We start from the raw sequence: 70,482 nt of genomic DNA, 5'->3' as shown, positions 1-70,482 counted from the left end.
CTGTACTTTAGCCACTAAGTCCAGGGAGATTTCTTCCAGATATTGGATCATTGCAAGCTTGTAAACCCCATCTGTGGTCGTCATAATATGGCGGTCACCACGCCCTTCACTGCCTGCAAGGAAGAGGCGAGAGAGAAATACCTTTCCCCTTTTGGGCGGGCATGGGGCCACGGCTTAGTTCTCAGTCCTGAGACATTCTGCGAAGAACTGCCCATGCTGAAAGTAGTTTAGCTGGGTCTGGAGTCACGCTCGTGCAGCTGCGGAGAGGCCACACACACGTGCGGCCCCCAGTATCACATCTTGGCGGCCTGCTGGTGCTCATTGACCATATCCGATGCCGTAAATCAATCCTACCATACCTAATGGACTATCACTCCAGTCTCTGAAACTTTTTAATTCCTTAATCTCTCTTCAACCAACAAATTGGAGCTTCATACCCATTCAGCAATAATTTTTAGTTATCTCTTCCAAATAGCCCTCTGAGAACCACAGTTCTACTGATATGGGATTCTAGGGATTCAACCCTGGCCAGCCACATACAAGCCAAGCTCCTCACCCAATGTACCATCTGTTTTGACCCTTATTTGTTTTTGGTCAGATGAGTTCGTTATATGTCCTGGATACAAATCCTTTATCAAATATGATCTGCAAATATTTTCTCCTCTTCTATAGGACTGAATTCCTTTCCTATAATAGACTCCTCTTCACTCTAATGATTATATTTTTGGTTTGTCTTTGGTACCACACCTGTTGATACCCAGGGGTTACTCCTAGATCTTCACTCAGCAATTACCCCTGTCAGTGTTTTAGGACAATACGGTATGGGATCAAACTCAGCTTGGCAGCATACAGGGTAATCACTTTACTAGATATATTATAATTTTAACTTCTCTTGCCCCTTTCTTTCTTTCTTTTCTTTCTTTCTTTCTTTCTTTCTTTCTTTCTTTCTTTCTTTCTTTCTTTCTTTCTTTCTTTCTTTCTTTCTTTCTTTCTTTCTTCCTTCCTTCCTTCCTTCCTTCCTTCCTTCCTTTCTTCCTTCCTTCCTTCCTTCCTTCCTTCCTTCCTTCCTTCCTTCCTTCCTTCCTTCCTTCCTTCCTTCCTTCCTTTCTTTCTTTCTTTCTTTCTTTCTTTCTTTCTTTCTTTCTTCTTCTTTCTTTCTTTCTTTCTTCTTTCTTTCTTTCTTTTTCTTTCTTGCCACACCCCTAGCTGTGCTCAGGGCTTACTTCTGGCTCTGCACGCAGGAATCACTCCTTTCTTCAGTCTTTCCTTCATTTATTTTTTTGTTGTGTTGTTTTTTGTTTGTTTGTTTTTTTATTGAATCATCATGAGGTAAACCATTAAAAGCTATTTTGAGCAGTCTCTCTCTCCCACCCCAACTGCCCGCGCAGGGGCCTGGGTGCTTACCTGCATGGAAGTGACCCTAAAGCCCCACTCTGGCCCTCTCAGGCCCAACGATGCAAGAGGGAACTTCTCCCAAGGAGAGGTGGGCTCAGCATTCCAACTACAAGCCTCCGTCTTGTTTTACCTTTTCCTAACCCCAGACAGTCCCTAAACTGCAGGGGAGAAAGAGATGGAGCGAACCTACAAAGCTTTGACAGCCCCCTGTCCTGTGTTTACAGGAAACGGGAGGTGTCATTCTAGACAGGGTTTCTCAGCGTCAATATTTCTCAATGTTAGCACCACCGAGGAGTCTGTTCAGGGCTGTCCTGAGATGCTCAGAGCACCCCTGCTCTTACCCACTAGAGGAAGCAGCGTACCCCGCAGCGACCAGCCAAACTGCAGACATCGCTCAGGTCCTTACGACACTAAGAGCCTTAGTCTGGCAGTGCTGTGACTGTAAGCAGAGACGAGGACCTGGGGTTGGAGGAGGAGCCACGGAAGGCAGGAGTGAGAAAGGCTGAAACACACAGTCTCCCTGAACCCCTGAGGTAATGTGTTCTTGTACCATGAAGACACCTCACTGAGTCCCTCTGAGTTGTAGGGACATAAATGGCCCCTGAAAAACTGCTCTAACAATGGGGAAGGCTCGAGGGTGTGATGCCTATTCTCAGCGTTGGCTGCATGTTGTTATCATCTGGGGAGATGCTGAAAGTCCCCAGGTCACACCCAGGTCAGTCGCCCCCAGACTCGAGGTGGGGTTCAGATCAGTTGTTCTGCTCTCTGCGTGTGCAGCTGAGATGAGAGCTTCCAGGGTGATATCTGGTAGGGTTTAGGGGTTGTGGGGTAACTAAGATAGACTGGGTGGACCCTCCAGCATTTTGAGCTCTCTCCCTGGTCTCTAACTATCACTTTGAGAAATTCCATGCAGCTATTTTTCCAATAACACCATTCCATTAACCAACAACAAAACATAACCCAGGCATTTGAGGTAATCCCAAGAGAAAGAGAAGCCAGGAGCCAGATAGTCAACAGATAGGGTGTTTGCCTTGCACATGGGGTTCAATCCCGGTATTCCATATAGTCTCCCAATCCAATCAGGATTGATTTTTTTCCTGTAGATCCAGGAGGAACCCCTGACCCGAGACAACCACCTGGACAGGCTTTTATCCTCATGCACATCTGCGTCATTGTCTGCTCTGCCCACTGCTGGCGGCTGTATGTTCCTGGCTAAAAACATGTTGCTCTGAGCCTCAGTTTCCCATCTCCTAGTTGGGGAAGAGGCGTGACCGGCTGAGGACTTCTCAAGTTCAAAATAACTGACTGTCTCACTTGCCCATGCCAAGAGCTGGCAAATTCTCAAAGTGCTGAGGACAACTTCTAAGAACTGTTTCTGTCTCTGGCCGGTCAGTCCAAGAGAAGGGGCAGTGCTGATTGCGAGTGCGTGCTTATCGTGTGTTAATAGTTGTCACCTGTACTCAGTTACAAGGGCAGGACTCACACTAGCCTGCCCAGGACAAATGAATCGAAACTAGACACCATTGTCTGCAAGCAATGTCAGCAAACCCTATTGGGAATTTCTCTTTGAATAAAGCTATTGGGAAAGAATAGAAAAAAAGAGAAAGGAAGGGGGAGGGGAAAAAAGAAGGGTCAGGGCCAGAGATATGTTATAGCCGGTAGGGTATTTGCCTGGCATGCAGCTGACATTACATGCAGTGTTTCATCCCTGGCACTGTTTATGGTCTCCCAGTTCCTCCAGGAGTAAGCCCTGAGCCCCGACAGATGTGTCAACGAATTTTAGAAAAAGAATGGACAGCCTTTGGACCGCTGATCATGCTTCATGCAATGTCCTGAGGGGAATCGTATACTGTTCTGGACTCATATTCATGTCCTCTATTGGCAGGAGTGGGAAGGACCCAGCTGGCTGGGACAAGGATTTCTTGCTTTGAATAAAGGTTGTGCTTTCTCTACAACTCAGTTGTGGGTCAATGGAGGCGAATTCATAGTACAACGTGTAGGGAATTTGTTTTGTATGAGATCCATGCTGGTTTCTGTCTCTGGAATCCCATGCAGTCCCCTCAGCACCACCAGGAGTGACCCTGAGTGCAGAGTAGGAATAATCCCAGAGTATCGCCAGGTGTGGTCCACAAAAGCAAAAAACAAAAGCAAAGAAAACTCCGTGAGGGGTAAGAATAATATAGTACAACAGGTAGGGCACTTGCTCTGCGAGCAACTAACATGGGTTCCATTCCTGGCATCTCCTAGAGTCCCCTGAGCACTGCCTGGTATGATCCCTGAGTGCAGAACCAGAGGGAACAAATCTGAGCAACGCTGGGTTTAGCCAAAAGAAAAAAACACTGGCCTTAATGATGTGAATCTTGTGTTTTTTTCTCTCTGTTAAAAAGCTCTTCATACACCTGGCACATCCTACCACACAGTCTAAGGCAGAAGCTCCAGCCCTTGAGAGTACTCAAGGGTCCACGGGTCCTAGGGGTGGTTCGTGATGCCACACTGAGAGGGTCTTGGGGATTCCTCCTGGTAGTGCTCAGGGGGAAAATGTGGTCCTGGACTCGGAACTGGAGTTGGTGCCTGCAAGGCAAGCACCTTAACCCCTGTACTATCTGTTAGGCCCAGAGGAGGAAAATTTTGTTTAGAAGGCACTTGCAATCTAATTCAGAAAGAGGGAACTGAGTAAGCTGAGCTACATAGATCACTTTTGGGAGCAGCCCCTCCCTCCTTTCCAGTGGAGATGCTGGTCCCTCTGGCCCGGGAGATCTACTGCCCCGCCAGTGCTCCTTCCTACAGGCGTCATGGGGAGAGAAGAAAGGGCAGGTGTGGAGCCCAGGAAAGTCCCTGCAAACCATAATTCTGGAAAATTGCACAGGAAAACTACTCAGACATCAGTGGTTTCTTCATCCTCAGGTTATGGTCCTGGTTGTGTAAACCTGAGCACACAGGGCTGTTTGCTGTTTGACTGTGACCTAGGCCAGGTGTCCAGCTGTGCTCACAGGGGCAGCCTGGCTGAGAGGGCACCTGAGGTCATGGTGCATATTGGAGCACCTGGATTCGGGCATCTAGGCTGCTGGACAGTGGGAGTTGGGGTAGAGACTCCACCTCGAAGGCTTGAAGTCTGTTTTTTCAGGATGATCCCTGCTGGTGTATCTGGAAGGTGTCAGAAATGAAATCCAAGGCCAAGAGAGACAGTCTGGCAAGTAAGGTGTTTGCCTTGCAGGAGGCCGACTCAGGTTTGACCCTGCATTCTATATGAACTGCGCCGAGCACTACCAGGAGTACAAAGTAACCCCTGAGCACTGCTGGGTGGGCCAAAAACAAAGCAAGAAAGTGAAATCAAAAAGGAAGTGGGGCCAAGATGGCAGGAAAGGGAGTTGAGGGAGAGAACTCTCTGGGTGGCTGAACAAAGAGACAGAATTTTGTGTAGCGCCTTGTCCATAAAATTCAGAAAGATCAACCACCACATCTCATGAAAACAAAAGGGTGTCAGACACAGGGACTATTATTGAGGAACCAGAGAGTACATCGAGTTGGGCATTTGCCATGCACATAGCTTATCTGGGTTTGAACCATATACCCATGTGATCCCTAAGAGCCCCCTGCCAGCAAAAGGATCCCTGAGGACTAAGCCAGGAATGAACCCTCAATACTGCTAAGTGTGTCCCTCTCACCCTACCCCCTCCAACACAAGGAAGTATAGTTGGCTCTATTATGCTCAAGCAGTAATTTTTATACTCTAATATTAAGGTGGATCAGGAAATTGCATCACATGATGGGGGTTTTATGTAGCCCTTCACTGGATGGCTGATGGGTGTGGATTATATAAGTGAATTGCTTGTGTAGTACGACAGCCCATAATGCATGTAGAAAAGTTTGTAAGAGGGGGCAAAACTGCAATACTAACCATATCATAATATGCTCTTAAGGAGGAAAACTAGGGATAAGAGTTGGTCCTGTCTGCACGTGTCTCGTGCCTGAAGTACACTGCTAGCTCTTTATCCTCCACTTCCTCTGGTGCTTCCCAACTATGGTTCTATTTCTGTTGGGTCCAATATGCATACCCCTCTCCTCCATCTTGTCTCCATATTCTGCTCCATTCTCATTGCCTTTTTATTTTTATTTCTTTTTGTTCACACCTGGCGGTGCTCAGGCCTCACCCTGGCTCTGCACTCAGGAATTACTCCTGGTGATGCACAGGAGACTATAGGGGTTTCAGGGATCGAGCTGGGTTGACCTCAGTAAAGGCAAGTCTCCCATCTGCTCTCCCATCTCTCCTGGCCGAGTCTGCCCTTTAAATCATCTCGGATCTAGCTACTCCAACAAAAGAAGTTCGAAAATGGCCAAAAATCAGGAGAGTCAGAGGTAACAACATGACCTTACAAATGGGAGCTCTTTCCCATACAATTCCTTTACCTCCTTAGTTAAGCTGATTCCGAGGTCCTTGATATCTTGAGGTCCAATTGTGAATGGTATTGCTTTTATCACGTTGCTTTCTTCTCTCTCATTATTTGCATATAGGAAACCCATGGCCTTTTGGGTATTGATTTTATAGCCTGCAACTTTGGTATACGAGTCTATCGCGAAGAGGCAGATGGCTATACTAGAAATGACATCTGCATTTGTATGTTCATTGCAGCACTGTTTACAATAGCCAAAATCTAAAAAAAAAAAAAAGGAGTGCCAAAAGAGATGACTGGTTAAAACAACTTTGGTATATCTACACAATGGAATACTTACTACGCAGCTGTTCGAAAAGATGAAGTCATGAAATTTGCATATAAGTAAACAACATGGATATTATCATGTTAACTGAAATGAGTCAAAAAGAGAGAGACAGACATAGAAAGATCGCACTCCTATGTGGAATAGAAAGTTGCAGAATGGGAGTCTAACACCCAAGAGTTGTAGAGATAAGAACCAGGAGATTTTCCCCACAGCTTGCAAACTGGCTTCACATGCTGGGGGAAAAGGCAGCTGAGATAGAGAAGAGAACACCTAGTACAGAATGTTGGGAGGATCCACTCGGGTTGAAAGCTGTGTGCGGAAAGTAGGCTATAGACGGAATATGATGGCCATTCAATACCCTCTATTGCAAACTACAACATCCAACAGGAGAGAGAACAAAAGGGAATACCCTGCTGCAGAGGCTGGGTGGGCTGGTGGGGTTGGGGTGGGGTTGGTGGGAAGGATACTGGGAACATTGGTGTAAGAGACTGGGCCTGGTGGAGGAATGTAAAGGAAATGCAAACATTAGAGTTCTTAAGTTTGTAACTGTTCCTCAAGGTGATTCACCAATAAGAATTTAAAAAAATAATAAAAAAAGGAGCCCTTGTTCATTACTGGGCTGCTTCGAACTTGAGATCCATGACAAATGCCAATGTAGCACCAGGAACAAAATAGTGGTGATGATGATGATGATGATGATGATGATGATGGTATTGGTGGTGGTGATGGTGATGATAATCGGCATTTATATGGCCTGGAAGCTCCTCAGCTATTTCAAACCGTTAAAACTGCCCGAGGAGTGGCTGGAGTGATAACACAGTGGGTAGGGCATTTGCCTTGCGTGTGGGTGGCAGACCTGGGTTTGTTTCCCAGTATCCCATATGGTCCTCCCCGTACACCACCAGGAGTAATTCTAAAGTGCTGAGCCAGGAGTAAGTATCCCCTTTGCATTGCTGGGTGTGACCCAAAAACAAACATAGAAAAAACTGCCCGAGGAAGATTTGAAAACAAGAATTCTCTTTCTGTTCGGTTCAGTAATATCAGAGGAAGAATAAAACAAGTTCAAAATAGTTTGGTTAAAAAAAAAGGACCCTCTGCTCCTAAAGACTTTGATTCCAGAGGTCTTCTAACCCATTTTGGAATCCAGAACAGCTTCTTCCAGCAATGCACTGGGACTGTGAGCTGGGCTACAATTCCGCGCTGCCCGGGGATGTATTTTTTCCTCTCCACCCTGTTTTTCTGCACAGAAAATGGCGGCGGCAGCAATATCCACGTGGCGAGAGCCACCTTCTAAGACTCCTAACCCAGAGGTATACAGTTCTTGCAGTTTGGGGCTAATATGCAATTATGGAAAGTGGGTGTTACTGGCACACCCTCAGCCCAGATAAATCCGGAGTGGCTGAGAGTGAAACGGACCCTCTGCTCCTAAAGACTTCGGTCCCAGAGGTCTTCTAACCCATTTTGGCACCCAGAGCAGCTTCTTATAGCAATGCACTGGGACTGTGAGCTGGGCTATGCAATTTCTGGCAGAACTCTCCCTGGACTTTATACAGAAATCCAAAACAATTAACATCTCTTAATTTTCAGCAATATGAAACGGTTCCTTTTTAGCAGGTCTGACTTTGGGGGGAAACTCCAAACAATAACAGTGAGTTTTTTGTTGAAATATTGAAGGTCATCAAAGTAGCAGCCATTTCTCTAGACTGTGAACTAAGACATAGCCCCACGCCAGCTGAGAAGAGGAATATCCCTCTTTCCTAGTTGTTTCCCATTTTCGGGGAGAAATGCAGCGTGGCATCCACCATACTATGAGGCGAGGGAAGAGGGGTGAGAAAATAAAAGGAAAAGAAAAAAGGAAAAAAAAGACTTATGTACTTGAGCAGTGGGACTACATATCTCTCCATTCTAAGCAATGGAAAACTAATTATCAGATGCTTCCTTGGTAGTACAGCTGTCTTTCTTGGGGGGAAACTCCAACAACAATAGTGGGTTTGGTGCTGAAATATGGAATGTAATCAAGGTAAAGAGAAAATGAAGTGAATTTCATCAGTTATACAGTAGGGGGTGGGGGGGAAGGGGCGGAAGGTATACTGGGGTTTTTGGTGCTGAAGATGGGCACTAGTGAAGGGATGGGTGTTTGAATATTGTATAACTCAGACTTAAGCCTGAGAACTTTGTAACTTTCCACATGGTGATTCAATAAAAAAATAAATAAATAAATTGTAAAAAAAGGTGGAGCTGGAGCTTTTCAGTCCTGCTGCCTGCTAGGGCACAGCAGACCTGGGTGGCCCATGGGGTTTCGGCGGCACTCACTGGACGGCCCGGAGCGGAGGGCAGCCAACCACACAGATGACCCCGACGTGATCCTGCATAAGAAAAGTCATCACGGAGAACACCCCATGAAGTCTCCTTACACCATAGTTGCATTTGATAATTGACTATATCACGTGGTGTGAGACAGCGAAGCTATATCAGGATTCATAATTGAGGGGGGCCCAGAGGACGATGAGAACATGGAAACGTGAGTACTGGTACCAGGGGTCAACTCACAAAGCCCACTGATAATGACTGAGTAAGGAGAGAGAATCACAAAAATAACTAACCCTCACCTGAAGGAGCACTAGAGCTCATTGGGGCCCTGGTCCAGCAGATTCAGCCCGGACATTTTCCCCTCCCACAACAATCTTGAAGTTCCTATGCAAATGGTTGCATGAGGAGGCCAGGAGAGAAGGGTCCCACACTCTCCACTGACAAAAACAATCAAGGGATAGAGGGAATATGATGGAATCCCCCATAGTGCATGTGTGCGGAGCATCATACAAGCTTTGCCCAGTGACAATGATTTCAAACGCCCTTATGAAACCATTCACTCCCCTTCAGTGGACTGTTTTCCTCTCAACTGTGAGAGGCTTGGAGGGAACAGGGAGTCACAGTGCCCTGCTTACCTAGAAACAGCTTTTTTTTGGGTGGAGCAGTGGCAGAGGCTACTTGTTTGACAGTGGCCCTTCCTGTCACACACACACTACAACCAAATAGGACATCTGGTCACAAAGCTTACCACAGCAGAATCCCTAAAGCTATCCTGCAAATGGGGGCTAGCTGGAAATTGAGAAGAATTTGCATCCCCCTTTGCATATTGGAGATGCAGTGAATACTCTAGAGCTGATTTCAAAGGTTCCCAAAACACAGGGTCTGAAAATTCTAGAACCTGGTTACTAGCCTTCCCCTGCTGTGTAAGATTTGGATCCTGTCCTGGGTAAATCAAGCTAAAGATAAGGTTACAAAAGCTGCCAGTGTGCAGCCAAACAAGAAACATCCTGCTTGGGAAAGCTGAGACTTAATGGGGGTCTCAGACATTTCTTTAGCAAAGCAGGACCAGAGTGATAGTACAGTGGCTAAGGCACTGAACCCTGCACACAGCCAATCTGGGTTCAATCCACAGCACCCCATAGGCCAAGTGTTCGGGCTGACTGCATATCCAACATACGGCCCCCAACTCCTCAGCTGTGCATCTCCTATCCTTTGTCCTACAATATGAACTGACATAAAGAATTGCATGTGTGATACAATTAGGAGTATGGTGGTTGTACTCTGGAAAGGCTGACATTTCGACAGCTGCCACCTCTGGGTATCCAGCCTATACATTGTCATCTGTACCCTGTACACATTGGACAGTTCTATCAAAATGCCATTCAAGGATTGTTTTGTTTGGGGACTTAAATACATGTGTGCATGGATGCACTCCAATGTATTCAATGTCCTGGGATATTCTGTGCCAAGTGTCTCAAATCGTCCTGGTTTATTATGTCTGGAAACATCTCACACAGCAAGAAAGGAAAAAGGCGTGCCTTGTAGATCAGGTGGGGTAATCTCAATCCCGTGAAGCTAATTCACAGCGTCTGTGAATGAAAAAATGTGCCAGAAGAGGCAAGTGCTTCTTATTCATGTTTTGAAAGCAAGGGGTGAGATGGGGGAGCTGACCCACTAATAAGGATCTCAAGATCTGGGTGTCTTCTGGATAAAACAGGTTCGGACAGGTTGAGAGGTTGTGGCTGTAAACCAAGCAGGAAGGACATAACCTCCTAGGACATAGCAGGGTGTTTCTCAGAACAAAGTTCTTCGATTTGTATAATTGCATTGAAACTCAGAAGTGAGCAGGATGTTGGTGAAAGGGGTCATCAGTAAGCACATTACATCTACCGCTTACAACGACCTCCATTTTTCATTTGACTAATAAAGGCATTTATTCTTCTAAAAAATGTGGTGCTGGAGCTAAAGCACAGTGGGTACGGTGTTGGCCATGCACACAGCCAACCCAGGTTCGATTCCCAGCATCCCACAAGGTCCCCCAAGCACCACCCAGAATAATTCCTGAGTGCATTGCCAGGTGTGATCCAAAAAGCAAAAACAAAAAAAGAAAGAAAGAAAAGAAAACCCAAAAAACAAAGGCAAGGGTCTGAAGAGATAGCACAGTGGGTAGGGCATTTACTTTGCAGGTGGCCCACCTGGGTTCATTTCCAGCATCCCATATAGTCTCCTGAGCACCTCCAGGAGTAATTCCTGAGTGCAGAGCCTAGAGTGACCCCTGGGCATCATCGGGTGTGACCCTAAAAGATAAAAAGTATTAGAAGGTTCGGGATGGTAGAGGAGTCGAGGGTTGTCTTGCATGCAGCTGAGCCTGGTTTGGTCCCTGGCACTATCTGCTTCTCCTGAGCACCTCCAGGAGCAAGTTCTGAGCACAGAACTTGTTGCCCATGAGCACCACTGAGTGTACACTAAACAGCCCCACCCCCAAAAAATAGGAGAGCAGTCATTCAGCAGAGAGGAAATCTACAGTGGCTGACATTTAAAAAGATACCAGTGCAAGAGACTCAAGGACATAAAGGAAGGAGCCAAAGCTCAGATCTGTGACCTCCAGGAGAAGGAAAACAAGAGCATCAATACATATGAGCGAAAATAAAAATAGACTTTCAATGGAGAGATGGGCTGTAGAGATTCCAGGGATTAAGACTCGATCCTTGTTTGTGCTGACTCCAGTTAGATCCCCAGCATCTCACAGTGTACTCTGATCACCACCAGGAGTGATTCCTGAGCACAGAGCCAGGAGTGAGGCCTGAGCAGCTCCAGGTATGACCAAACCCAACTCTCCTTCAAAAGGTACAGAGCTTAAGAGATCTATGGGACAACAATAAGTGGAAAGAACTCATCATTGTTTCACCCCAGAGATTGAACTCAGGTCAGTTGTGTGCAAACCAAGAGCACCACCCGCTATCCTATTGCTGAGGCTCGAGAGAAGAATTCTTAGTTGAAAAATTGGAGTCTAGATTTTCTGAAATGTGTGAGGGATGATCTTTACACTGAGCCAGGAGGCCCAAGGAGTTCCAACAACACAAACCCCAACAGAACCCATTCCTCTCCTCCATTGGAGAAGCCAACATTCTCTCTTGAATGCAGCTCTCTCTCTCTCTCTCTCTCTCTTTTTCCCTCAACACCTTCAAAAACCTCCAGATATAATCTGTTTTACTTCACTGATTGTCTACTCCTGAAATTTCTTTCTGCAAGTGCAAAAGTCCCAAGTAACCTTGGGTCCCGGGTGGCAGAGGCAGATCAGGAGAAAGTGCCAGTCTTTCTCCTCCCCACTCCATATGAGCCACTCCTGGGTCCACTGACTTCAGTACTTGGCAAGGTCTCCCCTGGTGAGAGCAGGTCTCCTTTGCACACCAGTTCCTTGCTAACAGAGCCCTGTCAACCACAACCACGCTGCCCAACCACCTACCTGCAAAAGCTCTCAGCCATGACCTTCACAGACCTTTCCAGAAAGGCTCGAGCAGATTTACAAGAACTCCAGAAATTGGCAGGGGAACTCCATATTGCACACACGGGACATCTACCAATTTGTGCAATCAGGGAATGTGTGCTCTGCACACAAGGGATTTCCCCAAACGCACTGTTTTGCCTCAACCCTCTCTTCCCATGTGCTCTGTGAACAAGTGTCTGTATATATAGCAGAGACACCTTCCCCAGCAGATAGCGCAGACTGCTGGGCTGCACCAGGACACTTAGCAGGAAGAGACAGCCAAAGGTGAGGTTCTAGAACATTCCAAGTTTCCTTCTGTAGTCGGGGCTGGGGTCAATCCTCTTCTATATCAGCGTTCTTGGGCTGCATCCTTCCTGACTGAACTTTCTGACCATTGGGTCTCCTCAGATGTGCTACTCGTTTTGGCATTGTTGTTGCTGGGCCTCCCTGCACCATTCAGGCTTCTGGGGACCGCTCCCAGTGCTCTGTGATTCTGCTCAGAAATTGTGTTTGAGTCACCAGTGTCACTCTGACAGTGCCTTGACAACCCTCCCCCCTCACACAGCATAAGTTCAAAATGCTGGAGCACCTGTGGGAGCAAAGCAGGTGCCCCAGCCCTTTGAGTTAACTCCCAGCCCCATGAATACTTTTCAGTCTCGCAAATCATTAGAATTTATGTTGTCTGTGCCTGCGATGCGAAGTCAGTGGTGGCTGGAGGAGACACACCACAAATATTGGTGGAGTTTTAAACTCAGGGGCTATTTCAGAGGTAGGATCCTCCCATGGATCCAGGAAAACCTGCTACGCAGTAGATCTCAGAGCTGATATTTTAAATGTGTCTTAGAAGATCAGAATGTATCTCTCCACATCTATTATCTATCTACATGCCAATCTACGCATGTAAGTAGAAGTTCTTTGCAGAATGCGAGCCTGGGTCAATCTTACATTGCAAGAGCCTGAATTGCCTCATTGTTGCTTGTGTACCTGCAGCAAGATGAAACTGTCCACGGCCATCATTTTCTGCTCTATGATTCTCTGCGTCAGCAGCCAAAGTTGGTTCTCATTTATGGATGATTTTCGTGAAGGTAAGGCTCCAGGGATATGGGGGGTCCGTGTCTGTAACCAGGCTGTCCTCTGCAGTTACCCTAGCAGAGGACACGGTCCCTCTGTGGATAGACAAGGAGTTCTGATTCTTTTTTGGTGGGGTTAGTAGCTTTTACACCCAGCGATATTCATAGGTTACTCCTAGCTCTGCACTCAGAAATTAATCCTGGTGATGCGGGGATGGCGGGGTGTGGGGGAAGAGCCCATATGGGATACTGGAAACCTAACCAGGGTTTGCCACATGTAAGGGGAGTGCCCTCCCCACAGAACTATCATTCTAGCCCTGAGTAAGGATTTTATCGCAGCATTTTACCAGTTTTTTCCCTCTTCTGTGCATACCTGTAGACCCCAGGGCACATAAAGTTGGTTGCCCAGGTTTTAACAGGATTGAGGATGAGAGTTGGAATTCAGAGGTGCTTGTTCCTTAAATCACTGTCACTGTCATCCTGTTGCCCATCGATTTGCTCGAGCAGGCACCAGTAACATCTCCATTGTGAGACCTGTTACTATTTTTGTCACATCAAATACACCAAGGGTAGCTTGCCAGGCTCTGCTCTGTGGGCGAGAGGCTCTTGGTAGCTTGCCGGGCTCTCTGAGAGGAGTGGAGGAATTGAACCCAGGTTGGCCCCGTGAAAGGCAAATGCCCTACCCTCTAGCTATTGCTGAGAGGTTGCCAAAGAATGGGGCTGGAGTAATAGCACAGCCTGTGGGGCGTTTGCTTTGCTCGTGGCCCACCCGGGATCAATTTCCAGCATCCCATTGGTTCCCTGAGCAACACCAGGAGTAATTCCTGAGTGCAGAACCAGGAGAAACCCCTGTGCCTTGCCAGGTGTGACCCAAAAAGCAAAAAAATATAAAAATAAAATAATGATAATAATAATATAAAGAAGGACCTATTGCCCCCTAATGGACGTTCGAGCTAAGCATTTTGATGCTCTCTGAAGTGACTTTGTCAAACCTGGGAGTTGGGTTTCCAATCCCTTAGCAGTTACTCAAAGTTCTTGGTGATGGGGTTGGGCCACAGCTGACTGTGCTCAGGTTTCCTCAGAGCTCTATCAGTCCTAGTGAATCTTGGGGGGAATCTGTGTACTGCTGATCAAACCAGGGCAGCTACGTTCGTGGCAAGTGCCTCTCCTATGTCTCTGGCCCCAGCTTAAGAAGTACAGTCAAAATAATGGAATTTTTAATAAGGCGAAGTCATTTTATAGTTTTCAAATGCAAATGAGCCATTTAGTAGTTTTCAAGTGCAAAAAAAGCTCATTTTTATTTTCATGTTCTAATCCTTTGATCCTTTGAAGTAGGCAACCCCCCCCTCTTTTTTTTTTTTTTTTTTTTTTGCATTTTGGATCACGCTGGGCGATGCACAGGGGTGACTTCTGGCTCTGTAGTCAGGAATTACTCCTGGCAGTGCTTGGGGGATCATATATGATGCTGGGAAACGAACCCAGTTCGGCCACATACAAGGCAAACACCCTACCTGCTGTGCTATTGCTCCAGCCTTGATTTAGTCATCTCTTAACAGAGAAACTGAGGCACAAAGATCTAAGAGAACATAGTCTAAGGGGAGATGGGAGATAGTTCAAGGCTTGGGGTGTATACCCCACACACAGCCATCGTCCAAGCAGCAACAGGGGTCAGAGGGGAATACACAGAATCAGTCTTGTACTGAGTCTCTCAATGGTAACCAGAGGAAGGGGAAACAGACCTTCATTTCAAAGCCCATCTGCTTCCAGGAGCTTTGTCCCAAGCTCTTGAAATCTGGGCAGGAGCATTTTAAATGTATTTCCCCACATCGGGATCGTCTGCGTTTCATCACTTTCATTCCAGGGCTCAGAGACAGTTGGAGAGCCTACAGAGACTACAGAGACAACATGCAAGAGGAGAATGACAGAAATTTTGGCAAATTCATCTTTCCGTGAGGGAACTATGATGATGGGCCAAGGGGCGGTGGCAGATTAATCTATCTGCTAGGGAAGTATGATGATGGGCCAAGGGGCGGTGCCAGATTGTGGCCGGCCTAGAGGATCAGGTAAGGATTCAGGAGTGGGTGAGAAGGGCCAGAAAATTCTGACTGTGTTCAGCAGGGAGTCGTGGAGGGAGTGGTCTTCCCCTCTGCCACTCTCCTCTGTGCCCAAGGAGATGGGAGTGCCTGAGAGAGTGAGAATAAGGCCAGTGGGGAGGGGGAGTCCCACCCACAGCTCAGGGCTGTTCTTCCAGTACACAGGGGTCAGTGTGGGCAGAGCTGGTCTATGCCCCTGCAGGGCCAATCCTACAGCTTCTCTCTTCTTTGCTCCTTGGAAAGGGAGAGAGATGCGAAGGTGGGACTATTGCTCTTCTGCCTGTGGTTTATCTTTTTCTCCTTCACTCTGTTCCAGTGTCACCAGAGAGAATTATCCAAGAATCACGAAATTTTTGATGTTTGGAGACAGTAGCCCCGGACAAGAAGATACCATCTTTGACCCATTTCCCAAAGAACGGGGCCGGATTGGCAACAACCCCAATGCCTTCCGGCCTTATGGCCTGCCTGAAAAGTATTGAGTTTCATCCACACCTGCTCTCAGGAGACCCGGCTGTGAGCCTCAGTGGGGCAGGACAGCTGCTGACCCAAGTTCAAATATTGAATCTATATTGAATACTAAATCTCTAGTTCTTGATACTTGATAAAAAAGAGCAAGAAATGTTTAATAAACGGGTGTGAAATCCAATTTGTTGGTGTTGTCTGGGTATAAAATAGTAGGGGACATTTCCTGAGTACATGAACCTATTCTGTACTATAGGGATCATCCATAAGCATAGAGAAAGTTCTTAAGCAAATTGAAAAAGGAATATGTTGGGACTGGGGCATCCAGCTGTTCTCAGGTCTTACTCCTTGCTTAGTGCTCAGGAATCACTCCTGACTAGTCTCAAGGGACCATAGAGAGTTTTAGGAACGCAATGTGGGTCGGCAGTGTGTAACACAAGTGCTTACCAGCTTCCTATGACTCCAGTCCCCACGTCAACAAAGGAATCTTGGACTAGAGCAGCAGGCCACAGAGATGCCTCCAACCCCAAACTATTTTAGAATTCCAGGAGCAACATCTCATATCTCCATTCTGAGCAATGCAAAATAAGTAATTTAGCATCTGCTAAGGGGCAGGCTTGGGTCGTGGTGGGGAGAAAATTCAAAATAATGGTGGTGGGAAGGTGTCATGGTGGTGGGATTGGTGTTGAAGTATTGAATGGAAACAATTACTGGGAACAAGTCTCTGAAAACAAAATTTTAAAAATGTATTCAAAAATTAATAAAGGGATAAAACAAAAAAATTAATAAATAAAATGAACAAATTAATTAATAAATTATTAATTAATAATAAAATCAATTAATTACTAAATTCTCCCCCCCCCCAAAAAAAAACAGTTCCCGGGACATCGGCCCTAGGGGCGAATCCCATAGTAGACACAGTGCGGGGCTAAAGCCACAGGGCCCGCGGGCGGCAGGGGGCGCTGTGGCAGGAGGAGGACGAGGCCTGGGGGACTGCATAGGGGACAGGGTGCACAGCAAGCACTGGCTCTTCCAAATGCTCAGCGGACTCACCCAGGTGCACCCGCCCCGCCCAACCCCCACGCTGCTTTTGCACATTTGCCCAGGCTGGAACGGGGCCTGGAGCCGCGCGCGCTTCCCGCTGCCTTTGCCCAGCGCGCGACCCAGTGTGTCCCTTCCCAGGAAAAATGCTGATTAAACTGAGCTAAAGACCTGTTCCATAGGAGTCATCGGTAGCTGGGTTTCAGTATCTTCGCGTCCCTGGAGAGGCTTTTTAAAAGCCCCTCAGATCTCATCCTTAGACCGGAGATCGTGAAAGGTTCACAATGACGGAATGTGAATGATAGAATAATGGGCGATGGAATAATCCTTTTCTTTTTGTTTAGTTTTGCTTTTGAGACACACCTGGTGGAGCTCGAATCTTACTCCTGTCTTTGCACACAGAAATCATTCCTTGTGGGAGCTGGAGAACCATATGGATGCCAGGAATGAGCCCCAGGCGCAAATCAAACGTCCTATCTGTTGACTAGAATATGGCCTTTGGCTTCTCTTCCTCTTAGGATTACCTAAAATGCTCGGATCACCTGGCACTACTGTTGGCTAAGACCCTGGGCCGGGATTAGGTCTGTTCCCCGCCTCAGGAGGGCAGTCTGACCCATGGGCTCTCAGAGAGCTTAACAGAATCTGTGATATCCTGAGGATTGCTGAGAAAAGGCAGAGGTGATGCTTGTCTGTCATGCGCTTATACTGCTCCCTACGGAGTGCTTGGGAATGTAGAACTCACAGATTTAGAGGTGGCAAGGCTGTCAATCGAAGGGTTTAGGAAGAGACTAAGGGGGCAGGAGCTATAGTTCAGTGGGTAGGGCTCTTTACTTGCATGCAGCCAGCCCGGATTCAATCCCCGGCATTCCATATGTTCCCCTGAGCACTGCCAGCAGTGATTCCTAGTTACAGAGCCAGGAGTCAGCCCAAAATCAAAAACAAGAAAAAGGAAGAGGCTCACATATTTTGTTCAGTCATGACCAAAACATTGCGTAGTGATACAAAATCTAATATGACTTGACTGTTTAAGACTGTTACTGGGAGAATGAGAGAAACAGCAGAGGGTAAGGTGCTGCCTTATGTATGGCAGATCACAGTTTGACCTCCCAAACATTCCTGGGTGCAGCTACCAAGTACAGGATCAGAAGTAGCTCCTGAGCACTTCTGGGTGTCCTCGCCACCCCTTCCCTAAAAAAAAAAGTTATCGGGGACCAGAGACAGCTCTGTAGAATGAGTGCATGCTCTGTATGTGGGTCCAGTTTGTATTCCTGGAACCTCATGGCTCTCACCCCGCCTCCCCCCCTCCCCAGAGCACTGGTATGAGTGATCCACATGTACCAAGCTCGGTATAGACCCAGAGCAACACTGGGTGAGACCAAGATAAAATATCCAAAAACAAATGTCCTTGGTACCAGGGCCAGAGATAGCTCAGCAGGTTAGACCACATGCTAGTATGCAGGAGGCCTGGGTTCGATCTCTAGCACTACACAGTCCTCCAAGATGTAATCTGATAGTAGCCTTGAGCAGTCCTAGGTTGGCCAGAAAAAAACAAAAGACCGTTATTGGTACCAGATACCTAATTCTCTCAGTCATACTTTTTTTTTTTATTTTACTGTGGTCAAATACTGATACCAAAATCAACCGTCTTACCCACTTATTAAGTATTGTAAAGTATATACACATGATTAAAATTACACAGCCAGTTTCAAATCTTTACATCTTGTAGAACTAAAAATTATTTTTTTCCTCTTTGGGTCATACCAGGCAATGCTCATGGGCTACTTCTGGCTCTGCACTCAGGAATTACCATACTAAGATATGGTGCTCAGGTACCATATCTTGCCCCTTTCCAGTGGAGTGGAGAAATTCTCACCCATTCAGGAAGCAGAAGTTTCTTGTCCTGGGCACATGAAGACAAAATACAATTTACAGGAGTTGATCTTTATAGGTTACATGAGAATGTTGCAAAATTCCTAGTGTCATGGGGTGTCATGGGACTGACACACAGAATAAGTGAAATGGTGAATATACAAATATGATGATTTAAGTCAAATTGCTTCTTATGAGCGTGTGTTTAGTATTTTCTCAGTATTTGTTCTCTTCTAATTTGAGCCTCTGTACAGCTAACTTATTCCTAACAATGTTTTATCTCTAACCTTTCCTAAACAAAATCGCCCAAAGGAATCATGTACTTTTTTCGTTTTTTTAAACGCCCTACCCGCTGTGCTATTGCTCCAGCCCCGGGAATCATGCACTTTTTAAATATTATTTTAAAAATCTATAATAAAGGAAAGCTGAATTCTAATAAAGATTGTCACAGTGCTTGTATTAATTAAACTAATGTTCTTTAAGCTTCTTATACCTGTGCACTGGCACCCGTCTGCATCAGAGTCTCTGAAGTTAGAATCTAGGTAATGGGCAGATTACCAACGGTCTGCAGTTTTCCACACAATAGGACCTGGGGCTGAAAATTCGTGACTGACTTAAACCTTGTACTGGAATGAGGGACTGAAGTGATAGGGCAGGTAGGGCAATTGCACACAGCAGGTCTGGATTTGATCACCGGAATCCCATGTGGTCCCCTGAACACCCCCAGGAGCTTTGGCTAAAAAATAAATAAAACCAAAGAGCTATGTAGTAGATTTTTTGTTCAGATCCTGTACATTTACATTGCATGTTACATTGACAATAAATATAAAATTGTTAATAGTACATGTATTTACATTTATGCACTAGAATGTTGAACTTGAGAGATAGCACAGAGAGTAGGGCGTTTGCCTTGCACAGGGTGACTGGGTTCAATTCCTCCGTCCCTCTCAGAGAGCCCAGCAATCTACCAAGAGTATCCCGCTTGCATGGCAAAGCCTGGCAAGAGCCCATGATGTATTTGATATGCCAAAACTCGTAACAAGTCTCACAATGGAGACGTTACTGTTGCTCGCTCGAGCAAATCCATGAACAACAGAACAGGATGACAGTGCTACAGAGCAACCGTGCACTAGATCGCTATTTGTTCAATTTTTATATATTTACATGGTGGGTTCTATTAACAATAAATGTAAAATCTGAAGTAAAACTGCCAAGTGTTCTACCCACCCCCACCACCACCACCAAAAAAAATTTTTTTTTCTTGTGAAGTAGGAAGAGTGAATATGGATAGAAAGTAGTCAGGAGAAGTTTTCATGTTCATCAGAGAGAATGGAGTGAGCATTGAGGAACATACAATGAATATGTTACACAGACAGGGACAGTGTCATCCTGAGGAGGGTGGGCGTTCAGTTGCTAACAGAGTTGAGGAGGCTGGAAGTCCACGGACTCTTCTGAGCAGTCTCTCTCTCCCACCCCAACTTCCGGCTCAGGGGCCTGGGTGCTTATCTGCATGGAAGTGACCCTAAATCCCCACTTTGGCCCTCTCAGGCCCAACGATGCAAGAGGGAACTGGAATCCTATACAGTCCCCTGAGCACCACCAAGAGTAATTCCGGAGTGCAGAGTAGAACAACCCCAGAGTATCACCAGGTGTGATCCATAAAGGCAAAAACCAAAAAACAAAGAAACCTTCGTGAGGGGTAAGCGTAATATAGTACAACAGGGAGGGCACTTGCTTTGTGAGCAACCAATATGAGTTCCATTCCTGGCATCCTCTAGAGTCCCCTGAGCACTGCCAGGTAGGATCCCTGAGTGCAGAACCAGAGGGAACAAATCTGACCAACATTAGCTGTAGCCTAAAGAAAACAACAAAGACCATAGTGATGTGAATCTTGTGGTTTTTCTCTCTGCTATAAAGCTCTTCACTCACCTGGCACATCTTACCACACAGTCTAAGGCAGAAGCTCCAGCCCTTGAGAGTACTCAAGGGTTCACGGGTCCTAGGGGTGGTTCGTGATGCCACACTGAGAGGGTCTTGGGGATTGCTCCTGGCAGTGCTCAGGGGGACGATATGGTGCTGGACACGGAACTGGAGTTGGTGTCTGCAAGGCAAGCACCTTAACCCCTGTGCTATCTGTTAGGCCCAGAGGAGAAAATTTGTTTTGTTTTGTTTTAAGGAAACTGCAATCTAATTCAGAAAGAGGGAACTGAGTAAGCTGAGTTACATCGATCACTTTTGGGAGCAGCCCCTCCCTCCTTTCCAGTGGAGATGCTGGTCCCTCTGGCTCAGGAGATCTACTGCTCTACAAGTGCTCCCTCCTACAGGCGTCTTGGGGGAGAAGAAAAAGCAGGTGTGGAGCCCAGGAAAGTCCCTGCAAACCACAATTCTGGAAAATTGCACAGGAAAACTTCCCAGACATCAGTGGTTTCTTCATCCTCAGGTTATGGTCCTGGTTGTGTAAACCTGAGCACACAGGGCTGTTTGCTGTTTGCCTGTGACCTGGGCCAGGAGTCCAGCTGTGCTGTGAGGGGCAGCCTGGCTGAGAGGGCACCCGTGGTCATGGTGCATATTGAAGTATCTGGATTTGGGCATCTAGGCTGCTGGACTGTGGAGTTTGGAGGACAAGGACTCTATCTCGAAGGCTTGAGGTCTACTTTTGCAGGATGATCCCTACTGGTATATCTGGCAGGTGTCAGAAATGAAATCCAAGGCCCAGAGAGATAGTCTGGCAGGGAAGATGTTTGCTCTGCAGATGGCCGACTCAGGTCGACCCTGCATTCTATATGGTCCCCCAAGCACTGCCAGGAGTAATTCCTGAGTGCAGAGTACAAAGTAACCCCTGAGCACTGCTGGGTGGGCCAATAACAAGCAAACAAAATGAATCTAGGAGTAAGTGGGGCCAAGATGGCAGGAACGGGAGTTGAGGGAGAGAACTCTCTGGGTAGCTGAACTATGGTACAGAATTAGAGACAGAATTTTGTGTAGCGCCTTGTCCATAAAATTCAGAAAGATCAACCACCACATCTCGTGATAACAGGAGGGAGTCAGCCTGAGGAACTATTTTTGAGGAACCCGATAGTACAGCAAGTTGGGCATTTTCCATGCACAAAGCTGATCTGGGTTCGAACCCTGTACCCATGTGATCCCTAAGAACCTCCTGCCAGCAAAAGAATGTCTGAGGACAAAGCCAGGAAAAAACCCTCAATACTGCTAAGTGTGTTTCTCTCACCCAAGCCCCTCCAACAAAATGAACTGTAGTTGGCTCTATTATGCTCAAGCAGTAATTTTTATATTCTAATGTTAAGGCGGATTAGGGGATTGCATCACATGACGTGGGATTTTATAGAGCCCTTCAGTGGATGGCTGATGGGTATGGATTATACAAATGAATTTCTTGTGTACTGCGAAAGCCCATAATGCATGTAGAAAAGATTGTTAGAGGGGGCAAAACTGCAATACTAACCATATCATAATGTGCTTTTAAGGCTGCAAACTAGGGAAAAGAGTTGGTCCTGTCTGCATGTGTCTCCTGCCTGAAGTACACTGCTAGTTCTTCATCCTCCACTCCCTCTGGTGCTTCCCAACTACGGTTCTATTTCTATTGGGTCCAATATGCATACCCCTCTCCTCAACCTTCTCTCACTATTATACTCCATTCTCATTGCCTTTTTATTCTCATTGTTTTGTTGTTCACACCTGGTGGTTCTCAGGGCTCACCCTGACTCCGCACTCAGAAATTACTCCTGGTGATGCACAGGAGACTATAGGGGTTGCGGGGATCGAGCTGGGTTGGCCTCAGGAAAGTCAAGTTTCCCACCTGCTGTCCCATCTCTCCAGCCACCTGTCTCCCTTTAAAATCATCTCTGATCTTGCTTCTCCAACAAAAGAGCATCGACATTGCCAATAATCAGTAGAGTCAGAGGTATCAACCTGATCTTACAAATAGGAGCTCTTTCCCATACAAGTCCTTTACCTCCTTAGTTAAGATGACTCCCAGATACTTGATATTTTGATGTCCAATTGTGAATGGGATTGCTTTTTATCATGTCACTTCTTCTCTCTCATTATTTGCATATAGGAAAGCCATGGACTTTTGGGTATAGATTTTATTTATTTATTTATTTTTGCTTTTTGGGTCACACCCAGCAATGCACAGGGGTCACTTCTGGCTCATGCACTCAGGAATCACCCCTGGTGGTGCTCAGGGGACCGTATGAGATGCTGGGATTTGAACCCGGGTTGGCTGAGTGCAAGGAAAATGCTCTACCCACTGAGCTATCACTCGAGCCCCTGGGTATTGATTTTATAGCCTGCAACTTTGCTATACGAGTCTATCGAGAAGAAGCAAACGGGTATAGTAGAAATGATATCTGCATTTGTATGTTCATTGCAGCACTGTTTATGATAGCCAAAATCTAGAAAAAAACAGAGTGCCCAAAAGAGATGACTGGTTAAAAAACTTTGGTATATCTACACAATGGAATACTATGCTGCTGTTAGAAAAGATGAAGTTATGGAATTTGCATATAAGTGGACATCATGGATATTATCATTTAAGTGAATTGAGTCAAAAAGAGAGAGACAGACATAGAAAGATCGCACTCATATGTGGAATATAAAGTAGTAGAATGGGAGTCTAACACCCGAGAGTAGTAGAGTAAGAACCAGAAGATTTGCCCCACCGCTTGGAAACTGGCCTCACATGCTGGGGAAAAAGGCAGCTGAGATAGAGAAGGGAACACTTAGTAGAGAATGTTAGGAGGATCCGCTCAGGTTGAAAGCTGTGTGCCAAAAGTAGGCTATAGACTGAATATGATGGCCATTCCATACCTCTATTGCAAACTACTACATCCAACAGGAGAGAGAACAAAAGGGAATGCCCTGCTGCAGAGGCTGGGTTGGCTGGTGGGGTCGGGGTGGGGGTGGTGGAAGGGATACTGGGAACATTGGTGGAGGAGAATGGGCACTGGTGGAGGGATGTAAACAAAATGCAAACATGAAAGTTCTTAAGTTTGTAACTGTTCCTCATGTTGATTCACCAGTAAAAATTTTAAAAATCTAAATAAAAAATAAAATCGGACCCCTGTTCACTGCTCGGCTAATTTGAACTTGAGGTCCATGACAAATGCCAATGTAGAACCAGAAACAAAATGGTGGTGATGATGATGATGATGGTGGTGGTGGTGGTGGTGGTGATGGTGATGTTAATAGGCATTTATCTGGCCCTGGGCGGTCCTCAGCCATTTTGAACTCTTAAAACTGCCCAAGGGTCATCAGTGAGCACATTACATCTACCACGTACAATAACCTCCATTTTTCATTTGACTAATAAAGGCATTTAATCTTCAAAAACAAATGTGGGGCTGGAGCAAAAGCACAGTAGGTACGGTGTTGGCTATGCACACAGCCAACCCAGGTTCGATTCCAAGCATCCCACATGGTCCCCCAAGCACCACCCGGAATAATTCCTGAATGCATCGCCAGGTGTGATCCAAAAAGAAAAAAAAAGCAAGGGTCTGGAGAGATGGCACAGTGGGTCGGGCATTTATGTTGCAGGTGGCCCACCTGGGTTCATTTCCAGCATCCCATATGGTCTCCTGAGCACCGCAGGGGGTGATTCCTGAGTGCAGAGCCAAGAGTAACCCCTGGGCGTCACCGGGTGTGACCCTAAAAGATAAAAAAAATGAGAAGTTTGGGGATAGAAGAGGAGTCGAGGGCTGTCTTGCATACAGCTGAGCCTGGTTGGTCCCTGACACTACCTGCTTCTCTTGAACATGTCCAGGAGCAAGTGCTGAGCACAGAGTATAGAGTCACCCAGGAGCACCACTGAGTGTGGACTAAACACCCTCCCAAGGAACAGGAGAGCAGTCATTCAGCAGAGAGGAAATAGACAGTAACTGACCTTTAAAAAGATACAGGTGCAAGAGACTCAAGGACAGATGGAAGGAGCCAAAGCTCAAATCAGTGACCTCCAGGAGAAGGTAAACAATAGCATCAATACATATGCGTGAGGGGGCTGGAGAGATAGCACAGCGGGTAGGGCGTTTGCCTTGCACGCGGCCGACCCGGGTTCAAATCCCAGCATCCCATATGGTCCCCTGAGCACAGCCAGGGGTGGTTCCTGAGTGCAGAGCCAGGAGTAACCCCTGTGCATTGCCAGGTGTGACGCAAAAAAAAAAAAAAAAAAAAAAAAAAAAACATATGCGTGAAAGTAAAAATAGATTTTCAATGGAGAGATGGGCTGTAGAGATTCCAGGGATTAAGACTCGATCCTTGTTTGTGCTGACTCCAGTTAGATCCCCAGCATCTCACAGGGTCCTCTGATCGCCACCAGGAGTGATTCCTGAGCACAGAGCCAGGAGTGAGGCCTGAGCACCTCCAGGTGTGGCCAAACCCAACATCCCTTCAAAAGGAACAGAGCTTAAGAGATCTCCGGGACAACAATAAGAGGAAAGAACTCATTATTTCAACCCAGGGGTGGAACTCAGGTCAGTTGTGTGCAAACCAAGTGCACCACCCGCTCTACTATTGCTCAGGCTCAAAAGAGGTATACTTAGCAGAAGAATTGGAGTCTAGATTTTCAGAAATGTGTGAGGGATGACCTTTACCCTGAGGCAGGAGGCCCAATGAGTTCCAACAAAACAAACCCGAACAGAACCCATGGCTCTCCTCCCTTGGAGAAGCCCGCGTTCTCTCTTGAATGCAGCTCTCTCTCTATTTCTCTCGCTCTCGCTCCTTCTTTCTCTTTCCCTCCACACCTTTAAAATCCTCCAAATATAATCTATAATCTGTTTTACTTCACTGCTTGTCTACTCCTAAAATTCCTTTCTGTGAGTGAGACAAGAACACAGTAACCCTGGGTCCCGGGTGGCAGAGGCAGATCGGGAGAAAGTGACTGTCTTTCTCCTCCCCACTCCAAATGAGCCACTTGTGGGGTCCACTGACTTCAGTCCTTAATGAGATCTCCCCTAATGAGAGCAGGTCTCCTTTGCACACCAGCTCCTTGCTTACAGAGCCCTGTCAAACCATGCTGCCCAACCACCTACCTGCAAACGCTCCCAGCCATGACCTTCACCGACATTTCCAGAAAGACTCGAGCAGATTTAGAAGAACTCCAGAAATTGGCAGCAGACCCTCATTTTGCACACAGGGGACATCTGCCAATTTGTGCAATCCCGGAATGTGTACTCTGGACACTGGGATTTCCCCAAACGCACTGTTTTGCCTCAACCCTCTCTTCCCATGTGCTGTGTGAACAAGTGTCTGTATATATAGCAGAGACACCTTCCCCAGCAGATAGCGCAGACTGCTGGGCCGCACCAGGACACTCAGCAGGAAGAGACAGCCAAAGGTGAGGTTCTAGAACATTCCAAGTTTCCCTCTGTAGGTGGGGGTGGGGGCAATCCTCTTCTATAGCAGCGTTCTTGGGCTGCATCCTTCCTGACTGAACTGTTCTGACCATTGGGTCTCCTCAGATGGGCTACTCGTTTTGGCATTGTTGTTGCTGGACCTCCCTGCACCATTCAGGCTTCTGGGGACCGCTCCCAGTGCTCTGTGACTCTGCTCAGAAATTGTGCTCCAGTCACCAGGGTCACTCTGACAGTGCCTAGAAACCGCCCCCGTCCCACCCAGCCCAAGTTCAAAATGCTGGAGCACCTGCGGGAGCAAAGCAGGTGCCCCAGCCCTTTGAGGTAACTCCCCAGCCCCCCCGAATACATTTCAGTCTCGAAAATCATTAGAAATTATGTTGTTTGTGCCTGCGATGGTCAGTCAGTGGTGGCTAGAGGAGACACACCACAAATATTGGTGGAGTTTTAAACTCAGGGGCTATTTCAGAGGTAGGATCCTCCCATGGATCCAGGAAAACCTGCTACGCAGTTAGATCTCAGAGCTGTGGAGGGGTGCTAGGAATGGACAACGGTTTACACTGAAAGCCCAGTGTAATTGCTGTGAGTATCAAGCCTCTTGTAAATCCTAGAAAAGCACTAGGATTCTGAAGAAACAAGTTGAAACGGAGATTAAATATTCTAAATGTGTCTTAGATGATCAGGACGTATCTCTCCACATCTATTATCTCTGTACATGCCAATCTACACATGTAAGTGGAAGTTCTTTGCAGAATGTGAGCCTGGGTCAATCTTACAGAGCAACAGCCTGAATTGCCTCATTGTTGCCTGTGTACCTGCAGCAAGATGAAACTGTTCATGGCCATCATTTTCTGCTCTTTGTTTCTCTGCGTCAGCAGCAACACTTTGTTCTCAAACGCTGGTCAAGGTAAGGCCCCAGGGATATTGGGGGTCTGGGTGTGTAACCAGGCTGTCCCCTCTAATTACCATAGCAGAGGACAGTGTACCTCCCTGGATAGACAAGGAGTTCCGATTTTTTTTTTATTCCTTTTTTTTTTTGGCTGGCGCCGGGGAGTTTACATGCAGCGATTATCAGGGGATACTCCTGGCTCTGCACTCAGAAATTAATCCTTGTGGTTCGGGGGCGAGTGGGTTGAATATGGGATACTGGAAACGTAACCAGGTTGACCACATACAAGGCGAGCACCCTCCCCACAGTACTATCACTTCAGCCCTGAGTAAGGATTTTATCCCAGCATTTTACCAGTTTTTTTTTTCCCTCTTATCTGGATACCTGTAGGCCCCAGGGCACATAAAGTTGGGATCCCAGTTTCTAACAGGATTGAGGATGAGAGTTGGAATTCAGAGGTGCTTGTTCCTTATATCACTGTCACCACCATTTTGTTGCTCATCGATATGCTCGAGCGTGCACCAGTAACATCTCCATTGTGAGACTTGTTACTACTTTTGGCACATCAAATACGCCAAGGGTAGCCTGCCAGGCTCTGCCCTGTGGGCGAGATACTGTTGGTAGCTTGCCGGGCTCTCTGCGAGGGGTGGAGGAATTGAATCCAGGTTGGCCACTTGCAAGGCAAATGCCCTACCCTCTGTGCTCTTGCTGAGGTTCCTTCAATAATACAAGTAAGGACCTACTGCCCCCTAATGGGCTTTCGAGCTAAGCATTTTGATGCTCTCTGAAGTGACTTTGTCAAAGCTGGGAGTTGGGTTTCCAATTCCTTAGCTCTTACTCAAACTTTTGGGTGATGGCGTGGGGCCACAGCTGACTGTGCTCAGGGCTTCCTCCTGGCTCTATGCTCAGGTGTCAGTCCTAGTGAACCTTGGGGGGAATCTCTGTTGTAGTGCTGATCAAAGCAGGTCAGCTGCGTGCAGGGCAAGTGTGTCTCCTACCTCTCTTGCCACAGCCTCAGTAGTACAGTCAAACTAATGTAATTTTTAATAAGGTGAGGCCATTTTATAGTTTTCAAATGTAAATGAGCCATTTTGTAGTTTTCAATTGCAAAAAAGCTCATTTTTATTTTCATGTTCTAATCCTTTGAGGTAGGCATTTTTCTTTCTCTCTCTCACTCTCTCTTTTCTCTCTCTTTTTTTTTTGCCTTTTTGGTCACACTGTGCGATGCACAGGAGTTACTCCTGGCTCTGCCCTCAGGAATTACTTCTGGTTGTGCTCAGGGGACCATATGGGATGTTGGGAAACGAACCTGTTTCAGCCGCGTGCAAGGCAAATGCCCTATCCGATGTGCTATTGCTCCATCCCTGATGCAGACATCTCTTAACAGAGAAACTGAGGCACAAAGAGCTAAGAGAGCATAGACCAAGGGGAGATGGGAGATAGTCCAAGTGTTGGGTCTATACTCCACACACAGCCATCGTCAAAGCAGCAACAGGGGTCAGAGGGGAACACAGAGAATCAGTCTTGTACTGAGTCTCTCAATGGTAACCAGAGGGAGGGGAAAGGGACCTTCATTTCAAAGCCCATCTGCTTTCCAGGAGCTTTGTCCCAAGCTCTTGAAATCTGGGCAGGAGCATTTTAAATGTATTTCTCCACATCGTGATTGTCTGGGTCTCATCACTTTGTTTTCCTTCCAGCGGTCAGAGACATGCAGAGAGCCTACAGAGAGAGGCAAAAGAACAATTACAGAAATTTAGGCAAATCAACCATTCCGAGGTGGAACTATAATGATGGGCCAAGGGGCGGTGCCAGATTGTGGCCGGCCTAGAGGATCAGGTAAGGGTTCAGGGTTGGGTGAGAGGGGCCAGAAAATTCTGACTGTCGTCAGCAGGGAGTCAGTGGAGGGAGTGGTCTTCCCCTCTGCCACTCTCCTCTGTGCCCAAGGTGAGACGGGAGTGCCTGAGAGAGTCAGAATAAGGCCAGGGGGAGGGTGAGTCCCACCCACAGCTCAGGGCTGTTCTCCCAGCACACAGGGGTCAGAGTGGGCAGAGCTGGGCTATGCCCCGGCAGGGCCAATCCTACAGCTTCTCTCTTCTTGGCTCCCTTTGGAAGGGAGAGAGATGTGAGGGTGGGACTTTTGCTCTTCTGCCCCTGGTTTATCTTTTTCTGTTCCAGTGATTCAGAAAGATTTATCTGAAAATCAGAGACTTTTTGAAGCATGGACCAGTGGCCATGGACTGCAAGATTCCTTGGATAACCAATTTGCCAATGAATGGGGCAGGAGTGGCAAAGACCCCAATGACTTCCGGCCTGAAGGCCTGCCTAGCAAGTACTGAGTTTCATCCTCACCTGCTCTCAGGAGACCCGGCTGTGTGCCTCAGCGGGGCAGGACAGCTGCTGACCTAAATTCAAATACTGAATCTACATTGAATACTAAATCTCTAGTACTTGATACTTGATAAAAAGAGCAATTAGTGTTCAATAAACGTTTGTGAGATCCAATTAGTTGTTGGTGTCTGGGTATAAAATACTAGAGGACATTTTCTGAGTACATGAGCCTATTCTGTACTATATGGATGATCCATAAGCATCCCAGAAAATTCAAATACCTAATTAAAAAGGAACATGTGGGGACTGCTTAGTGCTCAGGAATCACTCCTCACTGGTCTCAGGGGACCATCGAGTTTTAGGAATGGAATCAGGGTCGGCAGTGTGTAACACAAGTGCCTTACCAGCTGTACTATGACTCCAGTCCCTACGTAAACAAATGAACCTTAAAATAGAGTAGCAGGCTACAGAGATGCCTCCAACCCCAAACAATTTTAGAATTCCAGAAGCAACATCTCATACTCTTCATTCTGAGCAACGCAAAATAAGTAATTTAGCATCTGCTAGGGGCAGGCTTGGGTGGTGGTGGTGGGAAAATCCAAAATAATGGTGGTTGGAAGGTGTCATGGTGGTGGGATTGGTGTTGAAATATGGAATGGGAACAATTACTGGGAACAAGTCTCTTAAAATAAAATTTTAAATGTTTATTCAAAAAATTAATAAAGGGAGGAAATATTCTCAAAAAAAAAAAAAAAAACAAAACCAGTTCCCCGGACATGGGCCCTAGGGGCGAGTCCCATAGTAGACACCGCGCGCTGCTAAAGCCACAGGGCCCGCGGACGGCAGGGGGCGCTGTGGCGGGAGGAGGACAAGGCTTGGGGGACTGCATAGGGGACAGGGTGCACAGCAAGCACTGGCTCTTCCAAGTGCTCAGGGGACTCACCCAGGTGCACCCGCCCCGCCTAACCTCCACGCTGCTTTTGCACATTTGCCCTGGCTGGAACGGGGCCTGGAGCCGCGCGCGCTTCCCGCTGCCTTTCCCCAGCGCGGGACCGAGTGTGTCCCTTCTCGGGAAAAATGCTGATTAAACGGAGCTAAAGACCTGTTCAATACGAGTCATCGGTAGCTGGGTTTCAGTATTTTCCCGTCCCTGGAGAGTCTTTTTAAAAGCCCCTCCGATGCTTATCTCATCCTTAGACAGGAGATCGTGAAAGGTTCACAATGACTGAATGTGAATGATAGAATAATGGGCGAAGGAATAATCCTTTTCTTTTTGTTTAGTTTTGCTTTAGAGCCACACTTGGTGGTGTTCGAGGGTTACTCCTGGCTTTGCGCACAGGAATCAATCCTGGTGGGAGTTGGGGGACTATATGGATGCCAGGGATCGAACCCCACGTGCAAGTCAAATGTCCTATCTGTTGACTAGAATCTGACCATTGGCATCTCTTCCTCCTAGAAGTACCTAAAATGCTTGGGTCACGTGGCACTACTGTTGGCTAAGACAGTGGGTCCGGATCAGGCCTGTTCACTGCTACAGGAGGGCAGTCTGACCCATGAGCTCTCAGAGAGTTTACCAGAACCTGTGATATCCTGAGGATTGCTGAGAAAAGGCAGAGGTGATGCTTGTCTGTCAGGCACTTAAAGTGCCCTCTATGCTTGGGAATGTAGAACCTCACAGATTTAGAGGTGGCAAGGCTGTCAATCAAAGGATTTAGGATGAGACTAAGGGGGCAGGAGCTATAGTTCAGTGGGTAGGGCTCTTGGATTGCATGCAGCCAACCCGGGTTCAATCCCCAGCATTCCATATGGTCCCCTGAGCACTTGCAGGAGTGATTCCTGGTTACAGAGCCAGGAGTCAGCCCAAAATCTAAAACAAGAAAAAAGAAGAGGCTCACATATTTTGTTCAGTCATGACCAAAACATTGTGTACTGATACAAAATCTGATATGAGACTGTTACAGGGAGAATGAGAAAGACAGCAGAGGGTAAGGTGCTGCCTTATGTATGGCAGATCTCAGTTTGACCCCCAAGCATTCCTGGATTCCTGGAATGTGCAGCTACCTAGTACAGGATCAGAAATAGCTTCTGAGCACTTCTGGGTGTGCTCGCCACCCCTGCCCTAAAAAAAAAAAAAAACTTATTAGGGACCAGAGACAGCTCTGTAGAATGAGTGCATGCTCTGTATGTGGGTCCAGTTTGTAGTCCTGGAACCTCATGGCTCTCGCCCCACCTTCCCCCCAGAGCACTGGTATGAGTGATCCACATGTACCAAGCTCAGTATAGACCCAGAGCAACACTGGGTGAGACCAAGATAAAATATCCAAAAAAGAACGTCCTTGGTACCAGGCCCAGAGATAGCTCAGCAGGCTAGAACACATGCTAGTGTGCAGGAGGCCTGGGTTCAATCTCTAGCACTACACAGTCCTCCAAGATGTAATCTGATAGTAGCCCTGAGCAGTCCTGGGGTGGCCAGAAAAAACAAAAGACTGTTATTGGTACCCGATAGCTAGTTCTCTCAGTCATACTTCTTCTTCTTCTTTTTTTTTTTTTTACTGTGGTAGAATACTGATACCAAAATCAACCGTCTTACCCACTTGTTAAGTATTGTAAAGTATATTCACATGATTAAAATTACACAGCCAGTTTCAAATCTTTACATCTTGCAGAGCTAAAACTTTTTTTTCCCTTTTTGGGTCATACCAGGCAATGCTCATGAGCTACTCCTGGCTCTGCACTCAGAAATTTCTCTTGGTGATGCTCAGGTACCATATCTTGCCCCTCTCGAGTGGAGTGGAGAAAATCTCACCCATTCAGGAAGCAGAAGTTTCTCGTCCTTTGCACATGAAGACAAAATATAATTTACAGGAGTTGATCTTTAAAGGTTACATGAGAATGTTGCAAAACTCCTAGTGTCATGGGGTGTCATGGGACTGACATAAATTGAAATGGTGAACCCAATAGTACAGCGAGTTGTGCATTTGCCTTGCACAAAACTGATCTGGGTTAGAGCCCTGTACCCATGTGATTCCAAAGCAACCCCCGCCAGCAAGTGGAACCCTGAGGACCGAGTCAGGAATAAACCCTCAACACCTGTAGGTATGTCCCTCCCACCCTACACACTACAAAAAAAAGGAGTGTAGTTGGCTGTATTGTGCTCAAGCACTAATTTTTATACTCTAATGTTGAGGAGGATTAGGGGATTGCATCATGTGATGTGGGATTTTATGTAGCCCTTCAGTGGAAGGCTGATGGGTGTGGATTATATAAGTGAATTGCTTGTGTAGAGTGACAGCCCATAATGCATGTCAAAAAGTTTACTAGAGGGGGCAAAACTGCAATACTAATCATATCATACTGTGCTCTTGAGGCATCCAACTAGGGATAAGAGTTGGTCGTGTCTGCACGTGTCTCGTGCCTAAAGGAGACTGCTAGCTCTTCATCCTCCACTCCCTCTGGTGCTTCCCAACTACTCTTCTGTTCCTATTTGGTCCTATATGCCTACCCCTCTCCTCAGCCTCGTCTCACTTTCTGCTCCATTCTCATTGCCTTTTTATTTTTTTTTTCTTTTTGTTCACACCTGGCGGTGCTCAGGGCTCACGCTGGCTGTGCACTCAGGAATTACTCCTGGTGATGCACAGGAGACTATAGGGGTTGCTGGGAAATGAGCTGGGGTTGGTCTCAGGCAAGGCAACTGTCCAACCTGCTGTCCCATCTCTCCAGCCCCCTGTCTCCCTTTAAAATAATCTCTGATCTTGCTTCTCTAACAGAAGAGCACCAATAATTGCCCAAATCAGTAGAGTCAAAGGTATCAACCTGAACTGAGTGCACAGTAAAAAGTAACCCCTGAGCAGTGTGCTGGTTGGGCCAAAAACAAAGAAAGAAAGTGAAATCATAAAGGAAGTGGGGCCAAGATGGCAGAAAATGGAGTTGAGAGAGAGAAATCTCTGTGTAGCTTAACAATGAAACAGAATTAGAGACAGAATTTTGTGTAGTGCCTTGTCCATAAAATTCAGAAAGATCAACCACCACATCTCGTGAAAACAGGAGGGTGTCAGCCTAAGGAACTATTATTGAGGAAGCAGATAGTACAGCGAGTTGGGCATTTGCCATGCACATAGCTTATCTGGGTTCGAACCATATACCCATGTGATCCCTAAGAGCCCCCTGCCAGCAAAAGTATCCCTGAGGACAAAGCCAGGAATAAACCCTCAATACTGCTAAGTGTTTTTCTCTCACCCTACCCCCTCCAACAAAAGGAAGTATAGTTGGCTCTCTTATGCTCAAGCCCAGGGGTCACTCTTGGCTCTGCACTCAGGAATTACCCCTGGTGGTGCTCAGGAGACCATATGGAATGCTGGAAATGAACGCAGGTGGGCCACCTGCAAGGTAAATGCCCTACCCAACGTGCTATCTCTCCAGACCCTTTTTGTTTGTTTGTTTGTTTGTTTTTTCTTTTTGGGTCACACCTGGCAATGCACTCAGGAATTACTCCTGGTGGTGCTTGGGGGACAGTGTGAGATCCTGGGAATCAAACCTGGGTTTACTGCGTGCCCGGCCAACACAATACCTGCTGTGCTTTCGCTCCAGCCACACATTTTTTTGAACATTAAACACCTTTATTAGTCAAATGAAAAATAGAGGTAGTTGTACGCGGTAGATGTAATGTGCTCACTGATGACCCCTTTCCACCAAAATTCTGTTCACTTTTGAGTTTGAATGCAATTATACAAATTGAAGAACTTTGTTCTGAAGACACCCTGTTATGTCCTAGCAGGTTATGTCCTTCCTGCTTGGTTTACAGCCACAACCTCTCAACCTGTCCAAACTTGTTTTATCCAGAAGACTACCCAGATCTTAGGATACGTATTAGTGGGTCATCTCCCACATCTATCCCCGTGCTTTAAAAAAATGAATGAGCAGCACTTGCCTCTTCTCCACATTTTTTATTAACAGAAGATGGTGCTGGTACCTGGAAGTGGTCCTGTTGGGTTGAGGGTTAGTGACACCAGCTCTAAATCTTCAGCAGCATCTTGGTGCTGCAATATATCAAAAGGATCAAGATTCCACTTCCTAGGAGAGCAAGTTTTAATGGTATCTCGATGTATTAGCTTCACGGGACTGAGGTTACCTTATATGATCTACAAGGCACGCCATTGTCATTTCTTGCTGAGTGAGACAGCCAAAGGTGAGTTTCTAGAACATTCCAAGTTTCCTTCTATAGACAGGGCTGGGGTCAATCCTCTTCTACATCAGCGTTCATGGGCTGATCCTTCCTGACTGAACTGTTCTGACCATTGGGTCTCCTCAGATGTGCTACTCATTTTGGCATTGTTGTTGCTGGACCTCCCAGCACTATTCAGTATTTTGGGGACCACTCCCAGTGCTCTGTGATTCTGCTCAGAAATTGTGTTTGATCACCAGGGTCACAGTGACAGTGCCTAGACAACCCTCCCCCCTCACCCAGCATAAGTTCAAAATGCTGGAGCACCTGTGGGAGCAAAGCAGGTGCTCCAGCCCTTTGAGTTAACTCCCGAGTCCCATGAATACTTTTCAGTCTCCAATTCATTAGAATTTATGTTGTTTGTGCCTGCGATGGGAAGTCAGTGGTGGCTGGAGGAGACACACCACAAATATTGGTGGAGTTTTAAACTCAGGGGCTATTTCAGAGGTAGGATCCTCCCATGGATCCAGGAAAACCTGCTGCGCAGTAGATCTCAGAGCTGATATTTTAAATGTGTCTTAGAGGATCAGAATGTATCTCTCCACATCTATTATCTATCTATATGCCAATCTACGCATGTAAGTAGAAGTTCTTTGCAGATTGTGAGCCTGGGTCAATCTTACAGAGCAACAGCCTGAATTGCCTCATTGTGGCTTGTGTACCTGCAGCAAGATGAAACTGTCCACGGCCATCATTTTCTGCTCTTTGTTTCTCTGCGTCAGCAGCCAAAGTTGGTTCTCACTCATGAGGGATTTTGGTGAAGGTAAGGCCCCAGGGATATTTGGGGTCAGGGTCTGTAATCAGGCTGTCCCCTGCAGTTACCCTAGCAGAGGACACGGTACCTCCCTCGATATACAGGGAGTTTTGATTTTTTTGTTTTTGGCTGGGGCCGGGAAGTTTACACGCAGCGATTATCAGGGGTTACTCCTAGCTCTGCACTCAGAAATTAATCCTGTTGGTGCGGGGACATGGGTGCGGGAGAGGAGCCCATATGGGATACTGGAAACCTAACCAGGGTTTGCCACATACAAGGCGAGTGCCCTCCCCACAGAACTATCATTCCAGCCCTGAGTAAGGATTTTATCACAGCATTTTACCAGTTTTTTTCCCTCTTCTGTGGATACCTGTAGACCCCAGGGCACATAAAGTTGGGACCCCAGATTTTAACAGGATTGAGGATGAGAGTTGGAATTCAGAGGTGCTTGTTCCTTAAATCACTGTCACTGTCATCCTGTTGCTCATCGATTTGCTCGAGCGGGCACCAGTAACATCTCCATTGTGAGACTTGTTGCTATTTTTGTCACATCAAATACACCAAGGGTAGCTTGCCAGGCTCTGGTCTGTGGGCGAGAGGCTCTCGGTAGCTTGCGGGGCTCTCTGAGAGGGGTGGAGGAATTGAACCCAGGTTGGCCCCGTGAAAGGCAAATGCCCTACCCTCTAGCTATTGCTGAGAGGTTCCCAAACAATGGGGCTAGAGTAATAGCACAGCCAGTAGGGCCTTTGCCTTGCACGTGGCCCACCCGGGATCAATTTCCAGCATCCCATTGCTTCCCTGAGCAACACCAGGAGTAATTCCTGAGTGCAGAACCAGGAGTAACCCCTGTGCCTTGCCAGGTGTGACCCAAAAAGCAAAAAAATATAAAAATAAAATAATAATAATAGCAACAACAACACAAAGAAGGACCTACTGCCCCTTAATGGACGTTCGAGCTAAGCATTTTGATGCTCTCTGAAGTGACTTTGTCAAACCTGGGAGTTGGGTTTCCAATCTCTTAGCTGTTACTCAAAGTTCTTGGTGATGGGGTTGGGCCACAGCTGACTGTGCTCAGGTTTCCTCATAGCTCTATCAGTCCTAGTGAATCTTGGGGGGAATGTGTGTACTGCTGATCAAACCAGGGCAGCTACGTTCGTGGCAAGTGCCTCTCCTATGTCTCTGGCCCCAGCTTAAGAAGTACAGTCAAAATAATGGAATTTTTAATAAGGCGAAGTCATTTTATAGTTTTCAAATGCAAATGAGCCATTTAGTAGTTTTCAAGTGCTAAAAAAGCTCATTTTTATTTTCATGTTCTAATCCTTTGATCTTTGAAGTAGGCATCCCTCTCTCTCTCTCTCTCTCTCTCTCTCTCTCTCTCTCTTTGCATTTTGGATCACTCTGGGCAATGCACAGGGGTTACTCCTGGCTCTGCACTCAGGAATTACTCCTGGCAGTGCTCAGGGGACCATATGGGATGTTGGGAAACGAAGCCAGGTCGGCCACATACAAGGCAAACACCCTACCCGCTGTGCTATTGCTCCAGCCCCGATGTAGCCATCTCTTAACAGAGAAACTGAGGCACAAAGAGCTAAGAGAGCATAGTCCAAGGGGAGATGGGAGATAGTTCAAGGGTTGGGGTGTATACCCCACACACAGCCTTCGCCAAAGCAGCAACAGGGGTCAGAGGGGAACACAGAGAATCAGTCTTGTACTGAGTCTCTCAATGGTAACCAGAGGGAGGGGAAAGGGACTTCATTTCAAAGCCCATATGCTTTCCAGGAGCTTTGTCCCAAGTTCTTGAAATCTGGGCAGGAGCATTTTAAATGTAATTCCCCACATCGTGATTGTCTGGGTCTCATCACTTTCTTTCATCCCAGGCGTCAGAGAGATGTGGAGAGTCTACAGACACGACAGAGACAACATGCAAGAGGACAGTTACAAAAATTTTGGCAAATTAATCTTTCTGCGAGGGAACTATGATGATGGGCCAAGGGGCGGTGCCAGATTGTGGCCGGCCTAGAGGATCAGGTAAGGGTTCAGGGTTGGGTGAGAGGGGCCAGAAAATTCTGACTGTGGTCATCAGGGAGTCGTGGAGGGAGTGGTCTTCCCCTCTGCCACTCTCCTCTGTGCCCAAGGTGAGATGGGAGTGCCTGAGAGAGTCAGAATAAGGCCAGGGGGAGGGTGAGTCCCACCCACAGCTCAGGGCTGTTCTCCCAGCACACAGTGGTCAGTGTGGGCAGAGCTGGGCTATGCCCCTGCAGGGCCAATCTTACAGCTTCTCTCTTCTTGGCTCCCTTGGAAAGGGAGAGAGATGCGAAGGTGGGACTATTGCTCTTCTGCCCATGGTTTATAGTTTTCTCCTTCACTCCTAGTGATTCAGAGAGAATTATCTGAGAATCACAGACTTTTTGAAGCATGGATCAGTGGCCATGGACTGCAGATTCCTTGGATAACCAATTTGCCAATTAATTGGGCAGGAGTGGCAAAGACCCCGATGTCTTCCAGCCTGAAGGCCTGCCTAGCAAGTACTGAGTTTCATCCTCACCTGCTCTCAGGAGACCTGGCTGTCTGCCTCAGCAGGGCAGGACAGCTGCTGACCTAAATTCAAATATAGAATCTATATTGAATACTAAATCTCTAGTACTTTAGTACTTGATACTTGATAAAGAGAGCAGCAAGTGTTTAATAAACGTTTGTGAAATCCAAGTTGTTGGTGGTGTCTGGGTATGAAATAGTAGGGGACATTTCCTGAGTACATGAGCCTATTCTGTACTATAAGGATCATCCATAAGCGTCCCAGAAAGTCCTAATACCAAATCGAAAAAGGAACATGTGGGTGTTGGGGCATCCGGCTGTGCTCAGGCCTTACTCCTTGCTTAGTGCTCAGTAACCACTCCTGACTGGTATCAAGGGACCATAAAGAGTTTAAGGAATGGAATATGGGTCGGCAGTGTGTAACACAAGTGCCTTACCAGCTGTACTATGATTCTAGTCCCCACTTAAACAAATGAATCTTGGAATAGAGCAGCAGGCCACAGAGATGAAACCAACCCCAAACAATTTTAGAATCCAGGAGCAACATCTCATACTCTTCATTCTAAGCAATGCAAAATAAGTAATTTAGCATCTGCTAGGGGGCAGGCTTCAGTGGTGGTGGGGGGAAAATCCAAATTAATGGTGGTGGGAAGGTGTCATGGTGGAGGGATTGGTGTTGAAATATGGAATGGGAACAATTACTGGGAACAAGTCTCTGAAAACACAATTTAAAATACTTATTCAAAAAATCAATAAAGTAAGAAAATATCCTGAAAAAAAACCAAACCAAAACAAAACAATAGTTCCCCAGACCTGGGACCAAGGGTCAAGTCCCATAGTAGACATAGCGCGCTGCTAAAGCCGCACGGCCCGCGGACGGCAGGGGGCGCTGTGGCAGGAGGAGGCCGGGCGCTGGGGGACTGTATAGGGGACAGGGTGCACAGCAAGCACTGGCTCTTCCTCTTGCTCAGAGGACTCACCCAGGTGCACCCGCCCCGCCCAACCCCCACGCTGCTTTTGCACATTTGCCCAGGCTGGAACGGGGCCGGGAGCCGCGCGCGCTTCCCGCTGCCTTTGCCCAGCGCGCGACCGAGTGTGTCCCTTCCCAGGAAAAATGCTGATTAAACTGAGCTAAAGACCTGTTCAATACGAGTCATCCGTAGGTGGGTTTCAGTGTCTTTCCGTCCCTGGAGAGGCTTTTTAAAAGCCCCTCGGATGCTTATCTCATCCTTAGGATCTCGTGAAAGGTTCACAGTGACTGTGAATGAGAGAATAATGGGCGAAGGAATAATCCTTTTCTTTTTGTTTAGTTGTGCTTTGGAGTCACACCTGCTGGAGCTCAAGGGTTACTCCTGGCTTTGTGCTCAGAAATCAATCCTGGTGGGAGCTGGGGGACCATACGGATGCCAGGGATTGAACTTCACGTGCAAGTCAAAAGTCCTATCTGTTGACTAGAGAATCTGGCCTTTGGCATCACTTCCTCTTAGGATTACCTAAAATGCTTGGGTCACGTGGCACTACTATTGGCTAAGACCACATGGGCACGGATCAGGCCTGTTCACTGCTGCGGGAGGGCAGTCTGACCCATGAGCTCTCAGAGAGTTTACCAGAACCTGTGATATCCTGAGGATTGCTGAGATAAAGGCAGAGGTGAAACTTGTCTCTGGTGGCTTATTGTGCCCTCTAGGGAGTGCTGGAGAATGTAGCACCTCACAGATTTAGAGGTGGCAAGGCTGTCAATCAAAGGGATTAGGAAGAGACTAAGGGGCAGGAGCTATAGTTCAGTGGGTAGGGCTCTTGGCTTGCACGCAGCCAACCAGGGTTGAATCCCCGGCATTCCATATGCTCCCCTGAGCACTGATAAAAGGAAAAAGGAAAAGGAAGAGGATCGTATACTTTGTTCAGTCATGACCAAAACATTGTTTAGCTATACCAAAACCTGATATGACTTGTGTCTTTAAGACTGTTACTGGGAGAATGAGAGAGACAGCACAGGGTAAGGTGCTTGCCTTGTGTACTGCAGATCTCACTTTGATCCCCCAAGCACTCCTGGGTTCAGCTTGCCAATACAGATTCAGAAATAGCTCCTGAGCACTTCTGGGAGTGCTCACCACCTCGAATTATAGCTACACAGTCCTCCAAGCAATAATCTGATAGTAGCCCAGAGCAGTCCTGGGGTGGACAGAAAATGCAGAAGGCTGTTCTTACTACCAAATAGCTCATTATCTCAGTCCGACTTTTAGTATTTTACGGTGGTAAAATACTGATACCAAAATCACCGTCTTACCCACTTGTTAAGTAATGTAAAGTATATTCACAAGATTAAAATTACACAGCCAGTTTCAAATCTTTACATCTTGCAGAACTAAACTTTTCTTTCCCTATTTTGGTCACACCCGGCAATGCTAAGGGGCTACTCCTGGCTCTGCACTCAGGAATTACTCCTGGTGGTGCTCAGGGACTATATCAGATGCCGTAAATCAAACCAGCCATACTCACTGGACTATCACTCCAGTCCCTGAAACTTTTAATTCCTTTATGTCTCTTCAACAAACTGGAGCTTCATACCCATTAAGCAATAATTTTTAGTTATCTCCTCCAAATAGCCCCCTTGAATCACAGTTCTACTGATATGGGATTCTAGGGATTCAACCCTGGCCAGCCACATACAAGGCAAGCTTCCCACCCAATGTACCATCTGTTTGACCCTTATTTTTTTTGGTCAGATGAGTTCCTTATATATCCTGGATACAAACCCTTTATCAAATATGATCTGCAAATATTTTCTCCTGTAGGACAGAATTCCTTTCCTATAGGGTACCTTTCACTCTATTGATAATATTTTTTGTTTGTTTCTCTTTGGTACCACACCAGTTGATACCCAGCGGTTACTCCTAGATCTTTACTCAGCAATGACCCCTGTCAGTGTTTTAGGACCATGTGGTATGGGATCAAACTCAGGTTGGCTGCATGCGGGGTGAACGCTTTACTTGATATATTATAATTATAGCCCGTAGCCTCCCTTCTTTCTTTCTTTCTTTCTTTCTTTCTTTCTTTCTTTCTTTCTTTCTTTCTTTCTTTCTTTCTTTCTTTCTTTCTTTCTTTCTTTCTTTCTTTCTTTCTTTCAGTTTTTCAGCAACACCTGGCTTTTCTCAGGACTTACTCCCGGCCCTGTGCTCAAGAGTCATTCCGGGCAGCTTAGATAGAGAAGAGAACACCAAGTAGAGGATGTTGGGAGGACCCATTCAGATTCCAAGATGCGAGCTGAAAGTAGATTATTGACTGAATATGAAGACCACTCAATACCTCTACTGCAAACTACAACACCCAAAAAAGAGTGAGAACAAAAGGGAATACGCTTCCAAAGAGATAGGTTGGGGTGGTGGATGTTTGGGTAGGGATGGTGAGAGGGATACTGGGATCATTGGTGGAGGAGAATGAGCACTAGTGCAGGGATGGTAAACGATCACTGTATGAGTGAAATGCAGACACAAAAGTTCATAACCTACTAACTGTACATCACAGTGATTCACTAAAAATTTTTTTTAAAAAAGAGTCATTCCTGGCAGGTTAGGGGGAAGCATATAGGGGGCTTGGAATAGAACCCGGGATGGTATTGTGCAAGGCCAAGGCCCTGACCTTTGTATTATCTGGCCATTGATTGCATTTTTTAAATGCACAGAATCAGTAGCTTTTTCAATTCCTCATAGGATTTTAGTTTGTTTGGTTTTCTTTGTGCTGGAGGGCCTGCCAAGCAGTGGTGTGAGGCCACCAGGACTAAGCCCAGCCTTGCCTGGCCTTCTGTGGTACTGGGGGTCAAACTTGATGGACAAGCACTCCTGCCCTTAGAGCTATCTTCCATCCCCATATGTTAAGGTTTTTGTAAATGTGAAAATGAGAAGTAAATGTGCCTGTTTCTTTCCTTTGCGACTTCAGAGCCTTGATACAAAGCATGCTTGAGAAATGTGATCAGTTTCTCTGGTCTCAGGCAGGCCTGAGTAGAAGAAGATTCAGCAGTCGTCAATGTATTTTGGGAGATCATGAGCCCTGCGCCTGAACCTGCTGCATGTGTTTGTTCAAGGGCAGGACCAGCCTACCTCCTTTGGGGAGTACACTTTAAGTAACCCTCTGCCATCTGACTCTCTCTGGGACTGCTGGTATTTCTCAACCAAAGATGAGTTGTAACATTGTATCACTGTCCTCCTGTTCATCGATTTCCTCGAGCAGGCACCAGTAATATCTCCATTACAAAACTTGTTGTTATTGTTTTTGGCATATCGAATGCACCACACGTAGCTTGCCAGGCTCTGCCCTGTGGGCGGGATGCTCTTAGCAGCTTGAAGGGCTCTCCCAGAGGGACTGAGCAATTAATCTTTCATGTCAGCCGAGTGCAAGGCAAACTCCCTACCTGCTGTGGTTCAGCAATAATTGGAAGTTCACTGCTGAAGTGAGTACTCTGGAATCCAATTCGGAACGGTCACAGTGCCGCCACCCATGTCTCAACTACAGTATTACTTGTCCCTTTCTGGTGGAGTGGAACAATTCTCGGCCATCAGGAAGCAGAAGTTTCTTGTCCTGGACACATGAAGACAAAGTATAATTTATAGGAGTTGACCTTTACACGTTACATGAGAATATTGCAAAAGTACTGAGATAGGACTTGGTGTCATGGGATTGACACACAGAATTTATGAAATAATGAAGATACAAAGGAGTTGATTTAAGTCAAATTGCTTCTTATGAGCTCATGTTTAGTACTTACCCAGTATTTGTTCTCTTCTACTTTGAACCTCTGTATAGCTAACTTATTCCTAACTATGTTTTATCTTGAATCTTTCCTAAACAAAATCGCCCAAAAAAAACCCCCAGGCTGCTCTGAGCCTCAGTTTCCCAGCTTCTAGTGGGGGAAGAGGCCTGACCTGCCCAAAATTCTCAAGTTCAAGCAGCTGACTATCTTACTTTCCCATGCCAAGGGCCGGCAAATCCTCAAAGTACTGAGGACAGCTCCTGAGATCTGTTTCTATCTCTGGCCAGTGAGTCCAAGTGACATGGCAGTGTGGATTCCTAGAGCATCCTTGGCGTGTGTTAATAGTTCTCACCTGGGGGCTGGAGCGATAGCACAGCGGGTAGGACCTTTGCCTTGCACGCGGCCGACCCGGGTTCAATTCCCAGCATCCCATATGGTCCCCTGAGCACTGCCAGGGGCGGTTCCTGAGTGCAGAGCCAGGAGTAACCCCTGTGCATTGCCGGGTGTGACCCAAAAAGCAAAAAAAAAATAGTTCTCACCTGTACTCAGTTACAAGGGCAGGATTCACACTAGAACAACCTGAACATATTAACCTGTAACTAGACACCATTGTCTGAAAGCAGTGCCAGCAAACCCTATTCAGAAGCTCTCTTTGAATAAACCTATTGGGAAAGAATAAAAAAAAGAGAAATGAAGGGGGAAGGGGAAAAGAAAGAAGGGTCAGGGCCAGAGATATATTACAGTGGGTAGGGCGTTTGTCTTGCATGCAGCTGACCTCTCCTGCAGTGTTTGATCCCTGGCAACTTTTATGGTCTCTCAGTTCCTCCAGGAGTAAGCCCTGAGCCCTGACAGATGTGTCAAAGAATTTTAAAAGGGACTGGACAGCCTTTGGACAGATGATCATGCTTCATGCAATGTCCTGAGGGGAACTGTATACTGTTCCGGACTCATATTCATGTTCGCTATAGGCAGGAGTTGGATGACCCCAACTGGCTGGGACAAGGATTTCTGGCTTAGAATAAAGGTTGTGTTATCTCTAAGAACTCAGTTGGGGTCACTGGAGGCGAATTCATAGTATAATGTGTTGGGCATTAGTTTTGTATGAGGTCCAAGCTGGTTTCAGTCCCTGGAATCCCATATGGTCCCCGGAGCACCACTAGGAGTGATTGCTGAGTGCAGAGTAGGAATAAACCCATAGTATCACCAGGTGTGATCCTAAAAGGAACAAAAGGAAAGAAAGGAACCTCCCTGAGGAGTAAGAATAATATAGTACAGAAGGTAGAGCCCTTGCTTTGCACGCAACCAACCTGTGGTCCATTCCTGGCATCCCATAGAATCCCCTGAGCACTGCCAGGTATGATCCCTGAGTGCAGAACCAGAGGAAACAAATCTGAGCAACGCTGGGTGTAGCCAAAAGAAAAAAAAAGCTGACCTTAGTGATGTGAATCTTGTGGATTTTCTCTCTGCTATAAAGCTCTTCATACACCTGGCACATCTTACCACACAGTCTAAGGCAGAAGCTCCAGCCCTTGAGAGTACTCAAGGGTCCACGGGTCCTAGGGGTGGTTCGTGATGCCACACTGAGAGGGTCTTGGGGATTGTTCCTGGCAGTGCTCAGGGGAGCAATGTGGTGTTGGTCACGGAACTGCAGTTTGAGTTTGCAAGGCAAGCACCTTAACCCCTGTGCTATCTGTTAGGCACAGAGGAGGAAAATTTTGTTCTGTTTCATTTTAAGGAAACTGCAATCTAATTCAGAAAGAGGGAACTGAGTAAGCTGAGTTATGTCGATCACTTTCGGGAGCAGCCCCTCCCTCATTTCCAGTGGAGCTGCTGGTCCCTCTGGCCCGGGAGATCTACTGCCCCGCCAGTGCTCCTTCCTACAGGCGTCATGGGGAGAGAAGAAAGGGCAGGTGTGGAGCCCCGGAAAGTCCCTGCAAACCATAATTCTGGAAAATTGCACAGGAAAACTACTCAGACATCAGTGGTTTCTTCATCCTCAGGTTATGGTCCTGGTTGTGTAAACCTGAGCACACAGGGCTGTTTGCTGTTTGCCTGTGACCTGGGCCAGGAGTCCAGCTGTGCTGTGAGGGGCAGCCTGGCTGAGAGGGCACCTGAGGTCATGGTGCATATTGGAGCACCTGGATTCGGGCATCTAGGCTGCTGGACTGTGGGGTTTGGGAGGACAGGGACTCCATCTCGAAGGCTTGAAGTCTGTTTTTTTCAGGATGATCCCTGCTGGTGTATCTGGCAGTTGTCAGAAATGAAATCCAAGTGCCATAGACATAGTCTGACAGGGAGGTGTTTGCCTGCAGGTGGCCAACTCAGGTTCGATACCCAGCATTCTATATGGTACCCTGAGCACTGCCAGGAGTAAGTCCTGAATGCAGAGTAAAAAGTAATCCCTGTGCACTACTGGGTGGGCCAAAAACAAACAAACAAAGTGAAATCTAAGAGGAAGTGGGGCCAAGATGGCAGGAAAGGGAGTTGAGGGAGAGAACTCTCTGGGTAGCTGAACAATGAAACAGAATTAGAGACAGAATTTTGTGTAGCGCCTTGTCCATAAAATTCAGAAAGATTAACCACCACGTCTGGAAAAATCAGGAGAGCATCAGCCTAAGCAACTATTATTGAGGAACCCGATAGTACAGCGAGTTTGGCATTTTCCATGCACAAAGCTATCTGGGTTTGAACCCTGTAACCATGTGACTCCTGAACACCCCCTGCCAGCAAAAGGATTCCTGAGGACAGAGGCAGAAATAAACCCTCAATCCCGCTAAATGTGTCCCTCTCACCCTACCCATTCCAACAAAAGGAATTGTAGTTGGCTCTATTGTGCTCAAGCTCTAATTTTTATACTCTTATGTTAACATAAATTTGGAGATTGCATCACATGATGTGGGATTTTATGTAGCACTTCAGTGGACGCCTGACGGGTGTGGATTATCTAAGTGAATTGCTTGTGTATTGTGACAGCCCATAATGCATGTAGAAAAGTTTGTTAGAGGAGGCAGAGCTGCAATATTAATCATATCATACTGTGCTCTTGAGGCGGCAAACTAGGCATAAGAGTTGGTCCTGTCTGCATGTGTCTCGTGCCTAAAGGACACTGCTAGCTCTTCATCCTTCATTCCCTCGGGTATTTCCCAATTATGGTTCTATTTCTATGGGGTCCAATATGCATACCCCTCTCCTCAACCCTGTCTCACTATTCCTCTCCATTCTCTTTGCCTTTTTATGTTTATTTCTTTTAGTTCACGCCTGGCAGTGCTCAGGGCTCACCCTAGCTCTGCACTCAGGAATTACTCCTGGTGATGCACAGGAGACTATAGGGGTTGCCAGGGATCGAGCTAGGTTGGCCTCAGGCAAGGCAAGTGTCCCACCTGCCGTCCCATCTCTCCAGCTCCTGTCTGCCTTTAAAATCATCTCTCATCTTGCTTCTCCAACAAAAGAGCATCGATAATTTCCCAAAGTCAGTAGTGTCAGAGGTAACACCTTGACCTTACAAATAGGAGCCCTTTCCCATACAAGTCCTTTACCTCCTTAGTTAAGCTGATTCTGAGGTACTTGATATTTTGAGGTCCAATTGTGAATGGGATTGCTTTTTTCATGTCACTCTTCTCTCTTATTATTTCTGTATAGCAAAGTCATGGCCTTTTGGGTATTGATTTTATGGCCTGCAACTTTGCTATACGAGTCTATTGCAAAGAGGCAAATGGCTATATTAGAAATGACATCTGCATTTGTATGTTCATTGCAGCACTGTTTACAATAGCCAAAATCTGGAAAAAACCGGAGTGCCCCACAAGAGTTGACTGGTTCAAAAAAACCTTGGTATATCTACACAATGGAATACTATGCAGCTGTTAGAAAAGATGAAATCACAAAATTTGCATAAAAGTGGATCAATATGGAATGATCATGTTCAGTGAAATGAGTCAGAAAGAGAGAGACAGACATAGAAAATTGCACTCATTGGGAGACTAATACCCAAGAACTGTAGAAATAAGTACCAGGAGGTTGACCCCATGGCTTCGAGGCTGGCCTCACGTTCCGGGGAAAGGGCAACTCAGAGAAGCGATCACCAACTACATTGTAGTCGAAGGCCATGTGGGGGAAGGGAGTTGTGGTCTGAATGAAGGATAGAGACTGAGCACAGCGGCCACTCAACACCTTTATTGCAAACCACAACAGCTAATTAGAGAGAGAGAACAGAAGGGAATGCCCTGCCACAGTGGCAGGGTGGGGTGGGGGGAAGATGGGATTGGGGAGGGTGGGAGGGACGCTGGGTTTACGGGTGGTGGAGAATGGGCACTGGTGAAGGGATGGGTTCCCGAACTTTGTATGAGGGAAGTATAAGCACAAAAGTGTATAAATCTGTAACTGTACCCTCACGGTGATTCTCTAATTAAAAATAAATAAATTATAAAAAAATATATAGACCATTCTTGCTAGTATGAGGTGATACCTCATTGTTGTTTTGATTTTCACTTTTCTGAGAGTGATAATAAATGCTTTTTTAATAAAAAAAAAAAGAAAATTGCACTCATTTGTGGAATATAAAGTAGCAGAATTCGAGACTAATACCCAAGAGTAGTAGAGATAAGAACCATAAGGTTTGCCCTACAGCTTGGAAACTGGCCTCACATGCTGGGAGAAAAGGCAGCTGAGATAGAGAAAGGAACACTTAGTAGAGAATGTTGGGAGGATCCACTCAGATTGAAAGCTGTGTGCTGAAAGTAGACTATAGACCAAACATTATGGCCATTAGATACCTCTATTGCAAACTACATCATCCAACAGGAGTGAGAACAAAAGGGAATGCGCTGCTTCAGAGGTAGGGTGGCTTGGTGGGGCTGGGTTGGGGGTGGTGGGAGGGATAATGGGAACATTGGTGGAGGAGAATGGGCACTGGTCCAGGGATGTAAACGAAATGCAAACATGAAAGCTCATAAGTTTTAAATATCCCTCATGGTGATTCAATAATACAATTCTTAAAAAATCTAAAAAAAATTATATATATATATATATGTATATATATATATATATATAAAATAGGAGCCCTTGTTCATTGCTGGGCTAATTTGAAATGAGGTCCATGACAAATCCTAATGTAGCACCAGGAACAAAATGTGGCAGTGATGATGATGGCGTTGGTGGCGGTGATGGTGATGATAATCGGCATTTATCTGGCCCTGGAAATTCCTCAGCTATTTTGAACTGTTAAAATTGCTGAGTAGGGGCCGGAGTGATAGCACAGCGGGTAGAGCATTTGCCTTGCATGTGGGTGGCAGACCTGGGTTTGTTTCCCAGCATCCCATATGGTCCTTCCCGTACACCGCCAAGAGTAATTCCTCAGTTCATAAGCCAGGAGTAAGTAACCCCTTTGCATTGCCCCGTGTGACCCAAAAAGAAAAAAAACACTGTCTGAAGAAGATTTGAAAACAAGAGTTCTCTTAGTGTTCGGTTCAATAATATCAGAGGAAGAATAAAACAAGTTCAAAAATAGTTTGATTAAAAAAAATAAAAAGGTGGGGCTGGAGCTTTTCAGTCCCGCTGCCTGCCAGGGCACAGCCGGCCTGGGCAGCCCACGGCTCTCGGGGCCGGCGGCCAGTGGATGTCCCGGAGCGGAGGGCAGCCAACCACACAGATGACCCCGACGTGATCCTGCATAAGAAAAGTCAACACGGAGAACATCCATGAAATCTCCTTACACCATAGGTGCATTCGATAATTGGCAATGTCTCTCGGAATGAGACAGCGAAGCTATATCAGGGTTCATAATTGAGGGGACCCAGAGGATGATGAGAACATGAAAAAGTGAGTACAAATACCAGGGATCAACTCACAAAGCCCACTGCTAATGACTGAGTAAGGAGAGAGAGAATCACAAAAATAACTAACCCTCCCCTGAAGGAGCACTCGAGCTCATTGGGGCCCTGGTCCGGCAGATTCAGCCCAGACATTTCCTCTCCCACAATAATCTTCATTTGTCAATGTGGTTTGGCACAAGCCTCAAGCAACCACAAGCTGAGGTCGAGTTCAAAAAACTGTGCAGAGATGTGATAAAAGAAGACCTCAAAGAGAGAAGAATAGCAGTGTTGGCCGATGTGGCAGAAGCTGGAAAAAATATTCGCAACGCTCGCCTATTCTTCGCCAACTACAAGACCAAAATGACTGCCCTCCAACATCCTGGAGACCTCTATTTTTAATTTAACTAATAAAGGTATTTATTTATTTATTTATTTATTTATTTATTTATTTTGCTTTTGGGGTCACACCCAGCGATGCTCAGGGGTTACTCCTGGCTTTGCACTCAGGAATTACTCCTGGCGGTGCCTGGGGGACCATATGGGATGCTGGGGATCGAACCTGGGTCGGCCGCGTGCAAGGCAAACGCCCTACCTGCTGTGCTATCGCTCCGGCCCCTAATAAAGGTATTTAATGTTAAAAAAAAAAATGTGGAGCAGGAGCGAAAGCACAGCGAGTAGGGTGTTGACCATGCGTGCAGCCAACCCTGGTTTGATTCCCAGCATCCCACATGGCCCCCCAAGCACCACCATAACAAATTCTTGAGTACATCAACAATGTAACCGAAAAGGCAAAAAAACCCAGAAAACAAAAACTAGAGTCTGGAGAGATGGCACGGTGAGTAGGGCATTTACTTTGCAGGTGGCCCACCTGGGTTCATTTCCAGCATCCCATATGGTCTCCTGCGCACTGCCAGGGTAAATTCCTGAGTGCAGAGCCAAGAGTGACCCCTGGGCATCATCGGGTATGACCCTAAAAGATAAAAAAAAAAATTAAAAGGTTCGGGATAGTAGAGGAGTTGAGGATTGTCTTCATGCAGCTGAGCCTGGTTTGGCCCCTGGCACTACCTGCTTCTCTTGAGCACCTTAGAAGCAAGCGGTGAGCATACATTGGAGAGTATCCCATGAGCACCATTAAGTGTAGACTAAACACCCTCCCAAGCAAAAGGAGAGCAGTCATTCAGCACAGAGGAAATCAACAGTAGCTGACTTTTAAAAAGATAAAGGTACAAGAGACTCAAGGACATAAAGGAAGGAACCAAAGCTCAGATCTGTGACCTCCAGGAGAGGGTAAACAATAGCATCAATACATATGAGTGAAAATAAAAATAGACTTGCAATGGAGAGATGGGCTGTAGAGATTCCAGGGATTAAGACTCGATCCTTGTTTGTGCTGACTCCAGTTAGATCCCCAGCATCTCACAGGGTCCTCTGATCGCCATCAGGAGTGATTCCTGAGCACAGAGCCAGGAGTGAGGCCTGAGCACCTCCAGGTATGACCAAACCCAACTCTCCTTCAAAAGGTACAGAGCTTAAGAGATCTATGGGACAACAATAAGAGGAAAGAACTCATCATTGTTTCACCCCAGGGGTGGAACTCAGGTCAGTTGTGTGCAAACCAAGTGCACCACCCGCTATCTTATTGCTCAGGCTTGAAATAGAATTCTTAGCGGAAAAATTGTAGTCTATATTTTCCCCAATGTGTGAGGGATGATCTTTACACTGAGCCAGGATGCCCAAGGAGTTCCAACAAAACAAAGCCAAACAGAACACATGGCTCTCTGCCCTTGGAGAAGCCTGTGTTCTCTCTTGAATGCATCTCTCTCTCTTTCTCTTTCTCTCTCCCTCTATCTCTCTCTCTCTCACTCTCTCTCTCAATCTTTCCTTCCACACCTTCAAAAACCTCCAAATATAATCTATTTTACTTCACTGCTTGTCTACCCCGGAAATTCTTTTCTGCCAGTGAGATAAGAACCCAGTAAAGCTGGGTCCCGGGTGGCAGAGGCAGATCAGTAGAAAGTGACCGTCCTACACCTCCGCACTCCAAATGAGCACCTCGAGGGGTCCAATGACTTCAGTCCTTGGCGAGGTCTCTCCTGGTGAGAGCTGGTCTACTTTGTCCACCAGTTCCTTGCTTACAGAGGCTGTCAAACCATGCTGCCCAGCCACCTACCTGCAAAAGCTCCCAGCCATGACCTTCACAGACCTTTCCAGAAAGGCTCGAGCAGATTTACAAGAATTCCAGAAATTGGCAGCGGAACTCCATCTTGCACACCGGGGACATCTCCCAATTTGTGCAATCAGGGAATGTGTGCTCTGTACACAAGGGATTTCCCCAAACGCACTGTTTTGCCTCAACCCTCTCTTCCCATGTGCTCTGGGAACAAGTGTCTGTATATATAGCAGAGACACCTTCCCCAGCAGATAGCGCAGATTGCTGGGCCGCACCAGAACACTCAGCAGGAAGAGGCAGCCAAAGGTGAGGTTCTAGAACATTCCAAGTTTCCTTCTGTAGGTGGGGGTGGGGGGCAATCCTCTTCCTCAACAGCGTTCTTGGGCTGCATCCTTCCTGACTGAACTTTCTGACCATTGGGTCTCCTCAGATGTGCTTCTCATTTTGGCATTGTTGTTGCTGGGCCTCCCAGCACTATTCAGGCTTCTGGGGACCGCTCCCAGTGCTCTATGACTCTGCTCAGAAATGGTGCTCGAATCACCAGGGTCACTCTGACAGTGCCTAGAAGCCGCCCCCGTCCCAGCCAGCCCAAGTTCAAAATATTGGGGCACCTGTGGAAGCAAAGCAGGTGCTCCAGCCCTTTGAGTTAACTCCCAGCCCCATGAATACTTTTCAGTCTCGCAAATCATTAGAAATTATGTAGTTTGTGCCTTCGATGGGCAGCCAGTGGTGGCTAGAGGAGACACACCACAAATATTGGTGGAGTTTTAAACTCAGGGGCTATTTCAGAGGTAGGATCCTCCCGTGGATCCAGGAAAACCTGCGAGGCAGTAGATCTCAGAGCTGAGGAGGGATGCTAGGAATGGACAACGGTTTACACTGAAAGCCCAGTGTAATTACTGTGAGTATCAAGCCTCTAGTAAATCCTAGAAAAGTGCTAGGATTCTGAAGAAACTAGTAGAAACAAAGAATAAATATTCTAAATGTATCTTAGATGATCAGGACATATCTCTCCACATCTATTATCTATCTACATGCCAATCTATGCATGTAAGTGGAAGTTCTTTGCAGAATGTGAGCCTGGGTCAATCTTACATTGCAAGAGCCTGAATTGCCTCATTGTTGCTTGTGTACCTGCAGCAAGATGAAACTGTCCACGGCTGTCATTTTCTGCTCTTTGTTTCTCTGCGTCAGCAGCCAAAATTGGTTGTCGTTCATAAAGGAAGCTGGTCAAGGTAAGGCCCCAGGGATATTGGGGGTCAGGTTGTGTAACCAGGCTGTCCCCTGTAGTTACCCTAGCAGAGGACACGGTACCTCCCTGGATAGACAAGGAGTTCTGATTTTTTTTTTTTTTTTGCAGGGGCTGGGGAGTTTACACCCAGCGATTATCAGGGGTTACTCCTAGCTCTGCACTCAGAAATCAATTCTGGTGGTGCAGGGACGGGGGGGAGGGGCCCATATGGGATACTGGAAACCTAACCAGGTTGGCCACATGCAAGGCGAGCACCCTTCCCACAGAACTATCACTCAGCCCTCAGTAAGGATTTTATCCCAGCATTTTACCAGTTTTTTTCCCTCTTTTATGGATACCTGTAGGTCCCAGGGCAGATAAAGTTCCGACCCCAGCTTTTAACAGGTTTGAGAATGAGAGTTGGAATTCAGAGGTGCTTGTTCCTCAAATTACTGTCACTGCCATCCTGTTGCCCGTCGATTTGCTCGAGCGGGCAGCAGTAACATTTCCATTGTGAGACTTGTTACTATTTTTGGCACATTGAATACAAGAAGGGTAGCTTGTCAGGCTCTGCCTTGAGTAAGAGCTAAGGAATTGGAAACCCAACTCCCAGGTTGACAGTCACCAGAGCAGCATCAACATGCTTAGCTCGAACGTCCATTAGGGGGCAATAGGTTCCCTACTTGTATTATGTATTTTTTTTTTTTTTTGAGAAAGCAAAGATGTTTATTACAGGAATATTCTGAAGCCACACTGGAAAAGATGTTCATGAGGTGTATCTGTTGGAGACGACCTTGGAGTAGATATTCTTTGCGTACTCCGGGGTCTCTCTTGAGGCACCCCTTGCCTGCCTTATCACCTGAGACCTGGTGCATCCTTCCCATCAGGTCTTCAGGCTACAGAGACTCTCATGAAGGAAGGTCTCCCTTTGGCCACGGCCCCTAGCTTTTACAGCAAGGACAGTCACTACTCTAAACAGATTCCCAACCCTCACCCTTGATGTAATGCACATCTTCTCAGCAGCCAGGTTCCTCAGTCATGAAACGCCCATAGACAGGCACAGGGAGGGGTCCTAGGTGAGGATGTCGTGGGCCTGGTGCTCCACCAGCATCTCCATGCTCTTCACATCGGTGCACCAGAACTCTAGGTGGTCCTTCATCCCCTTGATCTGTTGCAGATCCAACACGCGGGGCTGCACCCAGGTCATGTGAATCATGTGGGCATGGTGCTCTCAGTGGCTTACTGTGCTCTCTGAGAGGGTTGGAGGAATTGAACCCAGCTCAGTCACGTGTAAGGCAAATATCCTACTAGCTGTGCTACCCCTGAGAGGTTCCTTACATAATACAAGTAGGGACCTACTGCCCCCTAATGGACGTTGGAGCTAAGCATGTTGATGCTGCTCTGGTGACTCTCAAACCTGGGAGTTGGGCTTCCAATTCCTTAGCTCTTACTCAAAGTTTTTGGTGATGGCGTGGGGCCACACCTGACTGTGCCTAGGGCCTCTCCTGGCTCTATGGGCAGGGATCAGTCCTGGTGAAATTTGGGCTCTCTCTGTTGTACTGGCGATCAAACCAGGTCAGCTGCGTGCAGGGCAAGTGCCTCTCCTACCCCCCTGACCCCAGCCTCAGTAGTACAGTCAAAATATTGGAATTTTTAATAAGGCAAAGCCTTTTTAAAGTTCTCAAATGCAAATAAGCCATTTAGTAGTTTTCAAATGAGTTTTTTTTTATGTTCATGTTCTAATCCTTTGATCCTTTGAGGTAGGTATCTTTATTATTATTATTACTTTGCTTTTTGTGTCACACTGACCAATGCACAGGGGTTACTCCTTCCTCTGCACTGAGGAATTACTCCTGGTGGTGCTCAGGGGACTATATGGGATGCTGGGAAATGAACCTGGGTTGGCCGTGTGCAAGCAAATGCCCTATCCACTGTGCTATTGCTCCATCCCTGATGCAGACATCTCTTAACAGAGAAACTGAGGCACAAAGAGCTAAGAGAGCATAGTCCAAGGGGAGATGGGAGATAGTCCAAGGGGAGATGGGAGATAGTCCAAGGGTTGGGGTGTATACCCCACACACAGCCATCGTCAAAGCAGCATCAGGGGTCAGAGGGGAGCACAGAGAATCAGTCTTGTACTGCGTCTCTCAATGGTAACCAGAGGGAGGGGAAAGGGACCTTCATTTCAAAGCCCATCTGCTTTCCAGGAGCTTTGTCCCAAGCTCTTGAAATCTGGGCAGGAGCATTTTAAATGTATTTCCCCACATCGTGATTGTCTGGGTCTCATCACTTTGTTTTCCTTCCAGGGACCAGAGACATGTGGAGAGCCTACAGAGACATGCGAGAGGCCAATTACAAAAATTCAGACAAATACTTCCACGCCCGGGGGAACTATGATGCTGCGCGAAGGGGCCCTGGCGGTGCCTGGGCGGCCAAAGTGATCAGGTGAGGGGCCTTAGGGGTGCAGGGGTGGGTGAGAAAATTCTGACTGTGTTCAGCAGGGAGTCAGTGGAGGGAGTGGTCTTCCCCTCTGCCACTCTCCTCTGTGCCCAAGGAGATGGGAGTGCCTGAGAGAGTCAGAATAAGGCCAGTGGGGAGGGCGAGTCCCACCCACAGCTCAGGGCTGTTCTCCCAGCACACAGGGGTCAGTGTGGGCAGAGCTGGGCTATGCCCCTGCAGGGCCAATCCTACAGCTTCTCTCTTCTTGGCTCCCTTGGAAAGGGAGAGAGATGCGAGGGTGGGACTATTGCTCTTCTGCCCGTTGTTTACCTTTTGCTCCTTCACTCTGTTCCAGTGATGCCAGAGAGGCTTATCCGAGAATCACAGACTTTTTTCTGCATGGAGACAGTGGCCACGGACTGGAAGACTCCAGGGCCGACCAATTTGCCAATGAATGGGGCAGGAGTGGCAAAGACCCCAATCACTTCCGGCCTAGAGGCCTGCCTGAGAAGTACTGAGTTTCATCCTCACCTGCACTCTGGAGACCCGACTGTGAGCCTCAGCGGGGCAAGGCAGCTGCCGACCCAATTTCAAATATTGAATCTAAATTAAATACTAAATCTCTCGTACTTGACACTTGATAAAGAGAGCAGCAATCGTTTAATAAACGTTTGTGAAATCCAAGTTGTTGTTGGTGTCTGGGTACAAAATAGTAGGGGACATTCCCTGAGTACATGAGCTATTTTGTACTATACGGATGATCTGTAAGAATCCCAGAAACTTCTAATAACCAAATTACAAAAGGAATATGCGTGGATTGGGGTATCCGACTGTGCTCAGGCCCTACTCCTTGCTTAGTGCTCAGGAATCACTCCTGACTACTCTCAAGGGACCATTATAGAGTTCGGGGAATAGAATCTGGGCTGTACTGTGTAACACAAGTGATTTATCGGCTGTGCTATGACCCCAGTTTCTAAATAACCATGGGTAAATAAAGAGAATTAACATTTCTATTTTTGTTATAGAAAATAATCTTCCATTGTCATATAAAGAGAGGATCGAAGCGAGCTCAGTAAAGATACATTTTTTAAGAGCTTGTAAACAAGCAGGGTGCCGAGGATGTGACGTGTGTGCTGATATGTAGACTAAGAACCAATCATGATGGCCTCTCAGTATCTGTATTGCAAACCATAATGCCCCAAAGTAGCTAGAGACAGAGTAAGAATAAAAGTGTCTACCATAGAAAGGTGAGGGGCTTGGTGGCGGGCAGAGGTCCTGGCAGGTCCTGGGGACATTGGGATGGGAAATGTACACTGGTGGAGGGATGGGTGTTTGAACACTGTATGACTGAAACTCAATCATGAAAGCTTTGTAACAGTTATCGAGATTCAATTGGAAAAAAAAAATTTTCTTTAAACTGGTGTATGGTGCCACCAGGAAGTCAAGGTGTACCTGCAGGGCAAGGACATCAGTAGCCTGATGGTGCCTTCAGGCTTCCTGACACCACAAAATTGCCACTAGGCCTTTGGCCCAACCCTCACAACTTGGGACCAAGTTTACCGAGAAATGAAACGTCCAAATTTAGGTACGAGGGAGTCGGGCCCACAAACCACCTCAAGCTCAGCTATACAAGCTAATTTATCGGCCTGGCTTTAAGGACTTGTATAAATACATATCAGAAGAAATTAAAATTAGGCATTTCAGCACATTAACGACCATGATTCAGAGGCTCGCAAAAGAATATTGGAATAGAGTAGCAGGCTACAGAGATGCCTCCAACCCCAAATAATATTAGAATTCCAGGAGCAACATCTCATACTCTTCATTCTGAGCAATGCAAAATAAGTAATTTAGCATCTGCTAGGGGTCAGGCTTGGGTCGTGGTGGGGAGAAAATTCAAAATAATGGTGTTTGGAAGGTGTCATTGTGGTGGGATTGGTGTTGAATTATGGAATGGGAACAGTTACTGGAAACAAGTCTCTGAAAGCACATTTAAAAAACTTATTCAAAAAATTAATAAAGGGAGAAAATATCCTGAAAAAAAAAGTAGTTCCCGAGACTTGGAGCCTAGTGGCGGGTCCCATAGTAGACACACGGCTGGAACGGGGCCGGGAGCCTCAGGTGCTTCCCGCTGCCTTTGCCCAGCATGTGACCGAGTGTCTCTCTCAGAGAGTTTACCAGAACCTGTGGTGTCCTGAGGATTGCTGGGGAAAGGCAGAGGTGATGCTTCTCTGTCATGTGCTTATAATGCCTTCTACGGTGTCCTTAGGAATGTAGAACCTCACAGATTTAGAGGTGGCAAGGCTGGGTACAGAGCCAGGAATCAGCCCCGAATCAAAAACAAGAAAAGGGAAGAGGGGGCTGGAGCAATAGCACAGGAGGTAGGGCATTTGCCTTGCACGCGGCCAACCCGGGTTCGATTCCCAGCATCCCATATGGTCACCCCCGCACCCCCCCCTTGTAACTGATAAATTTCACTTTACTTTCTATTTACTTTGGTTACATTCAATACTTCAACACAAACCTCACTATTATTGTTAGGAGTACCCCACTAGAGTCAGACCTGTTGTGAAGAGATAGGCGGTTTTGGATTTCTGTACTTTAGCCACTAAGTCCAGGGAGATTTCTTCCAGATATTGGATCATTGCAAGCTTGTAAACCCCATCTGTGGTCGTCATAATATGGCGGTCACCACGCCCTTCACTGCCGGCAAGGAAGAGGCGAGAGAGAAATACCTTTCCCCTTTTGGGCGGGCATGGGGCCACGGCTTAGTTCTCAGTCCTGAGACATTCTGCGAAGAACTGCCCATGCTGAAAGTAGTTTAGCTGGGTCTGGAGTCACGCTCGTGCAGCTGCGGAGAGGCCACACACACGTGCGGCCCCCAGTATCACATCTTGGCGGCCTGCTGGTGCTCATTGACCATATCCGATGCCGTAAATCAATCCTACCATACCTAATGGACTATCACTCCAGTCTCTGAAACTTTTTAATTCCTTAATCTCTCTTCAACCAACAAATTGGAGCTTCATACCCATTAAGCAATAATTTTTAGTTATCTCTTCCAAATAGCCCTCTGAGAACCACAGTTCTACTGATATGGGATTCTAGGGATTCAACCCTGGCCAGCCACATACAAGCCAAGCTCCTCACCCAATGTACCATCTGTTTTGACCCTTATTTGTTTTTGGTCAGATGAGTTCGTTATATGTCCTGGATACAAATCCTTTATCAAATATGATCTGCAAATATTTTCTCCTCTTCTATAGGACTGAATTCCTTTCCTATAATAGACTCCTCTTCACTCTATTGATTATATTTTTGGTTTGTCTTTGGTACCACACCTGTTGATACCCAGGGGTTACTCCTAGATCTTCACTCAGCAATTACCCCTGTCAGTGTTTTAGGACAATACGGTATGGGATCAAACTCAGCTTGGCAGCATACAGGGTAATCACTTTACTAGATATATTATAATTTTAACTTCTCTTGCCCCTTTCTTTCTTTCTTTTCTTTCTTTCTTTCTTTCTTTCTTTCTTTCTTTCTTTCTTTCTTTCTTTCTTTCTTTCTTTCTTTCTTCCTTCCTTCCTTCCTTCCTTCCTTCCTTCCTTCCTTCCTTCCTTCCTTCCTTCCTTCCTTTCTTTCTTTCTTTCTTTCTTTCTTTCTTTCTTTCTTTCTTTCTTTCTTTCTTTCTTTCTTTCTTTCTTTTTCTTTCTTGCCACACCCCTAGCTGTGCTCAGGGCTTACTTCTGGCTCTGCACGCAGGAATCACTCCTTTCTTCAGTCTTTCCTTCATTTATTTTTTTGTTGTGTTGTTTTTTGTTTGTTTTTTTTTTATTGAATCATCATGAGGTAAACCATTAAAAGCTATTTTGAGCAGTCTCTCTCTCCCACCCCAACTGCCCGCGCAGGGGCCTGGGTGCTTACCTGCATGGAAGTGACCCTAAAGCCCCACTCTGGCCCTCTCAGGCCCAACGATGCAAGAGGGAACTTCTCCCAAGGAGAGGTGGGCTCAGCATTCCAACTACAAGCCTCCGTCTTGTTTTACCTTTTCCTAACCCCAGACAGTCCCTAAACTGCAGGGGAGAAAGAGATGGAGCGAACCTACAAAGCTTTGACAGCCCCCTGTCCTGTGTTTACAGGAAACGGGAGGTGTCATTCTAGACAGGGTTTCTCAGCGTCAATATTTCTCAATGTTAGCACCACCGAGGAGTCTGTTCAGGGCTGTCCTGAGATGCTCAGAGCACCCCTGCTCTTACCCACTAGAGGAAGCAGCGTACCCCGCAGCGACCAGCCAAACTGTAGACATCGCTCAGGTCCTTACGACACTAAGAGCCTTAGTCTGGCAGTGCTGTGACTGTAAGCAGAGACGGGGACCTGGGGTTGGAGGAGGAGCCACAGAAGGCAGGAGTGAGAAAGGCTGAAACACACAGTCTCCCTGAACCCCTGAGGTAATGTGTTCTTGTACCATGAAGACACCTCACTGAGTCCCTCTGAGTTGTAGGGACATAAATGGCCCCTGAAAAACTGCTCTAACAATGGGGAAGGCTCGAGGGTTTGATGCCTATTCTCAGCGTTGGCTGCATGTTGTTATCATCTGGGGAGATGCTGAAAGTCCCCAGGTCACACCCAGGTCAGTCGCCCCCAGACTCGAGGTGGGGTTCAGATCAGTTGTTCTGCTCTCTGCGTGTGCAGCTGAGATGAGAGCTTCCAGGGTGATATCTGGTAGGGTTTAGGGGTTGTGGGGTAACTAAGATAGACTGGGTGGACCCTCCAGCATTTTGAGCTCTCTCCCTGGTCTCTAACTATCACTTTGAGAAATTCCATGCAGCTATTTTTCCAATAAAAAACACCATTCCATTAACCAACAACAAAACATAACCCAGGCATTTGAGGTAATCCCAAGAGAAAGAAAGAGAAGCCAGGAGCCAGATAGTCAACAGATAGGGTGTTTGCCTTGCACACGGGGTTCAATCCTGGTATTCCATATAGTCTCCCAATCCAATCAGGATTGATTTTTTTCCTGTAGAGCCAGGAGGAACCCCTGACCCGAGACAACCACCTGGACAGGCTTTTATCCTCATGCACATCTGCGTCATTGTCTGCTCTGCCCACTGCTGGCGGCTGTATGTTCCTGGCTAAAAACATGTTGCTCTGAGCCTCAGTTTCCCATCTCCTAGTTGGGGAAGAGGCGTGATCGGCCGAGTGCTTCTTTTTTTTTTTTTTTTTCCGAGTACTTCTTAAGTTCAAAATAACTGACTGTCTCACTTGCCCATGCCAAGAGCTGGCAAATTCTCAAAGTGCTGAGGACAACTCCTAAGAACTGTTTCTGTCTCTGGCCGGTCAGTCCAAGAAAAGGGGCAGTGCTGATTGCGAGTGCGTGCTGATCGTGTGTTAATAGTTCTCACTTGTACTCAGTTACAAGGGCAGGACTCACACTAGCCTGCCCAGGACAAATGAATCGAAACTAGACACCATTGTCTGCAAGCAGTGTCAGCAAACCCTATTCGGAATTTCTCTTTGAATAAAGCTATTGGGAAAGAATAGAAAAAAAGAGAAAGGAAGGGGGAGGGGAAAAAAGAAGGGTCAGGGCCAGAGATATGTTATAGCCGGTAGGGTATTTGCCTGGCATGCAGCTGACATTACATGCAGTGTTTCATCCCTGGCACTGTTTATGGTCTCCCAGTTCCTCCAGGAGTAAGCCCTGAGCCCCGACAGATGTGTCAACGAATTTTAGAAAAAGAATGGACAGCCTTTGGACCGCTGATCATGCTTCATGCAATGTCCTGAGGGGAATCGTATACTGTTCTGGACTCATATTCATGTCCTCTATTGGCAGGAGTGGGAAGGACCCAACTGGCTGGGACAAGGATTTCTTGCTTTGAATAAAGGTTGTGCTTTCTCTACAACTCAGTTGTGGGTCAATGGAGGCGAATTCATAGTACAACGTGTAGGGTATTTGTTTTGTATGAGATCCATGCTGGTTTCTGTCTCTGGAATCCCATGCAGTCCCCTCAGCACCACCAGGAGTGACCCTGAGTGCAGAGTAGGAATAATCCCAGAGTATCGCCAGGTGTGGTCCACAAAAGCAAAAAACAAAAGCAAAGAAAACTCCGTGAGGGGTAAGAATAATATAGTACAACAGGTAGGGCACTTGCTCTGCGAGCAACTAACATGGGTTCCATTCCTGGCATCTCCTAGAGTCCCCTGAGCACTGCCTGGTATGATCCCTGAGTGCAGAACCAGAGGGACCAAATCTGAGCAACGCTGGGTTTAGCCAAAAGAAAAAAACACTGGCCTTAATGATGTGAATCTTGTGTTTTTTTCTCTCTGTTAAAAAGCTCTTCATACACCTGGCACATCCTACCACACAGTCTAAGGCAGAAGCACCAGCCCTTGAGAGTACTCAAGGGTCCACGGGTCCTAGGGGTGGTTCGTGATGCCACACTGAGAGGGTCTTGGGGATTGCTCCTGGTAGTGCTCAGGGGGAAAATGTGGTCCTGGACTTGGAACTGGAGTTGGTGCCTGCAAGGCAAGCACCTTAACCCCTGTGCTATCTGTTAGGCCCAGAGGAGGAAAATTTTGTTTTGTTTTGTTTTAAGGCACTTGCAATCTAATTCAGAAAGAGGGAACTGAGTAAGCTGAGCTACATAGATCACTTTTGGGAGCAGCCCCTCCCTCCTTTCCAGTGGAGCTGCTGGTCCCTCTGGCTCAGGAGATCTACTGCCCCACCAGTGCTCCCTCCTACAGGCATCTTGGGAGAGAAGAAAGGGCAGGTGTGGAGCCCAGGAAAGTCCCTGCAAACCATAATTCTGGAAAATTGCACAGGAAAACTACTCAGACATCAGTGGTTTCTTCATCCTCAGGTTATGGTCCTGGTTGTGTAAACCTGAGCACACAGGGCTGTTTGCTGTTTGCCTGTGACCTGGGCCAGGAGTCCAGCTGTGCTGTGAGGGGCAGCCTGGCTGAGAGGGCACCTGAGGTCATGGTGCATATTGGAGCACCTGGATTCGGGCATCTAGGCTGCTGGACAGTGGGAGTTGGGGTAGAGACTCCATCTCGAAGGCTTGAAGTCTGTTTTTTCAGGATGATCCCTGCTGGTGTATCTGGTGATTCTGCTCAGAAATTGTGTTTGAGTCACCAGTGTCACTCTGACAGTGCCTAGACAACCCTCCCCCCTCACACAGCATAAGTTCAAAATGCTGGAGCACCTGTGGGAGCAAAGCAGGTGCTCCAGCCCTTTGAGTTAACTCCCGAGTCCCATGAATACTTTTCAGTCTCGCAAATCATTAGAAATTATATTGTTTGTGCCTGCGATGCGAAGTCAGTGGTGGCTAGAGGAGACACACCACAAATATTGGTGGAATTTTAAACTCAGGGGCTATTTCAGAGGTAGGATCCTCCCATGGATCCAGGAAAACATGCTACGCAGTAGATCTCAGAGCTGATATTTTAAATGTGTCTTAGAGGATCAGAATGTATCTCTCCACATCTATTATCTATCTATATGCCAATCTACGCATGTAAGTAGAAGTTCTTTGCAGAATGTGAGCCTGGGTCAATCTTACATTGCAAGAGCCTGAATTGCCTCACTGTTGCTTGTGTACCTGCAGCAAGATGAAACTGTCCACGGCCATCATTTTATGCTCTATGATTCTCTGCGTCAGCAGCCAAAGTTGGTTCTCATTTATGGATGATTTTCGTGAAGGTAAGGCTCCAGGGATATGGGGGGTCCGTGTCTGTAACCAGGCTGTCCTCTGCAGTTACCCTAGCAGAGGACACGGTCCCTCTGTGGATAGACAAGGAGTTCTGATTCTTTTTTGGTGGGGTTAGGAGCTTTTACACCCAGCGATATTCATAGGTTACTCCTAGCTCTGCACTCAGAAATTAATCCTGGTGGTGCGGGGATGCCGGGGTGTGGGGGAAGAGCCCATATGGGATACTGGAAACCTAACCAGGTTTTGCCACATGTAAGGGGAGTGCCCTCCCCACAGAACTATCATTCTAGCCCTGAGTAAGGATTTTATCGCAGCATTTTACCAGTTTTTTCCCTCTTCTGTGCATACCTGTAGACCCCAGTGCACATAAAGTTGGTTGCCCAGGTTTTAACAGGATTGAGGATGAGAGTTGTCATTCAGAGGTGCTTGTTCCTTAAATCACTGTCACTGTCATCCTGTTGCCCATCGATTTGCTCGAGCAGGCACCAGTAACATCTCCATTGTGAGACTTGTTACTATTTTTGTCACATCAAATACACCAAGGGTAGCTTGCCAGGCTCTGCTCTGTGGGCGAGAGGCTCTTGGTAGCTTGCCGGGCTCTCTGAGAGGAGTGGAGGAATTGAACCCAGGTTGGCCCCGTGAAAGGCAAATGCCCTACCCTCTAGCTAATGCTGAGAGGTTGCCAAACAATGGGGCTAGAGTAATAGCACAGCCAGTAGGGCCTTTGCCTTGCACGTGGCCCACCCGGGATCAATTTCCAGCATCCCATTGGTTCCCTGAGCAACACCAGGAGTAATTCCTGAGTGCAGAACCAGGAGAAACCCCTGTGCATTGCCAGGTGTGACCCAAAAAGCAAAAAAATATAAAAATAAAATGATAATAATAATATAAAGAAGGACCTATTGCCCCCTAATGGACGTTCGAGCTAAGCATTTTGATGCTCTCTGAAGTGACTTTGTCAAACCTGGGAGTTGGGTTTCCAATCTCTTAGCTGTTACTCAAAGTTCTTGGTGATGGGGTGGGGCCACAGCTGACTGTGCTCAGGTTTCCTCATAGCTCTATCAGTCCTAGTGAATCTTGGGGGGAATGTGTGTACTGCTGATCAAACCAGGGCAGCTACGTTCATGGCAAGTGCCTCTCCTATGTCTCTGGCCCCAGCTTAAGAAGTACAGTCAAAATAATGGAATTTTTAATAAGGCGAAGTCATTTTATAGTTTTCAAATGCAAATGAGCCATTTAGTAGTTTTCAAGTGCAAAAAAAGCTCATTTTTATTTTCATGTTCTAATCCTTTGATCCTTTGAAGTGGGCAACCCCCCCTCTCTTCTTTTTTTTTTTTTTTTGCATTTTGGATCACGCTGGGAGATGCACAGGGGTGACTTCTGGCTCTGTAGTCAGGAATTACTCAAGGCAGTGCTCGGGGGATCATATAGGATGCTGGGAAACGAACCCAGTTCGGCCACGTACAAGGCAAACACCCTACCTGCTGTGCTATTGCTCCAGCCTTGATTTAGTCATCTCTTAACAGAGAAACTGAGGCACAAAGATCTAAGAGAACATAGTCTAAGGGGAGATGGGAGATAGTTCAAGGCTTGGGGTGTATACCCCACACACAGCCATCGTCCAAGCAGCAACAGGGGTCAGAGGGGAACACACAGAATCAGTCTTGTACTGAGTCTCTCAATGGTAATCAGAGGAAGCGGAAACGGACCTTCATTTCAAAGCCCATCTGCCTTCCAGGAGCTTTGTCCCAAGCTCTTGAAATCTGGGCAGGAGCATTTTAAATGTAATTCCCCACATCGTGATCTTCTGCGTTTCATCACTTTCTTTCATCCCAGGCGTCAGAGAGATGTGGAGAGTCTACAGACACGACAGAGACAACATGCAAGAGGACAGTTACAAAAATTTTGGCAAATTAATCTTTCTGCGAGGGAACTATGATGATGGGCCAAGGGGCGGTGCCAGATTGTGGCCGGCCTAGAGGATCAGGTAAGGGTTCAGGGTTGGGTGAGAGGGGCCAGAAAATTCTGACTGTGTTCAGCAGGGAGTCGTGGAGGGAGTGGTCTTCCCCTCTGCCACTCTCCTCTGTGCCCAGGGTGAGACGGGAGTGCCTGAGAGAGTGAGAATAAGGCCAGTGGGGAGGGGGAGTCCCACCCACAGCTCAGGACTGTTCTTCCAGCACACAGGGGTCAGTGTGGGCAGAGCTGGGCAATGCCCCTGCAGGGCCAATCCTACAGCTTCTCTCTTCTTGGCTCGTTGGAAAGGGAGAGAGATGCGAAGGTGGGACTATTGCTCTTCTGCCCCTGGTTTATCTTTTTCTCCTTCACTCTGTTCCAGTGTCGCCAGAGAGAATTATCCAAGAATCACGAAATTTTTGATGTTTGGAGACAGTAGCCCCGGACAAGAAGATACCATCTTTGACCCATTTCCCAAAGAACGGGGCCGGATTGGCAACAACCCCAATGCCTTCCGGCCTTATGGCCTGCCTGAAAAGTATTGAGTTTCATCCACACCTGCTCTCAGGAGACCCGGCTGTGAGCCTCAGTGGGGCAGGACAGCTGCTGACCCAAGTTCAAATATTGAATCTATATTGAATACTAAATCTCTAGTTCTTGATACTTGATAAAAAAGAGCAAGAAATGTTTAATAAACGGGTGTGAAATCCAATTTGTTGGTGTTGTCTGGGTATAAAATAGTAGGGGACATTTCCTGAGTACATGAACCTATTCTGTACTATAGGGATCATCCATAAGCATAGAGAAAGTTCTTAAGCAAATTGAAAAAGGAATATGTTGGGACTGGGGCAACCAGCTGTTCTCAGGTCTTACTCCTTGCTTAGTGCTCAGGAATCACTCCTGACTAGTCTCAAGGGACCATAGAGAGTTTTAGGAACGCAATGTGGGTCGGCAGTGTGTAACACAAGTGCTTACCAGCTTCCTATGACTCCAGTCCCCACGTCAACAAAGGAATCTTGGACTAGAGCAGCAGGCCACAGAGATGCCTCCAACCCCAAACTATTTTAGAATTCCAGGAGCAACATCTCATATCTCCATTCTGAGCAATGCAAAATAAGTAATTTAGCATCTGCTAAGGGGCAGGCTTGGGTCGTGGTGGGGAGAAAATTCAAAATAATGGTGGTGGGAAGGTGTCATGGTGGTGGGATTGGTGTTGAAGTATTGAATGGAAACAATTACTGGGAACAAGTCTCTGAAAACAAAATTTTAAAAATGTATTCAAAAATTAATAAAGGGATAAAACAAAAAAATAAATTAAATAAACAAATTAATTAATAAATTATTAATTAATAATAAAATCAATTAATTATTAATTACTAAATTCTCCCCCCCCCAAAAAAAAAAAAACCAGTTCCCGGGACATCGGCCCTAGGGGCGAATCCCATAGTAGACACAGCGCGGGGCTAAAGCCACAGGGCCCGCGGGCGGCAGGGGGCTCTGTGGCAGGAGGAGGACGAGGCCTGGGGGACTGCATAGGGGACAGGGTGCACAGCAAGCACTGGCTCTTCCAAATGCTCAGCGGACTCACCCAGGTGCACCCGCCCCGCCCAACCCCCACGCTGCTTTTGCACATTTGCCCAGGCTGGAACGGGGCCTGGAGCCGCGCGCGCTTCCCGCTGCCTTTACCCAGCGCGCGACCCAGTGTGTCCCTTCCCAGGAAAAATGCTGATTAAACTGAGCTAAAGACCTGTTCCATATGAGTCATCGGTAGCTGGGTTTCAGTATCTTCGAGTCCCTGGAGAGGCTTTTTAAAAGCCCCTCAGATCTCATCCTTAGACCGGAGATCGTGAAAGGTTCACAATGACTGAATGTGAATGATAGAATAATGGGCGATGGAATAATCCTTTTCTTTTTGTTTAGTTTTGCTTTTGAGACACACCTGGTGGAGCTCGAATGTTACTCCTGTCTTTGCACACAGAAATCATTCCTTGTGGGAGCTGGAGGACCATATGGATGCCAGGAATGAGCCTCAGGTGCAAATCAAACGTCCTATCTGTTGACTAGAATATGGCCTTTGGCTTCTCTTCCTCTTAGGATTACCTAAAATGCTCGGATCACCTGGCACTACTGTTGGCTAAGACCCTGGGCCGGGATTAGGTCTGTTCCCCGCCTCAGGAGGGCAGTGTGACCCATGGGCTCTCAGAGAGCTTAACAGAACCTGTGATATCCTGAGGATTGCTGAGCAAAGGCAGAGGTGATGCTTGTCTGTCATGCGCTTATACTGCTCCCTACGGAGTGCTTGGGAATGTAGAACTCACAGATTTAGAGGTGGCAAGGCTGTCAATCCAAGGGTTTAGGAAGAGACTAAGGGGGCAGGAGCTATAGTTCAGTGGGTAGGGCTCTTGACTTGCATGCAGCCAGCCCGGATTCAATCCCCGGCATTCCATATGCTCCCCTGAGCACTGCCAGCAGTGATTCCTAGTTACAGAGCCAGGAGTCAGCCCAAAATCAAAACCAAGAAAAAGGAAGAGGCTCACATATTTTGTTCAGTTATGACCAAAACATTGTTTAGTGATACAAAATCTGATATGACTTGACTCTTTAAGACTGTTACTGGGAGAATGAGAGAAACAGCAGAGGGTAAGGTGCTGCCTTATGTATGGCAGATCACAGTTTGACCTCCCAAACACTCCTGGGTGCAGCTACCAAGTACAGGATCAGAAGTAGCTCCTGAGCACTTCTGGGTGTCCTCGCCAGCCCTGCCCTAAATAAAAAAAAGTTATTGGGGACCAGAGACAGCCCTGTAGAATGAGTGCATGCTCTGTATGTGGGTCCAGTTTCTATTCCTGGAACCTCATGGCTCTCACCCCACCTCCCCTCCCCCCCCAGAGCACTGATATGAGTGATCCACATGTACCAAGCTCGGTATAGACCCAGAGCAACACTGGGTGAGACCAAGATAAAATATCCAAAAACAAATGTCCTTGGTACCAGGGCCAGAGATTGCTCAGCAGGCTAGAACACATGCTAGTGTGCAGGAGGCCTGGGTTAAGTCTCTAGCACTACACAGTCCTCCCAGATATAATCTGATAGTAGCCCTGAGCAGTCCTGGCGTGGCCAGAAAAAAACAAAAGACTGTTATTGGTACCAGATACCTAATTCTCTCAGTCATACTTTTTTTTTTAATTTTACTGTGGTCAAATACTGATACCAAAATCAACCGTCTTACCCACTTATTAAGTATTGTAAAGTATATACACATGATTAAAATTACACAGCCAGTTTCAAATCTTTACATCTTGTAGAACTAAAACTTTATTTTTCCTCTTTGGGTCATACCAGGCAATGCTCATGGGCTACTTCTGGCTCTGCACTCAGGAATTACCATACTAAGATATGGTGCTCAGGTACCATATCTTGCCCCTGTCCAGTGGAGTGGAGAAATTCTCACCCATTCAGGAAGCAGAAGTTTCTCATCCTGGGCACATGAAGACAAAATACAATTTACAGGAGTTGATCTTTATAGGTTACATGAGAATGTTGCAAAACTCCTAGTGTCATGGGGTGTCATGGGACTGACACACAGAATAAGTGAAATGGTGAATATACAAATGTGATGATTTAAGTCAAATTGCTTCTTATGAGCTCATGTTTAGTATTTTCTCAGTATTTGTGCTCTTCTAATTTGAGCCTCTGTACAGCTAACTTATTCCTAACAATGTTTTATCTCTAACCTTTCCTAAACAAAATCGCCCAAAGGAATCATGTACTTTTTTTTTTTTCAAACGCCCTACCCCCTGTGTTATTGCTCCAGCCCCGGGAATCATGCACTTTTTAAATATTATTTTTAAAAACCTATAATAAAGGAAAGCTGTCTAATAAAGACTGTCGCAGTGCTTGTATTATTTAAACTAAAATCATTAAGCTTCTTATACCTGTGCACTGGCACCTGTCTGCATCCCAGTCCTGAAGTTAGAACCTAGGTAATGGGCAGATTATCAACAGTCTTCAGTTTTCCACACAATAGGACCTGGGGCTGAAAATTCGTGACTGACTTAAACCTTGTACTGGATTGAGGGACTGAAGTGATAGTAGAGCAGGTAGGGCAATTGCACACAGCAGGTCTGGATTTGATCCCCCAAATCCCATGTGGTCCCCTGAGCACCCCCAGGAGCTTTGGCTAAAAATTAAATAATACCAAAGAGCTATGTAGTAGATTTTTTGTTCAGATCCTGTACATTTACATTGCATGTTACATTGACAATAAATATAAAATTGTTAATAGTACATGTATTTACATTTATGCACTAGATTGTTGAACTCGAGAGATAGCACAGAGAGTAGGGCCTTGCACATGGCGACTGGGTTCAATTCCTCCGCCCCTCTCAGAGAGCCCAGCAAGCTACCAAGAGTATCCCGCTTGCATGGCAAAGCCTGGCAAGAACCCATGATGTATTTGATATGCCAAAACCCGTAACAAGTCTCACAATGGAGACGTTACTGTTGCCCGCTCGAGCAAATCCATGAACAACAGGACAGGATGACAGTGCTACAGTGCGACAGTGCTCTAGATCGCTATTTGTTCAATTTCTATATATTTACATGGTGGGTTCCATTAACAATACGTGTAAAATCTGAAGAAAAACTGCCAGTGTTCTACCCCCCCCCCCACCACACACACAAAAAGAAATTTTCTTGTGAAGTAGGAAGAGTGAGTATGGATAGAAAGTAGTCAGGAGAAGTTTTTGTGTTCATCAGAGAGAATGGAGTGAGCATTGAGGAACATACAATGAATATATGTTACACAGACAGGGACAGTGTCATCCTGGGGAGGGTGGACATTCAGTTGCTAACAGAGTTGAGGAGGCTGGAAGCCCACGGACTCTTCCGAGCAGTCTCTCCCACCCCAACTGCCCGCTCAGGGGCCTGGTGCTTATCTGCACGGAAGTGACCCTAAAGCCCCACTCTGGCCCCCTCAGGCCAATGATGCAAGAGGGAACTGGAATTCCATACAGTCCCCTGAGCATCACCAGGAGTAATACCTGAGTGCAGAGTAGAATAACCCCAGAGTATCACCAGGTGTGATCCATAAAGGCCAAAAAGAGAAACAAAGAAACCTCCGTGAGGGGTAAGAGTAATATAGTACAACAGGTAGGACACTTTCTTTGCGAGCAACCAACGTGGGTTCCATTCCTGGCATCCCCTAAAGTCCCCTGAGCACTTACTGCCAGTTAGGATCCCTGAGTGCAGAACCAGAGGGAAAAAATCTGATCAACACTGGCTGTAGCCTAAAGAAAACAACAAAGACCATAGTGATGTGAATCTTGTGGTTTTTCTCTCTGCTAAAAAGCTCTTCATACACCTGGCATATCTTACCACACAGTCTAAGGCAGAAGCTCCAGCCCTTGAGAGTACTCAAGGGTCCAAGGGTCCTAGGGGTGGTTCGTGATGCCACACTGAGAGGGTCTTGGGGATTGCTCTTGGCAGTGCTCAGGGGGACCATGTGGTGCTGGACACGGAACTGGAGTTGGTGTCTGCAAGGCAAGCACCTTAACCCCTGTGCTATTTGTGAGGCCCAGAGGAGAAAAATATGTTTTGTTTGGTTTTAAGGAAACTGTGATCTAATTCAGAAAGAGGGAACTGAGTAAGCTGAGTTATGTCGATCACTTTCGGGAGCAGCCCCTCCCTCCTTTCCAGTGGAGATGCTGGTCCCTCTGGCTCAGGAGATCTACTGACCTACAAGTGCTCCCTCCTACAGGCGTCCTGGGGGAGAAGAAAAAGCAGGTGTGGAGCCCCGGAAAGTCCCTGTAAACCACAATTCTGGAAAATTGCACAGGAAACCTACACAGACATCAGTCCTTTCGTCATCCTCAGGTTATGGTCCTGGTTGTGTAAACTTGAGCACACAGGGCTGTTTGCTGTTTGCCTGTGACCTGGGCCAGGCGTCCAGCTGTGCTGTGAGGGGCAGCCTGGCTGAGAGGGCACCCTAGGTCATGAAGCATATTGGAGCATCTGGATTTGGGCATCTAGGCTTCTTCTGTGGAGTTTGGAGGACAAGGACTCTATCTCGAAGGCTTGAAGTCTGTTTTTTCAGGATGATCCCTGCTGGTGTATCTGGCAGGTGTTTTTAGGGGTGGCAGATCTCTGCTGGGGGAGGCTAGGAGAAACAAAAGAACACAACCAAGACAACTCTTTCTGCAAATGCATGGGGTTTATTTAAGCCAATATAGCTTTACTGGGACCTTGAACTGTGCCTCAATAGGGTGGCATAGCCGAAGGCCTGGAACTCAAAAAGCTAGCTGTTTTTATACCCTTTTGGGGGAGAAATGAAAATCTCACATATCAAAGGGAATCACATCTATAGATCAAAGGCGATCACACATAGGTCACTTAATTTGCATATCTAAACATTTGTTGACTATTAACTGTTTCCCTGCAAATGTTTGCTTACAGTTTCTAGGGCAGTTTGTTGGCCCATTTGGTGACAGTTTCCTGCCCAGCGGGAGGTCGTGAAGAAAACCTTTTTCAAAGCAGTCAAACAGTTACAAAGGAAAATTTAACCCTCAACCTGCCCTCCTCTTCAAATCCCCACTTCTTGTTGTGGATATCTCTCATCTTAGAGATTGTGAAGGGGGTCATCTCCCGTTGTCTGGACATGCCACTAGTCGATGTCATTCTGGTTCCAAGAGGGGAGGCAGCTTTTTGATTCCATCCTCCTTCAAAGGAGTTGGTGTGTTCAGGATCACAGACCTCTCCACGGGGGTTCTCTGGTGGTGGCAGTTTTTATCACCTGATTCAAACTAGATGTCTCAATGCATACGGATGAGGAGTTCACTCTGGCAGTGTGCTCCCAGTCCCCATGGAGCTCGGCCTTGAT

At 46.8% G+C, this 70,482-nt stretch overlaps 3 protein-coding genes across 5 annotated transcripts; all 3 read left to right on the top strand.

The window, feature by feature from the left end:
• The first annotated feature begins 8,627 nt into the window (after positions 1 to 8,627).
• Positions 8,628 to 15,553, top strand: LOC129405942 (serum amyloid A protein-like). Its single transcript, XM_055143662.1, has 4 exons — positions 8,628 to 8,635; positions 12,902 to 12,996; positions 14,843 to 14,930; positions 15,391 to 15,553. The coding sequence occupies exons 1-4, from the start codon at positions 8,628 to 8,630 to the stop codon at positions 15,551 to 15,553; spliced, it is 354 nt and encodes a 117-aa protein (XP_054999637.1).
• Positions 15,554 to 25,786: 10,233 nt separating this feature from the next.
• Positions 25,787 to 54,583, top strand: LOC129405632 (serum amyloid A-3 protein-like). 3 transcript variants are annotated; one of them, XM_055142353.1, is made up of 4 exons: positions 25,787 to 25,797; positions 51,408 to 51,502; positions 53,805 to 53,943; positions 54,293 to 54,583. In XM_055142353.1, the coding sequence occupies exons 2-4, from the start codon at positions 51,412 to 51,414 to the stop codon at positions 54,453 to 54,455; spliced, it is 393 nt and encodes a 130-aa protein (XP_054998328.1). In that variant the 5' UTR covers positions 25,787 to 25,797; positions 51,408 to 51,411; the 3' UTR covers positions 54,456 to 54,583. The 3 variants fall into 3 exon arrangements, with proteins under 3 accessions (XP_054998328.1, XP_054998327.1, XP_054998326.1); XM_055142352.1 differs by lacking the exon at positions 25,787 to 25,797 and adding an exon at positions 34,209 to 34,215; XM_055142351.1 differs by lacking the exon at positions 25,787 to 25,797 and adding an exon at positions 50,528 to 50,573.
• LOC129405941 (serum amyloid A-2 protein-like) lies at positions 26,596 to 29,038 on the top strand. The gene is made up of 3 exons (XM_055143661.1): positions 26,596 to 26,720; positions 28,400 to 28,507; positions 28,878 to 29,038. Exons 1-3 carry the CDS (start codon positions 26,639 to 26,641, stop codon positions 29,036 to 29,038), a joined length of 351 nt encoding a protein of 116 aa, XP_054999636.1. The 5' UTR covers positions 26,596 to 26,638.
• Positions 54,584 to 70,482: the final 15,899 nt, after the last annotated feature.

This window comes from Sorex araneus, chromosome 6, assembly GCF_027595985.1.
Source record: "Sorex araneus isolate mSorAra2 chromosome 6, mSorAra2.pri, whole genome shotgun sequence".
Taxonomy (NCBI): domain Eukaryota; kingdom Metazoa; phylum Chordata; class Mammalia; order Eulipotyphla; family Soricidae; genus Sorex; species Sorex araneus.
Note: the sequence above shows the minus strand (reverse complement) of the source record. Positions and strands in the feature narration are given on the sequence as shown.

Bases quoted from the DNA above. Each gene is read 5' to 3' on its own strand.
- LOC129405941 (XM_055143661.1), top strand. From the start codon at position 26,639: ATGAAACTGTTCATGGCCATCATTTTCTGCTCTTTGTTTCTCTGCGTC. The intron at 26,721-28,399 runs GTAAGGCCCCAG...TTTTCCTTCCAG, and splicing joins GTTCTCAAACGCTGGTCAAG to CGGTCAGAGACATGCAGAGA. The intron at 28,508-28,877 runs GTGCCAGATTGT...TTTCTGTTCCAG, and splicing joins TAATGATGGGCCAAGGGGCG to TGATTCAGAAAGATTTATCT.
- LOC129405942 (XM_055143662.1), top strand. The intron at 12,997-14,842 runs GTAAGGCTCCAG...CTTTCATTCCAG, and splicing joins TATGGATGATTTTCGTGAAG to GGCTCAGAGACAGTTGGAGA. The intron at 14,931-15,390 runs GTGAGGGAACTA...ACTCTGTTCCAG, and splicing joins TTTGGCAAATTCATCTTTCC to TGTCACCAGAGAGAATTATC.
- LOC129405632 (XM_055142353.1), top strand. From the start codon at position 51,412: ATGAAACTGTCCACGGCTGTCATTTTCTGCTCTTTGTTTCTCTGCGTC. The intron at 51,503-53,804 runs GTAAGGCCCCAG...TTTTCCTTCCAG, and splicing joins CATAAAGGAAGCTGGTCAAG to GGACCAGAGACATGTGGAGA. The intron at 53,944-54,292 runs GTGAGGGGCCTT...ACTCTGTTCCAG, and splicing joins TGGGCGGCCAAAGTGATCAG to TGATGCCAGAGAGGCTTATC.